The following is a 72089-nucleotide window of genomic DNA, read 5'->3' as shown; positions in this document are numbered from 1 at the left end:
GCACCAGGAATTGTATGACACATCATCATACATGTACAGAGACCGGACGATAAAAAGACATCGCTTGGAGGAAAGTAAGCGAGGAACTTGGACTACCTGGTAAGTTCTGAAAATATGTGCCTCTACTTGATTCCAACTATTGGTTGTACCTTACTATGAACCAAGTCTCAGAAGCCCCTCCTCCTGTCCTTTTCCGGAAGAGAAGGGGGAATACTCGCGGGTTCACATTACTCACGTGAATGTGAGCTTAAACACACATTTTTAATCCAGCGGTCAAACTCGTGCGAGCACTGAGAGGCGAAAATGTTCTTCACATTGTATGTGAATGCACCATTAGATGTCCAGAACAAAATATGCCATCCAGCAGGAAAATCATGCTAACAAATAACTATAAATATATGTTTACAACTATTCATAATAAAATCATTGCAAAGGGGAGGATCTCAGCTTTCTAATGACACCTAGATTGAGCTTGTAGTCCACTCAGAGGCTGAGATATTCAATGAAACAATGAGGGTGGTGCTTGGACTGAACATTAGACTGAATGTCTATGGACGAGCACATCTGTGAGGGTTAAAATGTGTTAGAGCGCCACCTACATTTCAGATCTGTATATTGTGATGGAAGGTGATAGAGAATTCGTTTTTCTAGTGGTAAATTTCTAGTTTACAAATTTAGGATAACAACAAAATTATAATTATTTTAAATGTCTGTTTATCATACGATTAAAAACAGATACAATATTATTTATGAATAGTTGGATTATTTTTATTTGGGGTGGTTCTCTGAAAACATTAGACAGTTTTTTTTTTTTGCAGTTAATCTACAGTATATGTGAATGGTACGCTTTTAAATTTGAGTGTATAAAATTGCAGACACAGCCCAAAAGTATTTAAATGACATATTTTAGCTTTATAGAATATTATTTGTCAGTCGAATTTCTCTCATTTGTTTCAATTTCTAAACATATCGTTCCAATATAATTGCTGTTTTGCTGTTTGATGATTAGTGACTCATCTCATCTCTGCAGATATGATGGATGCTGAAAGCACAGGAAGACGAGTATGACACATATCATCGAAAACATCCACATCAGAAACCTCAACATCAGTTTCATGTTTACTGTACAACGTCAGATGTGTGATTTAAAACAGGGCCACTTTATAGTTACACAGGTTTAAAGAACAACATCTTTTAAATTGTGAACATAACTACAGGATGCCCTTACATTCTCGACCAAATATGACCGGGCTATTATGATGGAATTAAATACATTGAGCAACTTACCTACTGTATATAGAGGCCCTAATTAGTGATGGATGAATAGTCTTAGTACACGCATACCTCTCATTGTTAAACAGTATTTTCACTGATCAGCAACAAAAAAAGATCATTTTGAAAGCAACAAATGATGAATATATGCACAACTCTGACCAGAGGCTGGTGTGACTGTGTCTTTAGATTAACTGCTGGTGAATGCCAATAATATTAATCAAAATAAATGTCAATTTTCCCAATGTGTGTAGAAGTATTTATTATTGCCTCTAATTAAATTGTACATACAGTCCTGGAATATTGACTATTTACATGTTTAAATATCATATGTATCATATTTTCCTTCTTTTGTATATACTCAATGGACATTTTAGTTATTGCCTTTGACAGTTACAAGAAGCAAAAATGTCATTAATAAAAAATAAATAAATTAGAAAGGCAAAGATTGTCAAGAAAAACTTTGATGTTGGCTTGACAAAGCCTTGTCTCAAAGTTTAACACTATATAAGAAATAAAAAAAGAAAATGAGTTTCAAGGTTATAGAGAGACAGATAGAAAACAAGGCAAGAAAAGAGAACGAGAGAGAGAGAGTTTAAGCAGATTAAAGGCCTTGTTTATATCTGAATTCACGATTATAATATATATTTTTTCAGGTTGTATTTACCTTATTCAGTCCTGCCCCTTTGCAGTGCTCCACTCCTCCGTTCTAGTCGATCAAAATTGATTACGTGTGGGAGCACCTAAAGTATTTTTCACCAAGAGTTGATGTGTGAGTCTTATACATGAAAATGCTAGTGAGGTGTTTTAATGTCACTATAAATGTTCGTTTTTCCAACACCTGCAGAAGGTAAATCAGACCTGGCTGATCACATTCAGACAGCTATGACACACTCCACTTTTTAATTATACAAGCATTAAATTGTTATACGTGTAATTCTGCCTTATTTTTTAGGTTTCAACTTGTTTATAATTTGTGTTAAAATTAGTTCTGTCAATTTAATTTGTTAATTCAGTGCGATTAAGTATGTATAAATATAATGCATTAAAAAATGCACGCCATCAATGCAATTAATCATGTCCCCAGACCATAACAAGGAAGATTGAACCTTGAAGTTCCACCTGTTTCCACAGGGGGCAGTAAGCGAGACTCCAGCTGTATAGGCAACGCACAGCTTATAAAGAGAACCACACTTACCGACAGCAGACAGCACAACATGAGGACATGTTCCTGCACTCAAAACAGCTTGATGGAGCGCAAATCCGAACTTCGGGAACTCAAGATGTGTTTCTAAGTTTTAAACTACGTCAAAGTCTTTCTAGCAAGTCAGTCCACTGATGGCCATCTTTGGAGCACTCTCGGGAGGCAATTCCCAGTCATGCCAGTGCAGCTCCTATCTACTTGAATGGGGAAAGACTGAAAGATTACAATCAAAGAACATATTTCAAATCGGCAATTAAATCTGATAAAATTGGAATCAAAAATTGTTCTTCTTTGCCTCTCATTACACTAAAACATGCAATTTTCCCGGCTTTTATAACTATTGCATGCACGTTAGCGAGTTGACAGGTGATGTCTGTATCTTAAAAGGTGATTGGCTCTTTAACCTGTAAGGCGTGACTTCCTTTCTACATCCGTTGACCGTTGGGTGCAAGAGCTCCTTGGTTGGACATTCCAATTTCTCTCATTAATTTTAATAGAAGTGGCCCATCTCTGCTAAATAATCTGTGACTACATCAAACTTGACACAGCCACCCAAAAATTCTATGTTTATGACACAACTCAACCGAGACGCTCCAAAAGCATCCTTCTGATGCAGGTGTACATTGTACATTGACGCATTGATGCAAATAAACAATACGTTGGATTCTAAAGCCACTATTAGTTTTTTCTGCCACAATATTGTAATGCATTTTAATGATCTGAATATTAATATTTATTATTTAAGCGATATCACTCGAGCAAGAGTGCGATATGGCCCTACATCAGCGCTGCTGTGATTCGGCCGCAGGCACGAGGTCATATCGCACGATTGAGATATTGCTTATATACAACAGTTTAATGAACAAGTACATTTGAAAAAAAAATGTAAAACTGAGTACGGTCATAAACACGCATTTGTGCAGGGAACTACTTTATTAAGCGACGAATCAGAATCTGCCGTTGCTGGTTCAACACAAATGATGCGTCTAAAACTTCGTTAGTAATTCAAAAATGTCACTTCAGAAATAGTTTCACAGCTTGTGCTGTTTCTAACAAGTAATTGGATAAACAAGGACAGACAGATGGATGTGTATGTGTGTGTGTGTGTGTGTGTGTGTGTGTGTGTGTGTGTGTGTGAGAGAGAGAGAGAGAGGAGAGAGAGAGAGAGAGAGATGGAGCGTGTTTGATCACCTGTTGCCACACCAAATCAGAGATCCTGTTAGCTTTCTGAAGGTCAGTTTTCTCAGTGAAATATAGACATCCAAGTGGGGTATTCCTCTCTTTCGGGGTAGCCGGTGCGCAAATGTCATTCACTATAGAAACAGCGATGTCCTCCGCCATTTTAAACAGTGTGTATCCAATGTGGAAACTCACAGAGTGCTGTTCTATGTAAACAATGATTCACTTTAAGTCACCATCTGGCTCATATTACACACAAAAATTATCTTTTGCCACCACCTGCTGGCTAACATATGTCATTTCAAAAATAAAGACAGTAACTCCTAAACAGATGTGCACTGCTCTTACACTTTAGTTTAGAACAGCAGGAACACAAGCGCAGTGATACACAAATAGTGAAGCGTCGGAGCACTGATGCTGTCACACCATAAGTGCTCATGGAATGTCTCTCATCCAATCAGATTCGAGGACCTAAACTAACTGTGGTATATACACTCACCTAAAGGATTATTAGGAACACCTGTTCAATTTCTCATTAATGCAATTATCTAATCAACCAATCACATGGCAGTTGCTTCAATGCATTTAGGGGTGTGGTCCTGGTCAAGACAATCTCCTGAACGCCAAACTGAATGTCAGAATGGGAAAGAAAGGTGATTTAAGCAATTTTGAGCGTGGCATGGTTGTTGGTGCCAGACGGGCCGGTCTGAGTATTTCACAATCTGCTCAGTTACTGGGATTTTCGCGCACAACCTTGAGGCGGATGGGCTACAACAGCAGAAGACCCCACCGGGTACCACTCATCTCCACTACAAATAGGAAAAAGAGGCTACAATTTGCAAGAGCTCACCAAAATTGGAGAGTTGAAGACTGGAAAAATGTTGCCTGGTCTGATGAGTCTCGATTTCTGTTGAGACATTCAGATGGTAGAGTCAGAATTTGGCGTAAACAGAATGAGAACATGGATCCATCCTCTGATGGCTACTTCCAGCAGGATAATGCACCATGTCACAAAGCTCGAATCATTTCAAATTGGTTTCTTGAACATGACAATGAGTTCACTGTACTAAAATGGCCCCCACAGTCACCAGATCTCAACCCAATAGAGCATCTTTGGGATGTGGTGGAACGGGAGCTTCGTGCCCTGGATGTGCATCCCACAAATCTCCATCAACTGCAAGATGCTATCCTATCAATATGGGCCAACATTTCTAAAGAATGCTTTCAGCACCTTGTTGAATCAATGCCACGTAGAATTAAGGCGAAAGGGGGTCAAACACAGTATTAGTATGGTGTTCCTAATAATCCTTTAGGTGAGTGTATATAGTATATACAGGTTTGGGAGGGTTACTTTTTAAATGTATTCCACTACAGATTACAGAATACATGCTGTAAAATGTAATTTGTAACATATTCCATTAGATTACTCCAGGTCAGTAATGTAATCTAAATACTTTGGATTACTTCTTCAGCACTGGTAGATTTTTTTCACTTGTTTTGATTATAAAAACTCTCCAGTACAGTAAGACAAAATACACAAAATACACCGAAATATCTTACGCAGTGTTGTTTCTAAAACAAGATTTGTTTCCCCGCTGTTCAAACATAATTTATATGTATAAATGTTTTCCATCTGAAAGGACTAAAGATTAAATGAAATAAAATGACAATAAAGTGCAAAGTAATCTCGTCAGTAATCACAATACTTTTTGAATGTAATTGTATTCTAAATACCAATGATTTAAATTGTAACTGTAGTGGAATACAGTTACTTATATTTTGTATTTTAAATATGTAATCCTGTTACATATATTTAGTTACTCCCCAACCCTTTATGTATCTCTCTCTCTCTCTCTCTCTCTCTCTCTCTCTCTCTCTCTCTCTCTCTCGGCACACGTTGTAATGAATTCCATTAACAAATTGTTATCGATTGATAGCCCTAGTTAAAAGGTGAAATGCAGATTACCGCTCATATTATTACACATGCAAATTCACAACATTAATGACTAATGTCTTTGAAGTTCCTCCAGGATTATCTGCAGATTGATAGTCTATGTATCCATTTCAAGAGTGTAGTCCATCATAAGACTGAGGTGATGCAGGCAGAGATCAGATTGCCGCATCGCAGTTCAACCTGGCCGGTAATTTCAGTGAGGTCTATCCTAAGTCCAAGGTTCAGGCAATGGCATATGAAGTATCCCATGTCTTATGGTTGGCTTTGGCATCAGTTCATCATCTGAAGTCCATTGTAATAGGCTGATGTGATGTTAATTGTGATACCTAATTGCACTTTGATATTAATACCATATACATAAACCGTAAGTCTCAGTGAGAAAAGTCATAGCAACCCGAGTCTGAACAGTCTGAAGGTCTGTGCCAAGTTTTTTGGATGTAGCTTGAAAGCTGTAGATGGATTTAAATTCAGAAATGTTGGTCTTGGTTCAGGCATTTTGAAAGAAAACCTAAACTATGTCTTTAGAATAACAAACAAGATGTTGACTTTGTCACGCCAACACAATAAAATTTAAACATCGATTTTTAACAGCTGAAACCAGCCATAACCAGGTGGTTAGTTGGTCTCCTAACTTAGGCAAGCTGGTTAGGCTGGTCTGGTTTGCTGGTTTTGGGCATTTGTCAACTGGCCATGGTAGGAGACAAGCAAAACCTTCTTAAAAGTAAGACCAGCAAACAACCTTATCAAAAACAGGTTAAATTGGCAATGCTTGTCTACTGGTCAACACTCATTCCCGTTTACAAATTTGAAAGCTGCTTATTGGCTGAATATAGATGGACGTCATTTTAAAGCGAATAATGTGGCATTCAAGTGGACTCGGAAATATTAAGTTCTGAGTGCATGAATAAACAAGAGAAGTTGTATTTACCAATGGGAAACTCCGAATTCTTGGTGATACCAGAGTTGCTGAAATGAACCCTAGAGGCGCTACAACAACAATGACTTTTATTCCCTTTCACACATTATCAGTTCATAAACACGTACTTTCACCCTGTTCCTCACACAATGCATGCAATGCATCTTATGACATCTTAACACTTTTACTATAGCGCATAGCTCAGTTTATTAGATGTTTAACTAGATTTACAAGCTTGTCCGAGAATGATTACATTATGCATCAACTGAGCACTGCATTTGTGGTGTAAACGAGTCCTGAAATGCATGCAAGTCAACACGTGAGCAGAAAAGTGTCATAGAAGCACCACAAAATAATGTGGTTGTGTTTTTCATCTCACATTTGCTTTTTATGACACTATCGGTTGGGTTTAGGTTTAAGGGTTTGGGTAGGGAGGTCGTTTTTGTTGATTTAAAACTCGATAGAGCAATAACCATAAAAACCTCATCTGTGTGGGAGAACATTTAACTATTTTTTGCGCCACACTGTGGACATTTCACCTCGGAACTGCCGTGATACGTGTAATGAACCTCATAATTTTATTTAGCAATAATGTTCATGAGATCAGGCTGTTAGCATTAGCTAGCATTAGCTATACAGGGTGTTTACAATCTACTAGCCAAGTGTTGCAACCAAATTAATGAAACTACTTAGTCACAAACTAAGTAGTAGCCACCAATCCCTTAGTATGATCCAGATGAGCAAAGGTTAGAAAATGCAAATGGAGGGAAAATAATGCAATAAAGTTGGTTCCCTTGTCCTATCTTTGGTAATAAATTAATACAAATGTATTCAAGTAGATGTAGGCTACATTTACATTTTAAACCTAAAGTCTTTGGTGAGTGGACTCCTGCATTTTGACACAAATAGGCATCACATTTGCATACAGGGAAATCGCGTCCTGGTTTTGTTTTAGATAATGGAATACAAAAGCAATCAGTGCTGGAAAACAAGGCAGCCTCTTCTCGTCTTATGGAAAATCAGCATTTAAGGCAATCCATTGCAATTTTCTCATGTGTTGACCAATTATGGCTTTCTCCTGTTCGGATAGTAATTCAAAGCAGCATTTCTAAAGCCTCAAGCGTGGAGCGTTCTGAGAGCAATCTCGCTGTTTTCACACACTTAATTAGAGCAGATCTGTTATTCAGAGAGAATACGTGTGTTCTGTTTGTGTACACTTATCCCTGTATACACATATTTAAAAAATGAGTCCGGGTTCAATTCAAGTTAAGCTCAATCGACAGCACTTGTGGATTAATATTGATTACCACAAAAATGCATTTTGACTCGTCCCTCGAGTTACAGTGAAACACTTACAATGGACATGAATGGGGCCAATCCGTAAACATGAAAATACTCACTGTTTCAAAAGTATAGACACGATACATAAACAATATGTGTGTTAACATGATTTAAGTGTGATAAAAATCGCTTACTATCCTTTTCTGTGTAAACGATGCGATTTTGCAACTTCATTGCTATGATGATGAGATGTAAACAAACCCTAAAACCCTAAAATGAATGTAAATATGATGATTTAAACAACTTTACAGCTCAAATAATGCAACATTTTTAACATTGGATTTAAAAAAATTATAAGCTTCACATTTCTGACTTTAAACCATCCAAAAATTGGAAGTGCCTCACTTTTGTTAAAGAAAAGGAGGGACGAGTCAAAATAAAAGATCACGTGCTCTTCAGAACCCGTACACCACTTATTTACATCACAAATGCATCACTCTATAAGTTGAGCAACCGCGCAATTTAACCACACTTGCACAAGCTTGTAAATGTAGTTAAACATTAAAATGAGTCATGCGCTATAGTAAAAGTGTTTATGTAAAGGGAGCCAGATGGTAGATAGCTGTGCAGTGCGTAAACCTCACTCTCCTGACCTCAAGAGGTGCGCAAGCGACTGACGCTAGAGGCTGTAGCCTTTAGCCTCCTTGTTAGCACACCCACCTCCCACGCTGGTTCGAGTCCCGTTCAGAGTGGGGCGACCAGGACCGGTTACAATGGTGCCGTGACCCGGATGGGAGTGAGGTTTAGGGGGTTGAGTTTAATGGTAGCCAGCTGGTAGATAGATGTGGAATGTGTATAAACCTCACTCTCCTGACCTCAAGAGGTGTGCTAGCGACTGACGCTAGAGGCTGTAGCCTTTAGCCTCCTTGTTAGCACAAGCCTCCTAGTGTAACATAATTAAGATGGAAAGGAGGAGGCGAGAACCGGCTTGGCAATATAAATAATAGGTTAATATAAAACCGAAAAAAAAGACACAAACACACATGACGGACATGTCCGTAAACGATCTCTCTCTCATCGCACCACCGTCTGCCATCGGCCTTTATCCCTCTCGGAGGCTTAATTAGCCTGCTAAGGGACCGGGTGTGTATAATTACAACCCGTCCCCACCCTCCACCCTGCCACTTTCCTCTCTCGTTCTCTCAGGCTGGGGAGCCCCTGGCCTGACGTACATTCCCTGGGGGCAATCTCGCTCTCACACTATCCTCCGCAGTCGGCCTTTATCGGATTAACCTGATAAGGGACCGGGTGTGTAGAATCACGTCCCCGCCCTCCGCCCTGCCACATACTTCAAACGAAACACAAATATAATCAAAATAATGAAGTGGTCAACTATAATCATATCAAATCACAAAATGTTACCCTCTCCAACTTCTTCCACCAGACTTAAAAATCGCTTTATGACAACAGGTGGAAAAACACCAATACAAACAAAATCATAAATATAATTTTAAATACAAAAACATGACATATACTGTAGATAGTTTAACACAAATCTCATTCATTTTTGTTTCATAAAACGGCAACAGCAGTGATTGTCAGGGACATAATTTGACGTTCCGTTGTATTTTCATAGTTTGGAAATTAATTTGATTAACAGCAGCTGGTGAAATCTCCAAACTGCTAATGCATGAACTGAGTTTGGACTTTGCACTGAGATAAGACTTGCTTCTGAAACGTCTCAGGAGAACAGCATATTGCACTTTATTAACACTGAACACTCCCACTTACACCCACTTGCGCTTTGCACATGAAAGTTGCACTTAGTATTAGCGCTGGATAAGACGCGGTGCACGGTCTTAGCGCTGTGCTTTGTGCACTCTTGAAAATAGAGCCCGATATGTTTACATTGACTAATGACAACTTTGTACGAGATGGCGAAATCTTAAAATATCGGACGACTTAGCTTGAATAAAGGATTGTGATTTTTATTCCCCAAGAGAACTAATCAAGAACCATCAAATCGATACAATAAAAGAATCAAATTTGAGCTAGCCGCCTATCCAACAATTTATCTGAAGAACTTTATTGAACAAATTTGGTTCCTTATTCCATATTAATTTCTGCAATGCAAATGACAAACGTATGTCAATAATCAGTAAAACGCTTCCCTCGTCTCGTTCCTAACACCGATGTTTTCTTCTGTTTATGGTTTGGGTTAAGTGTAACTTAGGAACAGTTTCTTCTTTGAAACTAAACGCCGATTTCTTGCGATTTCTCCACCTTGTATTATTACGACAGTCATGAGACCAGGTTGAATATCGGGCCTAACAAAAGAGATTACTTATAGATGTTTGACTCTCCTGTGCCTGATTTACTGTGTTTTGAAAAATATGAGATCGCCAATAAAAATGCAGCACATTAATCCAGACACTCGTGATTTAAGGGTGAAAATAATTCAAAAACAGCCCGTCTATAAAAATGCATCGCTCAATTTTAGCCAGAGGGAATCATATCTTTTATGCCATAATGTTTCTGTCTAAAGATTTCTTTGGATAAATGTTTTTATAATGTCAAGCATTTATCACAAAGTCTTTGCTTTTATGACCAAGCAAATTCTACATTTTATATCCTTCTACAAAACAGTTTGCACAAATGCACTGAACGTTTTCAAACTCGACGTCTTTAATGTGTGACAGCTTTGAAGAAGACAGTGTTTCAATTCTTTCATAACACACAGGCAGTGTTGGGTAAGCTACTCAAAAACTGTAGCTAGCTAGGCTAACAACTACTCAACAGAAAAATTGGTTAAGCTAAGCTAAAAGCTACACTTCAGAGAAAGTATTAAGTTACACCACAAGCTGCACGCCAAACGTAGCTTGCTTGCTTTAAGCTACTTCATACTTTTTTCAACCAGACTGATATTCATGTGCTCACGAGTGTGAAAACATAAATACTGAATTAATCTTTATTCCAACCAGATCTGCTTTACTTTATACTCATCCTTCCATACAGTGTATTGCTGAAATGCAAACAGTTGTGCACACTGCAGTGTCTGTAGTTTCAGATGTCTACTCTCCATCTGCTGTTAAATGAGGATTTGTTGCGTTTTTAAGTGATCGTCTCCTGTATGATTTTTTAATTAGGCTACACATTGTCAATTCTGTGTGATTGTGAGTATCAAGAAACCCTAAGTGGAGGTCCTAAATCAGAGCGGTGGTACAAAAGGTTTTGTTTTGATGTTTCTTAGTTAATAACAAGCAGAACATGTTCACAATTTCTTCTAATACAGAAGTCGTCATTATGCATTTATTAGATAAGGAAACATCTAAAGACAGCTGATATTCTGAGCACATCCAAACTGATGAAACATGGTCTTAGAGAATCACATTGCTATAATTTTACATGTCTTTTTATATTTATATTGCATCTGTTTCCAGGTGAAATGGACACTAGAGGCGCTTCAACAACAATCACACAAACCACGAGTACTTTTCACAATGTTCTTGTTATTTGATGACATCTAAACACGATAAATACTTTAGCACATGACATATTTTAACATTTGCATTACATAATCAACTACATTTAGAGTCTTGTTTGAGTGTGACCCAATTGTGCATTAGCTCAACTGTTAGAGCACTTGTGATGTAAATGAGCGGGGTACATGTCCTGAAGAGCCCGCGAGTCCACGGGTAAACCAAAAGTGTCATTGAAGCGCCACAAAATAACATGCTAGTGTTTTTCACCCATAGGTCGGTTTTGATAGAGCATTAACCTTAAAAACCTCATCTGTTTAGGTGAATATTTAACACAGTCCAGAAAAGAAAATCCGTGAAGTATGTTCAACATTGTTATCGCAGACTGATGTTCTCTATAGTGTACACCTCCAGGTGTATCTGCACCCTTCCAGCTGCAGTGCAGTGAGTGAGTGTACAGTGCACACATTATATCTTATCAGTGCAGTACATTCCCCTTCTCTCATCAGCAGTATGTCAGTCACTGTAACTCCTGATACCACTAAAAAAGACTTGAGGGTGACAAGTGCTTCAACTAAACTGTGCAAAAGAATGCAACTGTGAGAAATCATTCTGAATCAGTATATTTGACTTGTTTTCCAGTAAAAGTATCTAAAAATCTATAATTCACATACATTTAGTTGAGAAGTAAACCTGCATAACTTTTTGGCTTGTTTTAAATTTGAATTAAGTTTGTTTTGTTATCCATTGTCAAAAAAAAAAAAAAAAAATGTAAAACATAAATTTAACAAAGTTTGGTGAGATTTTTGATGAAAAAAAAAAAAAACTTACAGAACAAATATTTTCTTTGACCCAGTAAAAAACAAACGTAAAACTAAATATCTTTCATTTTTCCACATTTTATAAAAATGTTTTCCTTTATCTGAGCAGTACAAGACTTGATGACTTTTCCTCATTTTACCATCTGAACATACACACAAAAATAAATGGGCTTGATTCAATAAGTCCAAGCGGTTGTAATAAAATAAAAAAGCGACACCTTTGGTAGTCATGGTCAACATTGACCGACCATTGAACATGAATGAGGAAGACCAAAAAATAGAGCATTTTTTTATTTGTCAAATATTATCAATAAACACACAATGCAGAAAAATTAAAAAATTGTTTTCCAGCTGATGACAGTAATCTGACACACACACACACACACGCGCGCGCGCGCACACACACATTCTCACACACACACGCACACAATAACACTCACACACACACACGCACACAGTAACACTCACACACACACACACACACCACACACACACACACATTCTCACACACACACGCACACAATAACACTCACACACACACACGCACACAGTAACACTCACACACACGCACATGTTTGATACATTTGTACTATAGAAAGTTTGAAAATGCAAAATGTTTACTCTTGATTCTTCAGTTTAATACTTTTATAATTCAGAATTTTGCAGTTCATTGTTGTTTCTTGATGTTCATTTTCTTGACATTATTATGCATTTACTTTTAGTTATGCATTTACATTTTTTATGTTCGAAATACATTATTGGTAGAAAAATGCGTATTCTGTGTCTTCACCATGGTCAGGTTTGATTGCAGCATAATGACATTAACTGCAAAAACTGACACTTCAAATCCATTTATAATGCTAAACTTTGACAAATGATAGTTTGATAATGTCTAAATATATAACTAAATACATATTTTGTGATAAAATATAAAATTAGGTAACAACAAGCCATCAGACTACACAGTATGTGGCTACATCCATCCTCTGGCTGTTAGTGGCATGACATGGTGTTCAAGTCATGTTATTTATTTTTATTTATCTGCCTCCAATTTTTTTCATACTCATATTTTCTCCATGTTTCAGCTTATAGAATTTTAGGTTCTGAATTGTATTTATTTATTCATAAATGTGCTTATTTATAGATGCAAATTAATGGTATAATGTAGAAAGTCAATGAAAGATCAAAATTGCATAAAATCCCAAAAGAAATGCATAATTTTACTTCAGAGAAGAAGAAATTGTATCATTATCATCATAAAAAAAAAAAAGGGTTACACATCTTACCCTTCCGGTCAGAAATGACCGGCAATACCAAAGGGAGATGCCATTTCTCACTACCATAGGAGGGTTAAATAAAAAAATTTTTTTTTTAAAAACTGTTAATGCTACAAGACACAATGGTGTGTTCACGTCATGTCAGAATTACCGTAATTATGAGATTCTGACTTGTAAAAAGCCTTAAAGTTCATGGGCATTTTTTTATTTTTTTCTCTAAGTGGTTGTCTCTTCTTTGGACCAGGAAGGGGCAGTCCTAACCCCCCCCATTACACCCGGCCATGTGACGATCATTTTCCTATTTATTTTTAAAATGCAAAACAAACCAAAAACGCAAAGCAATTTTCTTTCTTTTTTTCTCACCTCCTGAACAAGTGAAATTACCCTTGAAATATGCTGTCTTTTATCCTCTCTGAAGTCACCATAAAGGCCATTTTATTATACGCTTTGCATTTACAACCCTCCTCTGTCATTTTACTGGTCACATCTGCGATCGCTTCCCTTTCAAAATTGTTGTTATGTCCCCGGCATATTATTTTTGACACGCTCTTATTATGGCTTTGTCATAAGTGTGCCAATCTATCAAAGAAAAGGTTAAATGATTGACTCGCTGAAGTGATAATTGCACGATTGCCTTCTTCCTCTTGCCAAGAAAGTGGCAGAATATATATCAGCGTGTTTGCGTGTGTTAAAATGTCAGATCGTAATCATCAGCCAAGTGGAATAATGATGAAGTGCTTGTATCTTTAATTGAAATTTCACCTCGTGAGCTGTATTTTTAGTCCACCTCCACTTCAGTTCCGCAGCGCCCCCCACGCTACTGTGACAAGAGAGTGCTGCACGCTTTTCTGTCACGGAAATATCACTAAATCCACTTTTAGGGTACGACAGAGAGAGAGAGAGAGAGAGAGAGAGAGAGAGAGAGAGAGAGAGACTGAAAGACAGGAACTGAAAGACGGAAAGTTTTGTTCAGAATACTACACTCCCACGCTACTTATACTATATGTGCAGTGTATGTACACCACCGCTTGCACCGTATGTGCATGTTCTGTATACATGAAACACCCGGTGACATACTGTACTGTGCACTATACTAACGTATACCGTATCCCACAATGCACTTGACCTGAGCTTCCATTTCCAGTCTTGATTGACTCATTATTTAAGAGGACTGTTAAAAGTGACAAAACATTTACATAAAATTGTTTGTTTGAAATATATGCTAGTCGATGAGGTAAATAGTCTGCACTTATATAGCACCTTTTTAACCTTAGCGGTATTCAAAGCACTTTACACTATGACACAATCACCCATTCATACACACTCAGACACCAATGATAGCAGAGATGCCATGCAAGGCACTAGCCTGCCATTAGGAGCAACTTGGGGTTCAGTGTCTTGCCCAAGGACACTTCGGCATGTGGGCTGGGAATCAAACCGCCAACCCTGTGATTGGCAGCCGACCCGCTCTACCACCTGAGCCACAGCCGCCCAGGCTGAGGTCATATGATAACAATCTAAGTAAGATTTGCTCCATTTTATTTAGTATGTTTTTGCACAGTTTTTCCAAGTAAATAAAGTAATACAATTAAGTAAATCCACGTAACTTCAAAACATAATATTGATTAAAGTGAGTGGGTAAATGTAACTTAAACATATCAGTTAATACTTGCACACAGTGGAACCATGCAAGCTCATTAATTATTCAAGCCTGGTGTACGCTGTGCTTATAAATAAAAAACTAACAAACTTGTAAATGCACTTAAATTAACAAATAATATGTCCAGGTTTTCTACTTTAGGATTGATACATGATGACGCTTTGTAAAGATAACAGTCGCCTATTTTCCACCATCAGGCCGAACTGTTCTGTGCCGATCCGGGCCGGCCGACACGGTTACAGATTTCTTTTCCACTGTGGTGCTGAAAACAGACTTCGACAAGTGACCAATCGTGAGCCGTGACATCAGTACAGGCGTTCCACCGGCACAGTCGAACACGGTTTTCCAACCGTTCTGGGAATTCCAGTCCGAGAACGGTTTCTAATCATACCTGATGGTGGAAAAGAGACTATTGCATCATCACGAATAACAAGCAATCATGAATAATATTACGTTTTTACGTGTTTTAATTTTAAGTAAACATTTTGAATTGACTTTATATTTTCAAGTCCATGCTTAAACTAACTTTCTTCAATGTAGAAAGTAAACTACTGTTTAAAACGTTTCTGAGTTTCATTTCTAGTCATTTACATTTATGCATTTGGCAGACGCTTTTATCCAAAGCGACTTACAGTGCACTTATTACAGGGACAATCCCCCCGGAGCAACCTGGAGTTAAGTGTCTTGCTCAAGGACACAATGGTGGTGGCTGTGGGGATCAAACCAGCAACCTTCTGATTACCAGTTATGTGCTTTAGCCCACTACACCACCATCTTGCCACTTGTCATATTGCCTTCTGTTTTGCTAACTGTTTTTAATTAATAATATAAAGTATAATGTAAGTAGTATTCAAGTATTCCAACATAGCTAAATTATACACAGTATACTTCGTATATACGGTAGTGTGGTAGCAAAATGTTACGACATTTTTTATATAAAATTGTTGTCATTTGACCTCATCATCTTGCAAATACATACAATTAATTTTGTGTTATGCTCGGTTTGGACTGCTTGCTTATCACTTACTGTGTACTGCCTAGTATTATTTAAAAATAGTAAGTAAAACAAGGCATAATTGGGGTGAAAAAACGAGAAATGGAAGCACGGCGTAGTTCTAGCGGGAAGACTTGCAGCTGTACATCATTGCTGGGTAACTCCTAGCCAATCACACGTTAGCCGTTGATTTATAAGTCTGCTCACAATCTATCACATTGCTGTTTCAGTGTGCTAACACAGCAACCTCCTCCACACCACCACCACATGTTGAGTCCCGTCCTGCACGGGGGTAGGCTCCTCGCCCCTGCTTCCTATCTCCGGCAGGATATGACGGTTCCGAGTACAACTTCTTCGGACCGCCAGACAGGGCTTACGCCAAAGAGAGACATTACTATTCTCTTATATATCCATCAAATAAATGTAATCTTTAAATCTCACTCAAGTCTGCGAGTCTTCCCGATTGAGCGGAATCGTGACATGGGAAACGTTTAAACGTTACTATGTTACATTGTATTAATTTGAAGATGATGAGGTCAAATGACAACAATGTACAATAATACTGTTTAAACATTTCTCTGCTCATTTTCATTTCTTGTTTTTCACCACGTTTTGTTTGTTTTACTTGCTATTTTTAAATCATATTAGGCAGTATACAGTAAGTGTATTCCAAGCCGAACATAACACAATTATTTGCGTAAAATTGTATGTATTTACTGTGTGTACTGTACTTCATTGAGTGTACAGTGTCTCTGGTCATAAGTGATTGCTCGCACCGCACACCACTGCTTTTCTCATCCTTTTATTATGACCCTAGATTATATTTCAGGTTAATGAAATATTCCTCACAGTCAGAGGGGTATTTAACCTCAGGAGCAGTGTGACAGGCACAGTTAATTTTCCATATTTGTCTCCAACAATCCACCTCACCCATATTGTAAAGGAAAAAAATCCCCCTGTTGCATCAGCATACGAGAGCAGGGTGCGAGAACATCCTTTTCTGCAGCATGGCCGGGGGCTATTAGTGTTCAATACTGTATTAGGAGACAATAACAGAGCTGGATGTGTAACAAGGAATTGTTTGTGTGAAACAAATCAAAAATGAAGTTCAGAGTGTAACAGAGTTATTTGTTTTTTTTCCCATTTATTTACAACAGTAGCATATTTTCAAGGAGTACATCAATTGACCGTCAACTATGTTGGGTATATTGTTATGGTTTGCAATATTTTTATAATTAAAATTTTAGGTTATCCTGATCAAGAAAATGACATGTGGTTGGCCACTCAAGGCCACTGAAATTTTGAGTCAAAATGGGGATGTTGTCAACTAAGTTAACGTGTAGCATTGACTTTTGGTAGCATAGTTGACATGACCCTACTGTGTCCACTGATGATAATTCATTATTTTCCATAGATCTTTTTTTAAATAATTTAAGCCTGTATGTGTCAGAGGATACTGATGGTGCATGTGCATGCATGCATGCATGCGTGTTAATCATGATGATTATGGATTAAGGGACATTTCATTGATTTTACTAAATTAACTAGATATCGTTCCTTTGCAATTTAAACCAGAGATCTTCTTATGTAAATGGCGTCATTGTATTTTGTGAAATAAGCAGGATATTGCTTTTTCAACTATGTTACAGCTGATCTTTTTTTTTAGATAACAAGAACACTGCTTATGACATCTTTCAAGGTATATTTGTATATTTTATATGGATGTATATTTTACATCCATAAAGGTTGGAGTTTTTGCATAACTTCTCCTAAAACTACCAAAATTATATTTAAGACAAATGTATGATGCTGTTTACGTGTTTACAGTACTATACATACAATCGTAATCAAGTGATTATTTTATGTTTTTTAGCTGGTCACAACAGAAATGCGAGTTTTTGCACAGAGAGGTAAGTGTATGTGTATGTATTTTAATTGTATGATTTATTAATTTAAGTCTGATCAGTGGTGTGTGTTTGGTGACAATTTCTCTTTTAAGAATTTGTCACTTCAATTGTGAAACAAAATAAAATAATAATAATAAATATAGCTGCAAGCAGCAATTAACAGGGTTCAAGCCTTTTAAGAACTTTCAAAGTATGCAAAAAAGGAATGTACACACCAGTCTACACAAACACATGGCATGTTTAAGAAAGTTTGAAATGATTGTCTGTATTTGACAGCATGCAACAAAGGTTCATAGACATTAGGTTGAAAATAAGCCTGCCGTTTATGAGTTTATTATCATGTATCAGTTCAGTGATATGCGTTACGACTCATGAAAGCATCTGTCCAAACACAGATATCATAACACAGAAGCTTTGCTTTTTCACTCAATTAATTCACTGTCTGCTTCAACGATTGTACGGCTAATTCAGAGACTGAAAACAAAACATGCAGCAGTATCTATTACAGCATGTTGACTGCTCATGCATATCAAATGTGTTTATTATGACACCAGAAACATCCGACACTAATTGAGAGAGCAAACATGAAAGACTCAAAACAAAGAGGGAAAAACGTGGATTATCTACGGAAAGTTGCTTAGAGAGCGCAACAAATCTTTTGAACGTGGTTTGAACCACTGTTAAAACCACAATTGATTTTTTGGCCTTTTGTCTTACAGGATGTGGTCCAAACTATATGTTGATCGTCTTTACACAAGACTATAGCGGATCATCAATACAAAGTTCATTTCTGTGTGGACTGTGTCAGTTTTATGAAACTCTCAAAACTCTTTGTTTCCACTGATCAATCAGTAGTACAATGTGATTTCCAATATGAAGAGACAATTTCATCCCTGATGATTTGAATCAATGTGTCAATGATGAGAGATCTGCAGACCCATATGAATGATGTAACTGTTTGCAATCAGACGCTGTTCATGAAGCAATAGTCCTGTGGACTGAAAGCTGATTAGATAAACATCATATTGCATTCAGTTTCAAAGGAAACACGTTTTTCAGAGCGAGCGATGCTTTTTACTTTAAATTTCCTGCCATGGTGGGGTCATTTACTACACAATGTGGAATACAAAGAGAATAAAATAGCAATGATAATAGCGTTTGGGTCATTATCAAAATATGGTGGCAAACATGTCCATTGTGTTTTCGATTTTAGCTAAAAAAAACGATATAAAAAACATTTAGTCTCCTTTTCAGTCATGAAAAATATTTTAAATAGTCAAGAAAGCACCATTTAAATGGCATAATTCTGTATCATTGTATTAAATATTATGAAATGCTTTGTCTTTATATAGTTTTACACATTTTTAGAAGAACATATTTTAATTTGTCAATTGCCTGAAAAAAAACCTCAGCAATTAACAAGGTTCAAGCCTTTTAAGAACTTTCAAAGTATGCAAAAAAGGAATGTATTTGTATATGTATATGTACATTGTAAGTTGCTGAATTTGCAAACTGGTGTTAAATATGACTGATGTCTTGTGTTCAACAATCCTGAAACAGGATAATTGTTATGCTGGCATTTTTTTTTTTTATAATGCCACAAAGCATCCAAACTCCAAAAAGGATTTAGAAGTTTGAATATTTATTTTAGGAATTATAACACTTGGTCAAACCCACATGATAAATGCAACCCCTAAATAACTAAATAAATAACTAAAGTTCTAATTTTCTTTGGTAATTATTGACCTAGGGAGTCCTAGATGTAGTTCACAATAGCAGGTAATATTGGATAATATACACTAATTTACAAACCATTTATACAGCCATTTTGCTGAAATTGATTGGCTGCTGGCGGCCATGTTTTTTTACCATGAGTCATATTGTAGAATATGTAAGCATTTGGCCCCTACAAGTTGCAGAGTTATGAGAATTTTTGTAGTTGTAGCACCCGTATAGGCTAATGTTTTCGTGAATTTGTATGCTGACTCAAAATATGCTGTTGTACATGTCTATACACTTTCATAACATTTAGCCTTTTCCTGTGGTAGATATTGGTCAATACACACAAAAAGGATGACGTCTGACTAATTCCTTGGCTTATATCTTCGACAAATCAAAATTCCTTTGACAGCTTTTTGTCAAGAGGGTTCATAGTAGACACACACCAATTTTTGTGAGAATCAGATATACAGCCTAGGAGGAGTTGCTTTTTTAGAAAATTAGAATAGGGGAAACATTTTATAAAATGGCATAAAACAAGACATACATTTTGTAGGTCTTGGTGCAACGAATTAGAGGAAAAATGTTGAGATTATTCAACTTGGTTGCAGAGTTATTGGTAAAAATGTAACTGTCCTTTTTATAGCGCCAACTTGTGGCTGATTTTCATACAACTTGGTACACAGCCTCATTCTAACACTGTCTACAAATATCTCAAGTTTCAAAACGGTCGGCCATTCAGATTTGATGTTATTAGCTGCTGAAATTTGATTGGCTGCTGGCGGCCCTATTTTTTTCTTTGTCCGACTGATATTGTAGTATATGTTTTCCTTTGGCCCCTACAAGATGCATACCAATTTTCAACATAATTGATCATACGGTTGCGGAGTTATTCGCATTTATTAGTTGTAGCGCCCCATATAAAATACATTTTTCGTGATTTTGCGTGCATACTCAGAATGTCCTGTTTTCTATGTTTATCAAGTTTCGTAACATTTGGTCTTTTTGTTTGATAGATATTGGACAGTACGTACAAAATGGACGACAGTTGACCAATTCGATGGCTTATATCTTTGCAACGCTTCTACGAATCAAAATTCCTTTGATAAATTTTGTCAGAAGGTTTCATAGTTGTAATTTTTCATGTGAATCGGAGATACGGCCTAGGAGGAGTTTGCAATTATGCAAATTAGCGGAAACATTTTCACTACGGAAATTAAATCGAAGATATACGTTTTGTTTGTCTTGAGCGATAAACTGTTAAACGTTTTAGAATTTATGGGCCAAAACATAAACATGATCACTATAGCGCCACCTTGAGACCGATCGGGCCGAATATTTGACACAATGTAGTACTCAGGGTGACCATTTTCCCACAAAGTTTAACTCTCTATGATATATGGTTTGGTCTGCACGATCAGTTTTAGGGCACAATAATACAAATAATAAAAATCCTTACAATTACAAAAGAGTTTCAGCCCTTCGTTCTTGAACCCCTAATAATAAAACAAGTCAAGTTGTCCTTCAATTAAAATAGTCATGTTGTTAAAAAAAAATTATTCTCAGCTTTTAAGGGCAAATTACAGAATTAAAAATTTCAATAATTTGTCAGTCGGAAAGTGAAAATTTTCTGGAAATGTCATGTTTATTATCAATATCAGGTTGTTTAATCAATATTATCAGAGTGAAATAGATCAATTAAAAAAGTATTGCACACAATAATGTCCCACAGTTGTTTAAAATAGGCTGAATCAAATGTACAGTAGTATACATACAATGGAAGTATGTGGGGAAAGGCAACACACTGTTTCACAGTTGAAATAACACATTTTAACACTTAACAAAATGATATATTTCAGCTGTTAAACTGTTAAACCTGACTTCCACTCAGTCGTTTTTTGTTTGTACATTAACTTTAGCTTAACTTGTACTGAATATGTGTACATTGCACAATATATCTTCAAATTAAACCAATAAACCAATTAAATAAAATACCAATTACAACTGTGGCAAATTTTGATTAAAAACTTCAGTTTCAAAAACAATATTGATTACATAAGACTCATTTTCATCAACATAGTGGGCCTTAATGTTATATACATTACTCATAAATCTAGCAACATTCATATAAAGTAAATACATATCAAGTTAATTACAGATATGCTGCAGGGCATCACTATAAAAACAGTTAAAGTTCAGTCTACTGTATATAGTGTTACTATTAAGGCCTGTTTATGGTATTGACTTGCTGCAGTGTGTGTGTGTGTGTGTGTGTGTGTGTGTGTGTGTGTGTGCGTGTGTGACTTTGTGTGTGTCTGTGTGTGTATATGTGTGTGCATTTGTATGTGTGTATGTGTGTGCATTTGTGTATGTGTGTGTGTGTGACTGTGCGCGTGTGTGTGTATGAGTGTGTGAGTGTGTGCATGTGTGTGTGCATGTGTGTGCATGTGTGTGTGAGTGTATGTGACTGTGCGCATGTATGTTAGTGTGTGCATATGTGTGTGTACATGTGTGTGTGAGTGTGTGCATGTGACTGTGCGCGTGTCTGTGAGTGTGTGCATGTGTGTGTGTGCATGTGTGTGTATGTGTGTGCATATGTGTGTGCGTGTGTGCGTATGTGTGTGCATGTGTGTGCATGTTTGTGTGAGTGTGTGCGTGTGTGTATGTGTGTGTGTGTGACTGTCCGTGTGTGTGTGTTAGTGTGTGCATGTGTGCGTATGTGTGTGTATGTGTGTGTGTGAATGTGCATGTGAGTGTGTATGTGTGTGTGAGACTGCGTGTGTGTGTGACTGGGCGCGCGCGTGTGTGTGTGTGTGTGTGTGTGTGACTGGGCGCGTGTGTGTGTATGTGTGTTAGTGTGTGCATGTGTGTGTGCATGTGTGTGTGAGTGTGTGTGTATGTGTGTGTGTGTGTGTGTGTTCGCGCGTGTGTATGTGTGTGTGCGCGTGCATTTGTGAGCGTGTATTTATCACTTTGTGGGGACCAAATGTCCCCATAAGGATAGTAAAACCCGAAATGTTTGACCTTGTGGGGACATTTTGTCGGTCCCCATGAGGAAAACAGCTTATAAATCATACTAACTTATGTTTTTTGAAAATGTAAAAATGCAGAAAGTTTTCTGTGAGGGTTAGGTTTAGGGGTAGGGTTAGGTTTAGGGGATAGAATATAAAGTTTGTACAGTATAAAAACCATTATGTCTATGGAAAGTCCCCATAAAACATGGAAACACAACATGTGTGTATGTGTGTGTGTGTATGTGTGTGTGTGCATGTGTGTGTGAGTGTGTGCATGTGTGTGTGTGCACGTGTTTGTGTGTGTGGATTCTCACTGAGTGACCTCATGTGAACTGTACGTTTGATGGGTCAGCAGTCTGTCCTCTCCTCTGATGTCATCATGTCCTCTGTCTCTTTGTACTGTAATAACAGTGAAGACGAGCAGTGTGTTACTCTAGTAATCTGAGCTCATGTGTTTCAGAGGCATTTCACAAATCCCATTTAACATAATTTCAACATTAACGTGTACTGAGGTAAAACACGTTCGTAAAAAAACGTAGGAAGGAGACAGCCAAGTCAAACGATCTTGAAGTGAGTAAGTAGTGAAATTTGGGGTTTTGAAATTAGTCACGTAAATTGCCCAAAATGAACGTTTTTAAAAACACTGGCCAAGATTGTTTTGCGTTCCTTCACAGTAGTTTTCACAGAGCGATTCACGTTCGGTTAATCGCATGCGTAAATGCGCCCGCTTTGCTTCGGTCAGGCTTCGCTGATGTCAGCCTACATTAAAAGTTTTATTGTTTCTTTTTGCTTCCAGAACAACACATGAAGTAATAAGGAAAACATCACTATTAGTCCTTGAGATGTCCAACCCAGCATACAGTTTCACCCTCCTTAAACCCATTATTACACCCAAAAAGACATTAACTAAGAGAAAACATTCAAATCTGAGTCTATTCAAAATATAAATTAAACCTAGAAATAAAGTTTTAGGATTTTTCTGGTGCTATACACGAAAAAGACTAAACAGTTGATCATCGTGTGATGCGCGGATGGCTTGAACATGTACTGTGAGTCTCGTTTAATACTGTTTAGCCTCCCATTCAGCTGATGAAAACATGTGGTCATGATCATGGATTGCATTAAGATGTAGATTAGAAGCCTTTATTTTGGTCATAAATTATACATACATACATTTTTGCATATATGCAGTGAAATGTATTTGTTTTCACATATCCCAGCTAAGCTGGGGTCAGAGTGCTTGGTCTGATACAGTGTTCCTGGAGCAGACAGGCACCCAACAGTGGCATCTTGGCGGGGCCAAGCTTCTGCCCTTTTTTATCCTTCCACCCCTGTCCCTGGGGTGGAAGGATAAAAACGATATATATATATAAAAACGATGACACATATGTTTCTGATACTATTGTCTGGTTCCCTAAAAGGTGAGAACAAGATGCTGCGTCAGTAGCTGACATCTGTACATCTGGGTGTCAGCCTCAGATTGGGCGTGCTGGCCCGAAGGCGGCAGCCCAGTCGAGTCATCCGTGTCAGACGCCGGACCGCTCTACGATGCAGCGGCGAGCTCATCCGGCTCAGGGGGCTCAAGAGGATAGGCAAGCTGGCTGTGAAGCGAGCCGCTGTTGCCTCGAGCCCGGACGGAAGTCAACGAGCGCGCCGGGGGGCGGGTGGATCGCGGGGACGTACCCGGCGAAACCGAGCCCGCTGCCATCCCCAAATCGCCTCCATTGCCAGCCGCGTCGTCCTCAATCCTGTGGGAAGAAGGAGCGACGTGGGGGGCAACTGCAACGTTGCCATGGTCATGTTCTCGCATGCCCAGACACACGAGACAGCGCCTGTGGCCATCAGGAGCGGAGAGATCCAGGAACTACACAAGGGCGGAAGGGCGGAAAGACGTGTCCTGAAAAGGACGTTCAACGCCAGCTGTGTATTTGCTCTTTTAGAGAAATAAACTCTTTTAACTGCACCCAGGGGCAAAGCAGCACTGCCGTGCAGAGAAGGGAGAAAGCCGCCGATATGCGCCGTGGATCCAACAGCAATCGCACTCAGAGATGGGAGGAACAATGTGTGACTCGCAGCTCGCTGCATACACAACCAGTGGGCTCCGAAGAAAATTTCTGAATGAAACGGACGCATTTCCCTCCCTTTATACCCGTATGTCCGGGGGCGGGACATGCAAATTCTGTCCGTCAATTTCTCATTGGCCTTTTCTCATAGATCAGAGATGCAAAAGGCGCTCAAGAGAGACCCCTAGTGCCGCTTCTTTGACACAACGTCGAAGTGAGCGACAAACGGGGAAAGGTCATTCTTGTCAGAACACCTGCAATTCACAAGGTTTTCAGTGAATACATTTAAGTATGTTTAGTACTTTTATGCTGGTTTTTGTCCTTTTTTGGAGCGTGACCATCACTGGTCTCTCTAAACTGTCAATATGAAAAAAGGATTGGAGGATCTATCGCTTTAAGTTACATTTTACAAGAGCCAACATTCTGTATTCAATGAATTCTTTACACAGCTGTTTACGGTGTGTGTACATAGACATTGACATCTGGAATAATTGCAAGCTTCCTGACAGCTTAAATAAACAGAGAACCCATGAGAAACCACTCAACTCTTTCTGACTGTGTCTGTCTGTTCAGTAGTCTGTGAACTTGTGCAAAACTGTGCAATAAATCATACGCATGATAGAGTGAATTTCTATACGGAGAGAAAGATGAAAGAATCATGGGGAAAAATGAGGCGCTGTAAAACTGATTTGTGAGAGTAAAGCCCTACCTCGGCATTGTGATTGTGCATGGCACGAACTCAAGAGCTAAATCAAAAAAAGAAAAAGAAAATCCACTGTAAGTCGTAATGATATCCACACGATAATTTCATGCATCATCAAACTGGTCATTCCTGCTATGCAGTATATTTTCATGTTTGCATTATCACACGTAAAATATCTGCATGTCATTGCATTACAAATACTGTATACATGCAAATGTCACCTGTGCTCAAATGCTGCTGGAGCTTTTCTCAGAACTAACTTCTCTTTTCTGAGCCATTTATTGCAATGACTCTTAAGCAAAGCTTTGTTATTGTTGACATTTAATGACATTCACATTTGGCATGGGTCTTCTGTGCCCAAACAACTCTTGAATATCACCTGCCATCCTATTATAAGTATATATATATATACAACAGTTAGTTCCGGTCCTCGAATCTGATTGGTCAAGAGACGTTCCAATCATCATTCACTGCACATATCATCACTCGGAGGCTTCACTGTGTGTGTATCACTCCACTTGTGTTCATGCTGTTCTAAACTAAAGTGTAAGAGCAGATGTGTTAAGAATTATTGTTTGTCTTTTTTTTTCATTACACTTGTTAGCCAGCAGGTGGTGGTAAAAGATCATTTTTGTGTGTAATATGAGCCAGTTGGTGACGTGAAGTGAATCCGCGACTCTGTGATTACTCTCTCGTATTACTACTAAACTACTAAAGATAGGAAATAGCTTTAAACGGCTTTAAATGAAGAACTTCAGCATTACAGCTCATCACAGCTGAGAGACACAACAGACTGATTAATTGGACAATGGGTGCTGTTTAAAATATCAGAGGACTTTGTGGTTTCTATAGTGATCGACTCTTACGCACCGGCTACCGCGAAATAGGGAGAAATACCCCCGCTTGGACAGCTATTTTCCAGTGACAAAGCTGAACTTCAGAAAGCTGACAGCATCTCTGCTTGGGAGTGGCAACAAGTGATCACACACGCTCCATCTCACTCACTCACTCACACACACACACACACACACACACACACACACACACACACACACACACACACACACACACACACTCACTCACACACATCCATCCTTGTTTATCCAATAACTTGTTCGAAACAGCACAAGCCGTGATACTATTTCTGAAGAGACATTTTTGAATTACTAACAAAGTCTTGGACGAATCATTTGTTTTGAACCAGTGATGGTAGATTCTGATCGGTCACGTAATAAAGTAGTTTCATGCACAAATGCGTTTTTATGACCATACTTGGTTTTTCCTATTTTTTTTAAATGTACTTATTCATTGAACTGTTGTAAATAAGCAATATCACACTCGCAATCATGCTATATGGCCCTATATCAGCACTGCTGTGATTAGCTACGGCACTCGAATCACAGCAGTGCTGATATAGGGCCATATCGCACTCTTGCTTGTGTGATATTGCAAAAAAATTATACAAAATTTAAAAATATATATTTTTAAATAAATACAATTTTTATAATATAGATATATTTATTATTAACTAATAAAAGCCGGTTTTTTATGACAAATTCTGCATCATTTTGAGTGGGAAAGCAACAGCACAAACATCAGTAGTATTAGCAATGCATTCAATCAATATTGTGATGTTTTGTGGTATTAGTTGGTTTATCTCATTCTTAAATATTCCATCCCATATTCTGGAACACCCTTGTATAGAACTACCTAAAATGAAAAGTTACAAAGTTCAAAGGGAACTGCAAAACAGGAATGACCCAAACATTAAAGCAACGTGGTTGAAATACCTCCTGATTGTGTTTGTCGAGTCTCTCGAGTTGTTCAAGCTGAGCCGTCTGGAGTTGCGCCGTCTCCTTGGTCTGTCTCATTGCAAGCTGTCAATCAACGCCCATATTCATTTGCATAATTAGAAACTGATCTTCAGAACAAAAAATCTGAAGCAAGATTAGAAACTTTACCCTCTTTCTCTCTGTTAGAAATTTCCGTGTGTTTGTGCTGTTGAGTTCTCGAACTCTCCTGTAAAAACATAAAAGGGGAAGAAAATACCAGTTGAAATTGTTCGAGACGGCATCGTTCGGACAAAATACAAGCAACAAAATACGAGCAAAGCACGCAGGAAAGCAAGAACAAAGATATGGTGTTCTCAGAAGCTTTAAAGGGACAGTAAAGCAGTCATTACCGTTCTCTCTCAGCTTTATTCTTTATACTTTTGTCTTGACTGATCGCTTTGCTGTTCTCCATCGAAGTCTTCGCCTGGTTGGCTCGCATCTCTTTGCTCTGTCTGTTAAACAAAGGAATTCTTTCAATTCTGTATGTATAGTTTGGTCTGGAGTTTTGATTAAAGTAGGGCTGGGTGCTATATGACGCTATGTCCCGTGTAATAGTAGAAATGTCTGTTGAGATTTGCTAAGGACACAATGGTGGTGACTGTGGGGATCAAACCAGCAACCTTCTGATTACCAGTTATGTGCTTTAGCCCACAACACCACCATTAAAATGTGTTTTTTATTATTATTCATTAATACGTTTTTTTATCATTTAAAAATGCATTTATTTGTATTGCATTTATATTGTAACCTTATTTATGTGCTTTATTTGTATTCATTTATTTACTTGTTTACATGATGTTGTATTAGCCTGGCTGTTTGCGGTATATCCCCTGTACTGATAATAAAATAAATATTAAAACATTAAAGAATTGTGCCCCATATAGCAAGACAAATGTGTAATTTTTGGATGAATTATTCCTGAAAGGAAAGGAACGATTTACACTGAAAAATAGCTTAAATCTATCATATGACATGGGAAGAATATGATGCACAATCTGCGTCGACTACTTTTATAAAACGTGTTAGTCCTTTTTAAGCTTTAAAGTGAGGAAATATCCACCGGCAAACGTAATTAATTATTATTATAATGAATTCTTAATGTTATTATTAATATTTATCATTATTTTCATTATTATTATTTATTCAAATTCATAATATTATTATATTATTACAAATGAATAAAATGCGATTTTAAATCATCGCTTTAGTTGTTCTCAACTTTTGATAAAAGTGTTTGAATAAATAAATGTAATAAATGTAAATGCAATAATTATTATGATAACATTCACCATCATTAAAATAATCATAATTACTCATATTAATTATTTATTACTATTGTCATTTATATTTTTTAGAATTGATCATATTATTATTTTATAATAAATTAATCAAATATAATCATAATAAATATAATAACCATTATTATCATTAAAATAATAATAATAATAATAATCATAATTACTATTATTAATTATTTATTACTATTGTCATTAATATTTTTTAGAATTTATCATATTATTATTTTATAACAAATTAATCAAATATAATCATAATAAAGATAATAACCATTATTATCATTAAAATAATAATAATAATCATAATTACTATTATTAATTATTTATTACTATTGTCATTATAATTTTTTAGAATTGATCATATTATTATTTTATAACAAATTAATCAAATATAATCATAATAATGATAATAACCATTATTATAATTAATAATAATAATATAATAATCTTTTCACACTCATCCTCATGTCATTCCAAACCCTTAATATTTAAAATACTCATTTTGTGTTCCACATCAGAAAGAAATTCATATGGGTTTGGAAAGACATGAGGGTGAGAAACTGATGACACAATTTTCATTTTTGGTCAAACTATTCCTTTACGGGGAAAAAAGCCTTTAATTACGAGATGACCTTCTTGGAAAGATTATTTTATTCAGTTCACTGTCCTGAGGCCAGCGATGAAAACCGCAACGGGCGCAGCATTGAACCTTGTGGGACACCACGGAAGCTTTCATCTACACTCAGTCAAAGTCAAATTGAAAACTTCAGTCGTTTTATTGAATAAGAAAGCTCACCTTTCATGGACGGCAGACAGTTGATGTGTTTGCTGCTCTTGTGCCATTAGCATGAGCTTTCTGAGTTCTTCACACTGTTGAGTCACGTGCTGCTCTCTCAGATTCTGTTCTTCTGTCGTGTGGCATTTGATCATCTCGGGCCACTCCGACACGTGAGCGGCAACCACATCCTTCACCTGTCACACAGACAAAAGGTGAGTCTGTTTTAATATGCAAATGAGTCCGGTGTATAACAAGGGGCTGAAGAGAAAAGAGATCAAATGGAATTCAATTCAGTTGTACCTTTGTTTTGTGATTTGTGGTTACAGCCTTAATTTGCATTTCGATGTCTCTCTTCATTTCATGGCTGTAATGTTCAATACAGGATGAACAAATAATGAGTGTCTGTCCTATTTTTCACTCAAAATACTCACAATGTTCTGGCCTTGTTTTACAATTACTACAAAGGTCGTGTAGAGTAAGTGGTTCAAATTCAATTCAATATAGACAGTAGGGTCATTGCGTGTCAAATTATTATTATATTTTTTTTTATAATTGTTTTACTGGTGAAAGATCAAATTAAATGATGATGAAAACCAAACTATTAAATACCATTGAATAACATTGACTGAGTCCATTATTTTGTAGAGAGGGGTCGAAATGACAATTTTCACCTGTGATTTTGGAACAAGTCTACAGGTCAAACAAATGACCTTAGAAAGGTGTCAGTGTCATTATATTCATTTTACACACAAGTTGAAAAGTCTTTTACAAACATCAGTTAACTTCAGCACCCCTTGTTGCATTACATACCAATGGTGTGTGTCCAAAAATGGCGGGAAGGGGTCACTTTTTTGTGTTTTTCCAAAGTTTGAGTGTCTATAACTCCAGAAATATTAAAGATATCTTAACATAATTTTACATTCTGATTTAAAACAAACTTCCCTTTTTGTATATTAATTTTGAAGGCCCTATATGGTTAAATCCCAAAGATATGGGACTCTCAATGTGGCTCCATTTTTCAGTTTTACCTATTTTGAATTTCAGTCGTCAATTGTACTTAAGTCCAAAATAATGGACTACTCTGTAAATATGGCATTTAATATTTTGGCTTTCATTATTATTTATGGCAATCTTTCTTAGGAAAAAGTACAAGCAACATCAGTTATTTCAGAAGTTTCTGAAATTTGGTCGATTTGACAGGAATAACGCAGTAGCGTCCTGCAATGTGACATGCTTCATCAAATATCATTTAGAACAAAATCTTTTCTTAAACAACTATTTTTCTAAAACTACTATAACATGCCTTATTCATGTCCTCACATTCATTCAGAGACTGCATGGAATATGCTTACTCAAAAAAACTAATTTTTAAAGTCAACATGAAATCAAAATTGACTATTTACTTTCTTAAAGGGACAGTACACCCACATATGAAAATTCATAATTTACTCACCCTCATGCCATCCCACATATGCATGACAATCTGTTCTGCAAAACTCATATTGAGATTTTTAGAAGAATATTTCAGTTCTGTAAGAACATACAAAGCAAGTGAATGGTGTCCAGAACTTTGTAGCTCCAAAAATCACATAAAGGCAGCATAAAAGTAATCCACATGACTCCAGTGGATGAATCCATGTATTCAGAAGCGATATGATAGGTGTGGGTGAGAAACAAATTTAAGTGATTTTTACTATAAATCTCCACTTTCACTTCCACATTTTTCTTCTTTTGTTTTTTGCCGATTGCATTATTTGTGCATATCGCCACCTACTGGTTGCGGCTGGTCAAAGGCTACATTTTTATCTGCTTCTCACCCACAGCTATCATATCGCTTCTGAAGACATAGATTTAACCACTGGAGTCGTATGGATTACTTTTATGCTGCCTTTACGTCTTCTTTGGACCTTCTGAGTTCTGGTCACCATTCACTTGCATTGTATGGACCTACAGAACTGAGATATTCTTCTAAAAATCTTTGCTCCACCTGCCATTGTATAAATTGTAACCAAAATATTTTGTGTGAACTACTCAATTACATATGTACATGAAATATGTATGCGATGGCAAAGCTAACTTCACATTTACCTGACTTTCTTGATGCTTTTCTCGAGTTGCTTCTCCAGAACTCTTTTCTCTTTATCATGTTGAGCAGCAATTCTGTCCACCTGAGCGCAGTGGGAGCGCTGCAGTGCGGCGTGTGCCTGAAATAAGAAGCAGTATTATTTTCTCATCTGTCTTTGTATCCAAGTGTTCAAATTCCCAGCCCTGAAGGTCCCAGTCTTTCTGGCACTTCAACATTAAGAAACAATTCAATGAAGTCAGAGACTCCCGGTCACCTTTGAGTGCTTTCTCTTCAAAGCACTAACATCCTTCTGTTGCCTCTTGACTAGTTTTACGTAGCTCTGCAGATAAAAGACATCAGTGCAGCACATTTATATTTCAGATGTTAGAAATTAATATCAAATTTCAGAAGTGCAAATCAAATGGTTTATTCTGTTTAAAATATTCTCATTTAATCATTACCTTTGTCTGTTTTAGGTCATCAATAGTCACTTGAGGTGAGAGGACTGATGTATCTAGAGATGGTAAAATGCATTAATAGCAACATATAGTAAAAATGGTAAATTAACAAATGTAATAAATAAAGACGTGTGGTTTTGGAATATTAGTGACGCAATTGTGATTGAACGATTAACCTCTTCAACTCTGGTGCATTTTTGGGCTGCCGAGTTTGATTTTTCTCACTCAAATTTACGTTATTCAACATTCACATACGGTGGACTAAATGCAAAAAATGCATTTAAAAAAAAATAATCCCCCCAAATAATAATAAGTTTATTAATAAACAATATTGTATGTCTCTATAATCTTATTATGAACTGTTTCTTTTGTTTTTGTTTAGCTTTTTTGAGAAAAAAATGTTTTGTTTTTGCTGTCCTAAATTTGTAAACATTTAATTCTGGTTCTGTTCACTCTACCTCAACGTTAAAAGTCTAACTATACTCCACTAGATGGCAGCAAGCACTAAAATGTATTTTATCTCTATTACATTCCATCACAATATACAGATCTGAAATGTAGGTGGCGCTCTAACACATTTTAGTCCTCACAGACGTGCTCGTCCATAGACATTCAGTCTAATGTTCAGTTCAAGCAACACCCTTATTATTTAGTTGAATATCTCGGCCTCTGAGTGGACTAGAAGCTCAATCAAGGTGTCATAATAAAGCTGAGATCCTCCCCTTTGATGATATATAACATTCTATCATCAATATTCCAAAAAATATTTTTCTGATGATTTGTTTGACATGCTTTTCCTTCTGGATGGCATATTTTGTTCTGGACATCTAAGATATAACATTGGATTATTCAGCCAAACAAGCTCACAGACAAGTAAAGAATGGCTTTTTTTTTGGAGAACTTCCGAAGGTAAAAGCAGACATCAAGTTTTTTGAGCTATTTGGGGCTTACAGCAGCAGTTATCAAAGCACAAATGAGACATTTGTATTTGATGACTTACACAAATCATATTTAACTTTGTGATTCTTTTGAAAATATTTTTAACTGTTGTATTAGTACATCAAAATAAGCTAAACAGGCTCATTCTTGAGAATAAGAGCTTTCATTCAATATATAACTTGTCCATATAGGTGCTACGTGAAGGACTTTTATTTTCATATAAATATTTCTACCCCCTTACCTATAGGGGGCGATCATTTTTAACAAGAAAGTTTTGAGGTATTATTTTGTTATTTTAAGTAACATAAATTCAGAATTGATGCAGAAAGTTCAGATTCTAAGCTTTCAAACGATACCTCATATGCCAGACTTATTTATACCGAAACAAATGTTTTAGCATAAACTGTTTTCATGATATTGCGCCTCCCTTCGGACCAGCCAGCGAGTATAACCAATGTGAATTTACCCTCTTTGGAATAGATGACAGTATCTTTTCTCAGTGTTGATTTCGGTGTGTCTGTATTCTTCTGCAGCGACATCAGACACTGATTCGGCTTCCGTTTCTTACTGTCCCTCTCACGGTCACTCAAAACATCAGCAATATCTGACTGAATGAACAACAACAGGGAGATTTCAATTGAGATCATTTGTATTATCAAATATCAAAGGAAGAGTTAAATGAAAAATAACATTTCTTTCATTGTTTATTCACCCTTCCAAACCCGTATGACTTTCTTCTGTAGACCAAAAATATTGTAGACATGGAATATACTGTAACACGTACTTTTTTGGTGCTTTTTAATAATTTATGTAGCTTGACAGCCCTAGTCACTCTTTGGTTTGGTTTCATAATGAAAAAGAGCTTTCTGCGAAAGTTGAAAGAACTACTTTTATGGTGGTGTAGAGCGGAGGAGGGGGGGGGGCCGGGCTGGAATGATGCACGCCCGGTTTCCAATCAGCCTGATGGGGCGCACAAGGGATAAAGGCGGCCGGTGACGACAGTTCGAGAGAGAGAGAATTACAGGCAGCTGCTCTGCGCGTTTATGTTTGTCATTAAATTGTATTTATATTGTTAAGCCAGTTCTCGCCTCCTCCTTGCCCATCTTAACCTCTTTACATTGGTACCGAAACCCGGGAGGGAGGAGGGATGCCCGTCGCAGAGTCCTCGATACTGCTGTCCACCCAGGTGAGCCCCGTTGCCATCCGCCGGGGGACGGAGTAGCCTGACTGCCCGGACCAGCCACTGTCTGCAGGGCAAGTGGGGACTGGACTCCCCGACCGCCTGGCATGATGGAAATGCTGCCAGGGGCGGAGGAGTGCTCTGCCGTCCCCCAGAAACGCGAAGGGATCGAGAAAAGACAGCCGTCCGTGAGGGGAGGAGGGAAGTGACTCCCCGACCACCTGGAGCGGTAGGGCCGCTGCTAGGGGCGGATGAGTGTCCCCACGGGTCGCCGGGAATGCGGAGGGCGTTCTGTCCACTGGGGGTCGGAGGTCTGACTTCAGTCCACCCGGGGAGGAGCGGCTGCTGTCCGCCTGAGAGGGTGGAGGAGTGATAGAGGTCCATGTGATGGCGCATCAGAGAATCGGTGAGTGAGTATCTTTTTCTCTCTCTCTCTCCTCTCTCTCTCTCTGTCGCTTTGTGTTGGCCTTTCTCTCCCCTATTTAGTTTTTTGTTGTTTTCCCCCTCCTGTCTCCTCCCAGGTCGAGGAAGGCGGGGATGACCGACTGGAATGATGCCCGCCCGGTCCCCAATCAGCCTGATGAGGCGCTCGAGGGATACCGAGGCCGGTGAAGACAGATTGAGAGAGAGAGAGAATTACAGGCAGCTGCCCTGTATATGTTTATGTTTGTGTGTTTTTGTTTAATTAAATATTATTTATATTGTTAAGCTGTTCTTGCCTCCTCCTTTCCATTAATCCGCTTACAGGTGGATTTATGGGTATCTCTTCAACATCGGGCACTTTAAGCACTGTGGAAATTAAGTCTTGTTAAAACATTTTTCACACTCTCACAAGTTTTTAATTGTATTATTTGTCTACTACAATGGTCAACAGTTTATGGATCACAGAAGAATAATGTCATTTATTGTCTAAAAGAGAGAGTGTCATTTCCAGCACATCTCAAATTCCATATTGTGTTTAATAGAATTCTGTTGTGGAAATGATGCTGATGGAAATGTAAGCGTAGCGTAGTTCTAGCGGGAAGACTAGCAGCTGTACATCATCGCACCATTAACGGGGTAATTCCCAGCCAATCACATGTAAGCCGTTGCTTTATAAGTCTGCTCACAATCTATCACATTGCTGTTTCAGTGTGCTAACCGGCAACCTCCACCACCCCACCACCACCAGTTGAGCTCCGTCCCGCACGGGGGTAGGCTCCTCGCCCCTGCCTCCTATCTCCGGCAGGATATGACGGTTCCGAGTACAACTCCCTCGGACCGCCAGACGGGGCCTACGCCAAAGAGAGACATTACATTTCTGTTTTACATTCATCAAATAAATGTCATCTTAAACCTCACTCAAGCCTGCATGTCTTCCCGATAGAAATTACATTTATAAAGTTGTTTTTTTTGTTTATAAAAATGGCATGGAATTTCTTTGTCTTGCTAAGACTAATCTCATAGCAGACATTGTATGTATCCTCAATACACACAATTGAAATAATATTTTCACACTTTGTTGCATAATTTGGCTAAATTACATCTAAACTGGAAATTACGGTCAATAAAATATTCTGCTCACAAGTGATATTCCCCTTGATTTTTCTTTATTTTGTCTCATATTTCATTTCAAGCATGATCTTCACTGACACTTTTGTCCATTTAGTTAACAAGTACATTAACTCTTTTTTTGTATTTTTTATTATTAGGGGCAAAATTGAGTGTGTGCCACAACAGTCGTAATTTTAGAAAAATTATAGAAATCAAGTTCACACAAAAAATATAGAATGTTTTTTATTATTTTTTTAAATTTCTCTCTTTGTTGAGATTATCACAGTTTTAAACATGTCATCATTTATATTTTTATAATATATTTATAATATATATAGTATATAGTTTATAATATAATAGATTTGTATAGCTAAATATTGAAAGTCTGGGTATGGAACCAAGCTAAAATGGTAGAATCTACACATAAAAGGCATTTCAAAAAGCACCAAAAATAAATGATATGGGCCTGGTAAAAAGTTTCCAATTCAGTTTTAATGGGACCTTCATATAACAAAAAAGCTTTGAGATCTGTTTGAATAAAAATCATCAACCCCTGGGACACGAAAGTTCCCAAATCTGAATAACACCAATAAATGTTTTGTCCAAACAGTAGTTCAAAATTTGTGTTCCATGGAAGAAAGAAAGTCATAAAGGGTTGGAACAACATGGGTGTGATTAAATGACTAGTTCCCAAAGTCGCTCGTTGAATAATTGAATCTCACATTCACAATTCTGAAACTAAAATACAGGCGTGACAGTAAATATTTTGGGAGATTGTGCAATTTGCTCCATTCCAATTGAATACAATGAATGCTTAAATTTGAATGATACTATTCAATTGATGAAGTTCAATGACTACATGAAGAATTGATTAAAGTAAATGAGTTGAATTAGGGACACTCACCGTCTCTATTCCCATGGCCCTCATCTGGTCTGTTCTCTTCTCACAGATGGATACAAACTTTCTGGGATCAGACAGAGCATCTACAATGGCTGAAACAAAATATTTCACTGTATGAATAACTCTGTGAGGGTATTTTCATAAGATAGACTAAAGAAAAAAGTGAGTTTTGACCAAAGAAATGATTAATCTTGTAAATTGTCATCATGTGTCCATTTATCGTGATAAACTCAACAACCTCATTTGTCAAGCAGATGATGTTTATGTTTCCTAACCTCCGAAGCCGTCGGGCACGTATGTTTTGAGGATGATATTGCAGAAGATAGTGCCGAGAGACAGAGGTTTGTTGTACTCATTTCGGAGGGAAATGTGTCTGTAACCCGACTGCAGTCCGTCCAGAGGGAGAATTCTCTGTCCAATCAGCTTACTGCTGTCATCGTACACCGCCACTCGCAGCACGCCGAGGTCTGGAAGAATTACCTGTGGGATCCACCAAAGCATTTGTGTGTTATTTACTGCACTTCTGAGTTCAGAGGATAAATGTAAAAAACAAACACATAACAAGAGAGATTGTGATCTGGGATGTAAATGCTCAGTAATAAACCGAAAAGATTTCACTAACATTTCATGTCGTTCCAAACCTGTACGCTGTTACTATTTGCTGTGGAACGCAAAAGGAGACATTTTAATGAATATTTACACACAGGTCTCCTAAGCAAATAAATTGGCCAGGTTGCAAGGGAGGGTAGAGTCACATGGCGTAACCTCCTCGTGGTCGCTATAATGTGGTTCTCGCTCTCGGTGGGGCGCGTGGTGAGTTGTGCGAGGATGCCGCGGAGAATAGCGTGAAGCCTCCACATGCGCTATGTTTCCGCAGTAACACACTCAACAAGCCACGTGATAAGATGTGCGATTTGACGGTCTCTGACATGGAGGCAACTGAGATTCGTTCTCCGCCACCCGGATTCAGGCGAGTCACAACGCCACCGTGAGTACTTAGAACACATTGGGAATTTGGGCATTGGCACATTGTTTACACTGCATTTTTCTAAACAATGATAGTTCCTGGTGACTGAAATGGTTAAGCTGCAAAAAAGGACAAACAAACTACCATTAAAGTTGTCAACAGCAATGGAGTGCTATCATAATGTGCTTTATTACTGTGCAGCAGAGGATTATGAGCAGATATACTGACTTTAACCCTTTAAGCTCTGAAGGTGTTTTTAAAGATTTCCTGTTTCAACTCGACAAAAAAAAAGGGTCAAGTGTTTAGTATCATTGTAAAGAAAACTTTCCCATTTTCCTAACGATATAGATTATAATACATTCTGAGACTGTCGGCCTAAGAAACTTCTGAAAAAGCAAAAAAAAAAAAAAAAATGTAGTATTTTATTTGAAATTGTATATCTCAAGGCGGCTCCAAAAACTGCTTTTTCCAATCATGTCAACTTTATCTGAGAAAAAAATGTGTGTTGATACGAAAAAGCTACGAAAAATCAAACGTTATAGCATCACAAATATTATTTATCATAGTGTTCAAAAACGTCTCCAAGTGTCCTAAATCCTCTCCAAACAAATAAAACATTATAAGAACTAATTACACATGCAAACACAACAATGACTAAAGTTTTGCATAGCATGCAGACATGATTTTAGTAATGAGATTTCACAGAATGAGTTTCATTCTGTGTCATTTGTCTCATCATTGAGTCTGTGTCGTGTACTTGGCGCCATCTCCTCATGGCCAGTTATCTGATGATCTATGCATCCGATTACCTTGTGTGAGGGCTCGTTTGAAAGATAATCACATGCTCTAAATAATGCTATGTGATATTTTGTTCAGATTAATTTTTGTGAAGTTTCATGTGAAAATGCGGCATTTAAGCAACACCAACATAATTGTCAAAGACATATACTTGGCTGTTACTTGCTAATTTTTTTTTTATCTGTGAGAAAAAAAATAGGCTGGTTGTTTTCTACTCTTTGAGAGCTTTCCAACAACATATGACACATGGCTAGTTTCACAGTTTTACTGATTGCAATAACATGTACAGTGAAATATCTTTCTATAAATTATCAAAACGGAACACTTCTGATTTTTCCGATTTGTCTGCAAATTTCAAAGCACTTCTACAGTTTTGTTAATAATGCCAACATGCATTGGAAAGTTGGAAAGTGTGGCAGGGTTGAGGGCGGGGCCGGGTCGTGATTCCACACACCCAGCCCCTAATTAGGCTAATTAGCCCTCGAGAGAGATAAAGGCCGACCGAAGACGGCAGTACGACAGAGAGAGAGAGATTTATGGGCATCTGTCCGACACCTGTGTGAGTGTTTGTCTTTTTGATTCAGTTTTATATTAAACTATTATTTATATCATCAAGCCGGTTCTCGCCTCCTCCTTTCCATTAATCCCTTTACAGAAAAGCTTTCAGTACTTCTATAAAAGCTCTTCTTTTGTGAGCCACTGAAAAAGAAAATGAAGCATATGGGTTTGGCGTGCCAAATGACAGAATCTCTCCTTTATCTGCATCTCTCCAAAATGTTTTTTTCATAGTTATACATTTCCTTCAGCTTTTTAAATAGACTTTACATTCAGATCTTGCTATAAAGGCAGTATGGATAATTATACTGCCTAATTATAAAACCTAATTATACTAGGTTTTCATAAAGGTGATCTCTATAGTAACTACCCCATTTACCTAATTTACATATACTGTAATTATCATTCACCATACAAGTTCATGTCTTATACATTCTGGATAATGATATAATGCCATTGATATTCTGAGCTAAAAAAAAAACAATAAGAGCATTTAGAATCAAAACCTCAGCGCTATAGTAACACATTACCTGCATAAAAACATGTTGGCACAGCCTTTACAGAGGTTACCTTTCTGAAGACAAATGGTTCTCCATTGTACACCGGATTCAGTCCATTGTTCATCACCATTCTCGTGCGAAACTCTTTACGAATCGTGTCCGTGGGCAGGCCGTACATGTCCACTTCGACATATGTACCGATCTTTTTATCAGACAAAAACTGACCTGACATCACCTGATCAAAAAACATTTGAGTCACTTTGAGAGCATTTACTATCATGAACTAATGGAGATTAAGCAATCATTTAGTAGATGCATTTATCCAGAGTTTATCTACTTTTTGTCTGTTAAAAAAGATTATTTTCACTGGGTTTCCTTTGTGTCCACTTAAAGTAATAGTTCACACAAAACTGTCATTTGGTAGATGCTTTTATCCAAAGCAACTTACAGTGCACTTATTACAGGGACAATCCCCCCGGAGCAACCTGGAGTTAAGTGCCTTACTCAAGGACACAATGGTGGTGGCTGTGGGGGTCGAACCAGCAACCTTCTGATTACCAGTTATGTGCTTTAGCCCACTACACCACCACTCGATAAGAGAATGATGGCAGAATTTGATTTTGGGGTGAACTATCCCTTTAAGAGACTATAATTACCAGTTCACATCTTAAACCACTAGACCACAGTGCCCCATGTGGACACACCTGAACACTGCAGGTGGCAGCTATCACTCCATCCACTGGTGTCTCCGAGAACGGATCGAACATCCGATCCGGTCGTCGCATAAAATCTGGCTTCAGTAGATACCTGACCAAATGACACCAAACAGTCAAGGCAAGCTGGCAGATATCCAGTACCATTCATTATAAGAGCTGCTATCAGCAGTCCCCTTAAAGCAATGATCCATTAAGTCCCTCATGTCCCATATTCAATTTACACCACTAAACATAATGCTAATGGATATTGTGCGTCTCTGCCGTGATTAATGTGTTGATTAATACGTTCAGAGTTTTCACATTGTCGAGGTGTGACTCGCTGTGAATCACATATCATCAGTTCTTGATGAGAGCAAATTAACACTGACAACTGCTACAGTGTTAAAAAATAAATGCAGAAAAAATGTGAAAGACAGTGGGACAATGAATGATTTCTACAGCATCATATATTTATATTTATATTTATGCATTTGGCAGACGCTTTTATGCAAAGCGACTTACAGAGTCCTTATTACAGGGACAATCCCCCCCGGAGCAACCTGGAGTTAAGTGACTTGCTCAAGGACACAATGGTGGTGGCTGTGGGGCTCGAACCAGCGACCTTCTGATTACCAGATTACCAGTTATGTGCTTAGACCACTACACCACCACCACTCCCATCATGTCTTCTGCAGTGACCCCCTTAAAAAAGTATTTTGATACTTATGTCACATTTAAAAATGTCTGAATGTCAGTGCATTAGCATTTTTTAGAAAGCAATAACATTAATATGTTTTAAAGTGTGACTTTAGCATTTTAATTGTGTTTTAGTCCACTGGATATTCAAGGAGGTTTTCAATAAGTATGTTTAATATATATATATATATATATATATATATATACTATATATATATATATATATATATATATATATATATATGTTTTATGTTCATGAAATATAGAGTTTCTTGCTTTGTTTTGTAACTAAATCAACACATGCAACTAGTACACTTCTTAGCGTATGACTTTTTTTCAATCCCTGCACTCAAACATGAGTTATTAATAAATAGATAAGAAGCCTCGAACTGTCTATTTAGCTGTCACATGTACTCTACTTTATTTGAAATGAGACTTTTCATTTCCTGCAACGGTGAAGCTATTAAAATGAGCACACGGTGTGTAAAAAGCAGTAATCAGTGTCATGAAGTTCAATAGATAATCTGAAGTTCATATGTTTGTATTCACGTACCCACATGATCCGTTGTATTCAAACTTTCCCTGGTTAAGTTGCATCGCCAAATCTAAAGAAAAAAAGACATTTAAACAATAGAGATTCAAAACACAAACATGATCTAAATATTACGAATAAAGAAATAAATCTTTGGTTGCATTTTATTTGACAGTATGTTTTACTTTCAGTATACTTACAGTGTAGTTACCCAAGAAAGTAATGAGTAATATTACATTTACATTTATGCATTTGGCAGATGCTTTTATCCAAAGTGACTTACAGTGCACTTATTACAGGGACAATCCCCCCGGCGCAACCTGGAGTTAAGTGTCTTGCTCAAGGACACAATGGTGGTGGCTGTGGGGATTGAACCAGCAACCTTCTGATTAAGAGTTATGTGCTTTAGACCACTACGCCACCACCACTCAATAATATTAGGTAACTACTCAGGCTGTGGCTCAGGTGGTAGAGCGGGTCGGCCACTAATCGCAGGATTGGTGGTTCGAATCCCGGCCCACATGACTCCACATGCCGAAGTGTCCTTGGGCAAGACATTGAACCCCAAGTTGCTCCCAATGGCAGGCTAGTGCCTTGCATGGCAGCTCTGCCATGAGACAATTTAATTTGTTGGGTACTGAATAGCTGTTGGTTGCCATTTTTTTTATAACTGCATGATTGATATTTTAAGGATTTGTTAGCACTAGCCCCAAGAGAAGATGCATGCCAAATGTCAACATACTCGATGGTTGCAGGTTTAGAACACAATTTTGGTTATAGTGCCCCCTATATGCAGAACTGGACGAAACTTGGTATGCATCCTCAGAATGGTCTGTTGTCAAAGTATACCAAGTTTCATAAAGTTTGGACTTTTGCATTCAGAAGAAATTGGTTGATGAATAAATTTGGGACATGGCCATAAAAAATGAATGGCAGGCTATAGCGCCTTGCATGGCAGCTCTGCCACCATTGGTGTATGAATGGGTGAATGAGTCACAGTGTAAAGCAGTTTTGAATACCGTTAAGGTTAAAAAAGGTGCTATATAAGTGCAGACCATTTACCATTACTATAGTTGTTGTAATCATGTAGAATAGTAGTGTAAATATAGTGCTACCAATGTTTCTATAGAACTGAATCATGGTATTACCATCTGATACCATCATTTTACCAGGGTACCACCATAGTACATTTTGAAGGCTGTTAAGCCCCTTTAAGTGATCGATATTCAATCTTACATTCAAAACTGATTTAGTTTGCTCGTTCCCTGGGAATCAAACCCATGACTTTGCCATCGCTAGCGGTCGACCACTTGAGCTACAGGGACAAATGCATTCTCTTTTGCCTGCATCATCTTTCCTTTCTGCCTCTTTTTTAAAGCAGAATATTGTCAGTGTCTGACATCATAACTGACACATCCAATCATCTCCAGCAGACAACAACAGAACAAACCAAGGACTGATCGCGTGTGTGAGTTTGAGGTGTACAGACACAATCACACAAAGGTCTTCTAAGGTTCCTGTTCTACATTTGAGCTGTATGAAAACTGTTATAAATCACAATATCAGAGTGATTCAGATCAGCTGCAGAAGAGGGAGTCATTTGACATGTCAAAGTCATATTTCACCCCCAATTCAAAAGACAGATTTCATAAATTCTATATTTTTTAAAGAAAATAATGTTTGATTTTAGGAACATTGAGATTATGCTCTATGAAATTGTTTTCATGCATATACCCCCCCCCCCACCAATTCTAATCACCATGACGAACATTAATGAAATCACATTACAAATAAATAAATAAATGTGTAAAATTTTTATACTTCATGCTAGTTGTTGTAGTAGTGACTTTTGGTCATAACTCCTGGTTTGATTTTGTGTTTTTAATGTGTAGTCCAGATAAAGATTAAGAAATAATTGTCACCATAAATTGTCTATTGTAAAACAATGGTCACATATTGAAGCTTGAGTCTTAGAACTTTCTAATTATATAATACAGTTGGTCAAGATTAAAGAAATGTATGTATTACAGTAATGATAATATAATAAGAATCACCATTACAAAACAGTATAGTCACAAGCAGCAATTATTTCGGTCCATGCAGTTTGGAAATGACCAAGATTGCCAAATATGATCAAACAGATCCTACTGAGGCTTCGGATCAGGTGTATTGGTTACAGATATCAACATAGAACTTAAAAGTTTTGATATTTTCTTTATTTATATTGCCTTATCTGTCCAATTCACAGTCCAATTATGGTCGCAGTCATTATGGGACAATTAAATTCTGAATCACTTAATGAATCAAAATACTTCTCTAGATTAGTCTCTAAATTATACATGTTACATTTCTGCATATTTGATAACCTGCATAGTACAAGTTCGAAAAAGTGGAATTTTCAAAAACAAAAATTCAAAGAGGTTGTGTGAATGGAAATCCATTGGATCATTTTCTTCAGGGGCACAGAAGGACTTTAAAGAAAAATAGTATTTCATTATAATCAGCTTATTATAGCGCCATCTTGTTGCCGAGTCTAACAAAATTTGGTACATAGCTTCTTGGAGATACCCTGCATGTGTACACCAAGTTTTCTGACTATCTGACATTCACAATTTAATTTGTTGGGTACTGAATAGCTGTTGGTCGCCATTTTTTTATAATTTCATGACTATATTTTAAGGATTTGTTAGCACTAGCCCCAAGAGAAGATGCATGCCAAATGTCAACATCCTCGGTGGTTGCAGGTTTAGAACACAATTTTGGTTATAGTGCCCCCTATTGGCTATTGGAATTGGCTTATACATTTGAAACTATTTGATGAATCAAAATTCTTTGAACAACTTTAGGTCAGGAGGGTACCTCTGATATTTCCAAAATTGTGTGTGAATCGGACAAATGATCTAAGGAGTTCGAAAAAGTAGGTGGTCTTTGTGCTAAATAGGCTATACTGTATTTTCTTTATGCAAAATATACATTCTTATTGTTTTGTCTTCAGAGGCACAGAAGGACTTTAAAGAAAAATAATATTTTATTAGAATTATATTATAGTGCCATCTTGTGGCTGATCCTCACAAAATTTGGTACATAGCTTCTTGGAGATACCCTGCATGTGTAAACCAGGTTTTCTGACTATCTGACATTCACAATTTAATTTGTTGGGTACTGAATAGCTGTTGGTCGCCATTTTTTTATAATTGCATGACTGATATTTTAAGGATTTGTTAGCACTAGCCCCAAGAGAAGATGCATGCCAAATGTCAACATCCTCGGTGGTTGCAGGTTTAGAACACAATTTTGGTTATAGTGCCCCCTATATGCAGAACTGGACGAAACTTGGCATGCATCCTCAGAATGGTCTGTTGTCAAAGTGTACCAAGTTTCGAAAGTTTGGACTTTTGTGATCAGAAGATATAGGTCGATTAATGTATTTGGGCCATGCCACACACAAAAAAAAAACGATTGGCCTATATCTATGAAACTATTTGATGAATCAAAATTCTTTGAACAACTTTTGGTCATGAGGGTCCTTCACACAGGTTCCCAAATTCTGTGTGAATCTGACAAACGACTTAAGAGGAGTTAATGCATCACAGAAATGGGGGTAAATGTAAAATTATCATGCAAATTATGTTGCAATGAAGAAAAAAAAAAACTTTTAATTTTGGATGTATTTTCATTGTGCAAAATATACACTCTTGTTTTTTTCTTAAGATTTTAGGGTGAAATATGACTCATGTTTTCATGAGATTTAGACTTGCTCTTTCAATTTACAAAATTCAATGCTGAGAATAAAAATTTGGGTTACAATCTGCAAAATTGAATAACTTGAAGTAAATGAGATGACCCTTAATGGAGGCACAGATGGACACAAAAGTTGATGCAGCATACGGTTACTGTCTGTGTGTGTGTGTGTGTCCGCATTACCTGGGGTCTGGAAGTTCAGAGATACCATCTGGCAGCCGGCGTTCCAGAAAATCTGTGGCATATAATTACTGGAGTCCACTCGACCTCCTTTGGGGTAGATGCGACTCATCTGTCGTTTGTTGTAGCTGTGCATCTCATTCAAGGAATCAAAACTGGAAGGGTTTCAGGGATTTCTGAAGTTTCTGGCACTTATTATAAGATCTCCACACTTTAAACTCAGTTTTACCCTTGAAGGCAAACGTACTATGTAGAGTCTGCGGATTTCTCACTACAAACAGACTTCTTAAGTCACCCTTTCAGATGAGAACAGATATGAATCACTCTTATAAAAGTCTCAAGCTCTCAGTCATGTGTGGATTTGTTGTTTCACATGCAACACACACTTCATTGTCACGATTTTTGTACCACAACAACTTAAAGGCTATATATTTCACCAGGACTGTGTAAGATAAAATTACATCATACTATTTACCTACTTATTATATATATTAAAATTCCACTTTTTGGAATAAAAGTAAAGTCACTGAAACTATGCAACAACACAAACAGACAAACATTAAACAAATCAAAGATAATTAATATATTGTTTCTTCAAAGTTTCCAATCTTTTTCATTATAATAATTACAATATATGAACACCACAGAATACTGCAATCCCAAAAGCAACAAACTTTAAAAAAAAAGCTCATGTAGAGTTTTTTGCTAAAGTTGAAGGTGCACCAAGTAATTGTTCCACATAAAGAATAGAAATATAACTTTGAACATGCAGTACCTGTTTCAGCTGTTTAAACTGTTATATAAGTGTGTCAGACACGTTGCATAGCATGTAAAGGAAGGATACTTCACAAATTCAATTGCGTTTGTCCTTAAATATCCCAAACCAACCGATTCATTGAAGGAAGACATGTTGTGATGGATACGTTTCTCTGTAGACAAAAACAGTTTGTAGTTTGTAGTTAGTATTATGTTGACACCATCAATAGAAGAATTGTGTTTTAGAATTTTATAATCAAATATTGAGCCAGTAAAAGCAAACTTTCTGAGGCCAGAAAAATACTCTACGCAAGTACAAAAATGCATTCATGAATGCTCTACCAACATACTGTAAATAAGTGATCCTGTTGTACATTCTTAAACATGCATTCTTGTGCAAAGATGGTACCATACCGAACTAAAAGTGCACGCCGCATATGCTGGTATCGCACACAGAACGCATCGCTGAGGCACAAAGAGGTGGCGGTCCAAAACGGTGCATTTACAGTAATCACCGTACAGACAAAAGTTACATATGAAGGTTTATGCACTTCTTCAATAATGAAACATTTATTATGCAATATCTCTAAATGTAGCCTAGCCTTTATTCAAGCTACAAATCTACAAAAAAAGACTTTTTTTAGCAACAGAAAACTTGTTTCTGAAAAAATGCCTAAACACATTGAGCACGTTTACATGCACTTAAGACAACGGTTTATTCCAGGTTATTTTTTTTGCAGAAAGCAGCGTTCTGATACGTCATGCAAACAAACAAGAATGGCCATTTAATTACGCCATTTTAAGGAAAGCGGTTTAACACACCTAGGTTTCTCCAGGAGAACACAGCTTTATGTGGCCATGCAAACACATATGCGCACTTCTATCAGGAAGACTCGCAGACTGGAGTGAAATTTAAGATTACATTTATTTGATGAATGTAAAACAGAAATGTAATGTCTCTCTTTGGCGTAGGCCCTGTCTTGCGGTCCGAAGATGTTGTACTTGGAACCGTCATATCCTGCCGGAGATAGGAGGCAGGGGAGAGGACCCTACCCCCGTGCAGGACGGGACTCAACAGGTGGTGGTGGGGTGGAGGAGGTTGCCGTGTTAGCACACTGAAACACCTATGTGATAGATTGTGAGCAGACTTATAAAGCAACAGCTTACATGTGATTGGCTAGGAGTTACCCCACTAATGGTGCGATGATGTACAGCTGCTAGTCTTCCCGTTAGAACTACGCTGCGCTTACATTTCTAACAGGTTTTTGAGGAGTGCGCATGTGCGTGAACAGACCGGAAAACGGTTTAACATGCCTACGTTTCTCCCAGAGAACATGAATTAATGTGGCCATGTAAACATATAAGCGCCATGCTAGTAGGTTTGTAAAAGTTGTGAAAGACCGTCAATATTTTACAGTGGTGTATGTAATGTAAAAGTATAGTTAGTGTATGTGCTTTTTCCACTATACACCCAGAAATGTTGAATTCTTTCCGCTGTGTTGACTTGTTGTTGGGCTCAATCCAATGACATTTGTTTTCTGGTCTGTTCACACACATGCGCACTCCTCAAAAACCTGTTAGAAATGTAAGCGAAGCGTAGTTCTAGCGGGAAGAACAGCAGCTGTACATCATCGCACCATTAGCGGAGTAATTCCTAGCCAATAACATGTAAGCTGTTGCTTTATAAATCTGCTCACAATCTATCACATAGCTGTTTCAGTGCACTAACATGGCAACCTCCTCCACCCCACCACCACCAGTCGAGCCCTGTCCTGTATGGGGGTAGGGTCCTCGCCCCTGCCTCCTATCTCCGGCAGGATATGACGCTTGGGAGTTGGTGCCCTATGCAGACTGCTTAGTCTGCTTATAGGGAGCAGCGGTACTGCATAATGCCAAGATGGAGGCAGTGTGTGTACATTTAATGAAATCAAACATTTTTAATTTTCATACGCTCTGTGTTGTCTGCCAGATACATCCGGTGCGTGACCAGTTTAACTGTTGTGGCAACAAACTTCAATACTCAAGGAGGCCATAGAGTTACCTTAAATGTTCGTGTCATTTAACCAGATGTTTAGTTCTTCAGGTAGCTATAAACATGCAATAGTTTAACTCACTTTCTCAGCAAGTTCTCTTCAAAGAGGAAGACACTGTAGAAAAAGACACTTCATGCTAATGTCCCGCTATAGTGACCCTCAGTTCTGGGTAGATTACTTAAGAATTTTAATCAAATTACATGCCTAAAATTGCAATCAGTAACCTAATCTATTGGATTATACTTTTTGTTGGTAATCTAATCAGATTACTTTTGGATTACCTTGACCTAACTGGAGTAGGACAATCTATAATGTTTTGCCATAACGTTGCTTAAAATTTAACAGAACAAATTGAAATCAAATTATTTTTAATAATTAAATTTACTTGGTATTTATGGCAAAAATGACAAAAAAAGACTATGTGAATTATTCATATTTTGTACAGGGCTGGACTGGTAATCTGGCATACCGGGCATTTTCCCGGTGGGCCGACGCACTGTGGGCATGACTGGCCATCGTCAGAACCGAGCGGGTCGGCCGCGAAACATGCCGAATGGGCCGCGAGAAGCTAAAATGAGCCGCTGCGTTATGCAGAATGGACCCCCTCCCCAACAAGTTTTGGGCCAGTTGCCATGTATAATCCCGGGCCGATTTCTCTTCCCAGTCCAGCCCTGATTTTGTATCATATTTTAGTTATTTATAAAAAAAATTTATCCAGACTTCCATTTCAATAATTAGTGAAGGTCACTGGATATGATGTAGCCATATTTCTTCACCGCTACACATCAGTAATGTTTAGTAACTCGTATAATTATTCGTCATGAGATGGCATGGTTTTACATTTATTATGAATGAAAAAATTTTAAGATTTACAAAAAGAATTGTAGGGATCAATAAATTGTGAACAATATATTGCCATTGCCTGATTAATATATAATCATGTAATCCATTAAAAGTAACTGTAATCTGATTACAATTATTTTAAACTGTAATTTAATTTAATTATAAGTGCTTGTTTTTTTAATCTGATTACGTAATCCAGATTACATGTAATACATTACTTCGCAGCACTGGTGACCCTTGCGGCAAACACTGAAAATACAATGCGTACTTGCGTTAAGTTATGTGTTCAGACACTCACATGCATGAAATCAGATTTGCGAAGATGCGCTTATGTACTTGCATAGAGGTTTTGTTTTGGTCTTAAATATTGTTTTATTAATTATTAAATACTATTTATTATTAAAAATGTCTTTACTGTGAGCCAAAAATGTACTTGCCTTCGGCTTCATCAAATCCAAGGAACTTCACCGCCTGGGCGTAGTTGACGATATTGGACAGATACGGGTGGATATTGGTGGTGGCCGCCACGTATGTGTACGATTGAATCAACGCTAGCTCATCAGCGACGTTTGTCTCGCTGGCCTAAAAAAAATCAAACTATTTCATTTAATAATTTTAAATTAGATTGTGATTTGAATACCATCGGACAAGATATTGCACTAGGATAAATACATAAAAAAATCCCAATATTTACAACACCATGCGCAAGAGATTAAACTGCATTAACATACAGGGGTCTTAAAGGTACAGTAGCGAATTTAAAATTCACCAACACTAAGTTTGCCTTAGCAAGCAGCATTAACATAACACAGTTTTCAACACTGACTTTAAACTCGGCTTTGTTTATTCCTGCAGTAGATGGCCGAGAAAGTTTAACAGACTCAAATCAATGCAAAAAGACTATAATGGGTAAATCAGCCAGAAATACTAAATATAAGATTTCTTCACTCCTTTACCAACATAAGAGGCTTCAAGAGAAGTTTGTGTTGCTTTTGAACCTTCTGTGACATTCATGCTAAAGTGTTGATCATCTCAATTTACTGTTGTGGGTGACACTTTGTAGAAAAAAAAATGTCAGAAGCATTAAAGTAGCATTAAAAAAGTGAACTCAATGGCTATAAATATATAGTACTTTAAAAGCTTACAGTAAGTGTGTCATTATATAAGAATGATGTAAGAGCACCTTTCTGGGTCTGAGCGACTCTTCCTCACGAATCTCTTCGTCGCCCATAAGACATGGATGAATACGTTCCGGATGAGCCTCATTTAACAGCTCCGCTACAGAGAAAAAAGTCAATATATTTGATGCATACCTTTAAAAAATGAATTATATGGGTCATCGACAAATAGGTTGTCAGAATACTTTAAAAGTCTAGTTTAAAACACATGTCAAGATTGTGATCCGCCTCGTGGTGGCGTAGTGACTCGCCTCAATTCGGGTGGCGGAGGACAAATCTCCGCGTCTGAGACTGTCAACCAGGGCTGGACTGGTAATCTGGCATACCGGGCATTTTCCCGGTGGGCCAACGCTCTTTGGGGCAGATCAGGGGTGGACTGGCCATTGAGGGAACCGAGTGTGCCGGTGGGTCGTCCGCAAAACGTGCCGAATGACAGCCCTGCCGTCAACCCATGCATCTTATCATGTGATTCGTTGTGCATGACACCGCGGAGACTCACAGCATGTGGAGGCTCATGCTACTCTCCATGATCCACTCACAACTCACCACACGCCCCATTGAGAGCAAGAACCAATAATCACCACCACGAGGAGGTTACTCCATGTGACTCTACCCTCCCTAGCAACCGGGCCAATTTGGTTGCTTAGGAGACTTGGCTGGAGTCACTCAGCACGCCCTGAATTCGAACTCACTACTCCTGGGGTGGTAGTCAGCATCAATACTCACCGAGATACCAAGAACCCCCAAGATTGTAGAAATTAACTTTCTTAGTCAGCTAAAATTTATTAACTGACTTTATACATGTCAAGTGGTCAAGGAAATTGTTTTAAAATACTTTCCTTGCACCTTGAAGTGAACGTAACCATTCATTTCAAAAGTGAAATGTTTTCTTCTTTTATACATTTATACTTATACACACGAATATGAAGAGGTTTTTTTGTTGGGACTTTTTTGGTTGCAAGGAACCTTGATTATTAATATATGTGGACTGGTGTATGTAAACTGTTATCAGGTTTTAGTATGCATGGAAACCACGGATCCAATTTTAAAAGGATTGCAAAAATACCTTGCCACCAGCAATTAATTAAAGTACCATCATATTTAATCGCCTTTGGCTGATGATCTCGTGTGTGTGCAGGTATACATTAAAATGAGAAGATGTGCTTTGCATTTTAACATCCAGTGGATGAACTCTTCCTCACCGGTAGACGCCTCCTCTTCATTCTCATCTTCTGACATGTTTGTGGAGATACTCGGCTCTCCGGCTTCCATGTGTTTACGGAAATGTTCCAGCTGCTCTAATGATTTAGAAAAAGAATTAAAAATACGTGTTTTCAGGAACAGCATAGCCAGGAAATAACATTTGGGGTGTGCCTCATTAAAACTGGATGGACCATTTTTTTTTTTTTTTTTTTTGCCAGATTTCCCAAAACAACAAAAAAGCGGCACATTCAAACAGTTCTTTCACACTTTCAGAAATCTGAATTTATGCATTTTTAAGCTATTTTATAAATATATATTTGAAGTGGCTGTAACTGTAGTAACTATGGCTATAGCAGGAATTATGGTTACCATGGTTCTGTAAATGTATGTGAGGATTAAGTATATCCTTAAATAAATAGCATACTTTTTTCCACTTCAGGTTTTAATCTTCTGTTCTTGATGAGGATTTTTCCTCTGAGGTCGTTTGGAGACGGTAGCGGACTGCCAGCCTCCATCTAACACACAATCAAAAAAGAAGAACTTTATTTTGAGCAAGATTACATTTGAAACACAACTGCATATTTAAAAAAGATATCATTTAAAATGACATTAACTCCTGCACACACACCGGGAAATCATCTAACGGCTGTTTGAGGAGCAAATCTCCAAAAATGTCCTCACAGTAGCGCGCTAGTTTATACTGCTGATTTTTCCTGAGAGAAACACAAACACACGTCAAATCACAGCGTACATTTAATGTAGTTGTGTTTATCATTATTCATTTATTACAAAATTGAATTTATCTAAATTAAGATATTGAAGAGGACCTGAATGAACATTTTATTTTAAGGATATTTTAAGACAGACAGACAAACAGACAGAAAGAGAGACAGACAGACAGACAGAAAGAGAGACAGTCAGACAGACAGACAGACAGACAGACAGACAGAAAGAGAGACAGACAGAAAGACAGACAGACAGAAAGACAGACAGACAGAAAGAGAGACAGACAGAAAGACAGACAGACCAATATCTGCAAGATAAATGTGTAAGGTAAAAAAAAAAATTTTTTTATTAGGCATCAACCTCACTAAATTTGTAGATTCATGCTATTTCCCTGAAGAAAACAATATTTTTAAAATATTAAAGTATTTATTTATTTATTTTTTGTTCACAATGATACAATATATATAAAATTAATAAAATAATAAATTAATAATACAAATAAAATGTTATATTTTATATATATATATATATATATATATATAGTTACATAAATTAGTAAAATTAAGAATTAAGAAAAATATTTTTTGCACTGTATGCATCATTTTCATTCATCTATTATGAAGAATACGGCGCCCCTTAGAGGACAGAAAGGCCATTTATTTTCAGAAACAGTTTTCTGAAAATGTTTTTGTGACCGCAATACCTGTATCCATCCCTTAAAAACATTAACCATGGTGTTACTACAGTAACCAGTATTTTATAAATGATATTTGCTGTAAAACCATAGTAATAAAACAGGAAAACTAAAACTATGGTAATAAAAAGAAGCATAATTATTCTACCAAAAACATTTTAATTTTACTATTACTACTAAATAGATGGATCTCCTCTAAACAAGACAAAAATACTCAATAAAAAAAGATGTACACAGTACTCACGTGCAGTGGTTCTCGAAGGACAAAATCACAGGATACTCTGATGTCACGAATGCGGTTTCTTTAATTCCCTGGATGACATCCTGTACATGTCATTAATTAATCTGTTTTTATACTTTTCCCACTTATTACTGTTTTTCAGTGAAAACATGTACCGTACTTACTGATACAGCACTGATACCTGCTCATGTATTACTGTATATTAACTTACTAATCACAAGGTTACCCAGAAAATACAAAACATATCAGTAGTTAGTATGATGCAATTGACATCCTTTATAGTCTCTTAGTCAGTATTCTGTGTGAAAGTGCAGCATATAAGTATAAAATACATGGAGAATGCATATAGTGTTTCAACAAAGCAGGGAAGGTTTGGGTTAGGTTTGGGGTTAGGTTTGGTGTAAGATTAGGTTTAGGGGTTAGGATTAGGGTTAGGTTTAGGGGTTTGGTGTAGGTTTAGGGTTAGGTTTAGGGGTTTGGTGTAGGGTTAGGTTTAGGGATTTGGTGTAGGGTTAGGTTAAGGGATTTGGTGTAAGATTAGGGTTAGATTTAGGGTTAGATTTGGTGTAGGTTTATGTTTAGGGGTTTGGTGTAGGTTTAGGGGTTTAGTGTAGGGTTAGGTTTAGGGGTTTGGTGTAGGGTTAGGTTTAGGGATTTGTTGTAAGATTAGGGTTAGGTTTAGGGGTTTGGTGTAGGTTTAGGGTTAGGTTTAGGGATTTGGTGTAAGATTAGGGTTAGGTTTAGGGGTTTGGTGTAAGATTAGGGTTAGGTTTAGGGGTTTGGTGTAAGATTAGGGTTAGGTTTAGGGGTTTAGTGTAGGGTTAGGTTTAGGGATTTGTTGTAAGATTAGGGTTAGGTTTAGGGGTTTGGTGTAAGATTAGGGTTAGGTTTAGGGGTTTAGTGTAGGGTTAGGTTTAGGGATTTGTTGTAAGATTAGGGTTAGGTTTAGGGGTTTGGTGTAGGTTTAGGGTTAGGTTTAGGGATTTGGTGTAAGATTAGGGTTAGGTTTAGGGGTTTGGTGTAGGTTTAGGGTTAGGTTTAGGGATTTGGTGTAAGATTAGTGTTAGGTTTAGGGGTTTGGTGTAAGATTAGGGTTAGGTTTAGGGATTTGTTGTAAGATTAGGGTTAGGTTTAGGGGTTTGGTGTAGGTTTAGGTTTGGGGTTAGGTTTAGGGGTTTAGTGTAGGGTTAGGTTTAGGCAAGGCAAGGCAAGGCAAGGCAAGTTTATTTATATAGCACATTTCATACACAATGGTAATTCAAAGTGCTTTACATAGAAGAAATTAAAATAAGAATAAAAAAAATAAGAATAATTGAAACAGTTTAGAATAAAATAAAATCAAATAAAATCCAGTAAAACAGTCGGACACACAGTGGCACAGTGCTCATTCAGTAAATGCACAGCTAAACAGATGTGTTTTGAGTCTGGATTTGAACGTGACTACTGTAGGAGCACATCTGATCTCTTCTGGAAGCTGTTCCAGCTGCGGCTGGCATAATAGCTAAAAGCAGACTCACCTTGCTTAGCGTGAACCCTTGGTATTTCTAGCTGATGTGATCCTAATGATCTGAGTGATCTGTTGGGTTTATATTCAGTGAGCATATCTGCAATATATTGAGGTCCTAGCCCATTGAGTGATTTATATACCAGTAATATACTTTAAAATCAATCCTAAATGTAACTGGGAGCCAGTGTAAAGACATGAGGACTGGTGTGATATGTTCATATTTTCTGGTTCTGCTCAGAATCCTGGCAGCAGCGTTCTGTATGAGCTGCAACTGTCTTATGGTCTTTTTGGGAAGGCCAGTGAGGAGTCCATTACAATAATCCACCCTGCTGGTGATGAAAGCATGCACAAGTTTCTCTAGGTCTTGACTGGAAACAAAGCATCTAACTCTTGCAATATTTTTCAGATGATAGTATGCTGATTTAGTTATTGTTTTGACATGACTACTGAAACTAAGGTCTGACTCTAGAGACACACCAAGATTCCTGACTTGATTTTTAGTTGTATGACCCCTAGCGTCAAGGTATGCATTCACCTTGAGAACTTCATCTTTGTTTCCAAACACAATGACTTCAGTTTTGTCTTTGTTTAACTGAAGAAAGTTTTGGCACATCCAACTGTTAACTTCATCAATGCATTGGCACAGGGAGTCAATGGGGCTGTAATCGTTAGGTGATAGGGCTAAGTAGATCTGTGTGTCGTCTGCATAGCTGTGGTAAGCAATTTGGTTCTTTCTCATTATTTGGCTCATTGGGAGCATATACAGGTTGAATAGGAGTGGCGCAAGAATTGAGCCTTGAGGAACTCCGCATGTCATGGACGTCCACTCAGACTTATGGTCTCCTATACTCACATAATAACCTCTCCCTTCTAAGTATGACCTGAACCATTTTAGGACCATCCCAGAAAGCCCCACCCAGTTTTCCAGCCTGTCAAGAAGTATGTTGTGATCGACAGTGTCAAATGCAGCACTGAGGTCGAGTAGTACCAGTACTGATAATTTGCCTGTATCAGTATTTAAGCGAATATCGTTTATTATCTTTATGAGCTGTCTCTGTGCTGTGATGCGATCGGAAACCAGATTGAAAATTGTCAAAGTATCCATTTAAGTTCAAGAATTCGTTCAGCTGATTGAAGACAACTTTTTCAATGATCTTGCCTATGAAAGGAAGATTTGAGATCGGTCTATAGTTGCTTAATATGGTCTTATCCAGATTGCTCTTTTTCAAGAGGGGCTTGACAACTGCAGTTTTCAGGGAGTTTAGAAAACTCCCAGAGAGAAGTGAGGAGTTTATCACTTCTAGGAGATCTGCTTCTAAACAGTTGAACACACTTTTGAAAAAAGATGTGGGAAGTGCATCAAGGGCGCAGGTTGATGTTTTAAGGTGCTGTACGGTTTCTTCCAAAATTTTGCCATCAATTTCTTTGAAATCAGACAAGCACAACTCAAGGATGTGCTGATCACCTTTCTGATATTATTGATTTTTTCAGAGATGAAAGAAGCAAACTCACTGCACTTGCTGTCTGAGAGCATTTCACTGGGAATCTGGCTTGGGGGGTTTGTCAGTCTCTCTACAGTCGCAAAAAGAGTGCGTGTGTTGTTTAAGTTGCTGTTTATAATATTCGAGAAGAAGGTCTGTCTAGCTTTGCCTAGTTCCATATTAAAAGCATGGATGCTGTCTTTGTAGATGTTATAATGGACTACAAGTTTAGGGATTTGTTGTAAGATTAGGGTTAGGTTTAGGGATTTGGTGTAATATTAGTGTTAGGTTTAGGGGTTTGGTGTAAGATTAGTGTTAGGTTTAGGGATTTGGTGTAAGATTAGTGTTAGGTTTAGGGGTTTGGTGTAAGATTAGGGTTAGGTTTAGGGGTTTTGTGTAGGGTTAGGTTTAGGGTTAGGGATTTGGTGTAGGTTTAGTGGTATGGAGTAGGGTTAGGTTTGGGGTTAGGTTTAGGGTTAGGTTTAGGGGTTTAGTGTAGGGTTAGGTTTAGGGATTTGTTGTAAGATTAGGGTTAGGTTTAGGTTTAGGGGTTTGGTGTAGGTTTATTGATTTGGTGTAAGATTAATGTTAGGTTTAGGTTTAGGTTTGGTGTTAGGTTTAGGGATTTGGTGTAAGATTAGTGTTAGGGGTTTGATTTAGGGTTAGGTTTGGTGTAGGTTTAGGGATTTGGTGTAAGATTAGTGTTAGGTTTAGGTTTAGGGTTAGGTTTGGTGTTAGGTTTAGGGTCAGGTTTAGGGCCAGGTTTAGGATCAAGTTTAGGGCCAGATTTAGGCTTAGGGGTTGGTGTAGGGTGTCTGTGGAACTCTAATTTAACAATAAACATGTTGATGCCCCTATACTGTATGGTAGTATTTAATCAGGGGTGCAAATAGCATCTATATAATAAGAAGATGCTTTTTTTGCTATTTACACTAAGCATTAAAGTCTCTGACTTTGTTATTTATTTTATACTTATAAGCTGCACATTCACACAGTGTCATGAGAACCTATAAAGGATGCACTTTGCACCTTACTAGCTATTGTTATCTTTTTTTTATCTCTAAGTTCATTGTTAGGGAAAAAAAAATGTAAAGAGGCTAATAAGCAAGGGTAAGAAATCAGCAAACGAAAGCCAAATAAATACCTTATAAGTCCATAACTAGTCCAATTATTAGTTATTAATTGCTATCTAATTTCTCGCCCCTAAAATAAAGTGTTGCCGGTAATATATACCGAAATGACACTCAATCACTGAATAATCTCTACAGATGTTAAAGTGCTGTTCACCTTGAAGAGCACATCGGTGCACATGGCTTTTCCGTGAGTGACAATGGGCTCCTGATCTTCACCTTTTCCATCCCAGCAGTCCAACTCCACACACCTGACAAGAAAAAAACCCACATCGCTTAAAAACATAAAACACATTCAAAAACATGCTTTAGATGCAGCTTAGTAGCTTTGGGAGCCTGGAGTTGACACATACAATATTCTTGCTCAATCTCTCCTTCATTTGGTCATTAGAATTGAAAGTCTTTAACATTTTAGCATATATTCTGCTTCATATAATTAAATGATTTACACTATATTCAGTGCCATCCAGATCAGTAGAAAATGTCATATTTGAATGTACACAGGTGAAAGTTTCATGACATTTCTAACCATTTAAATGTCCTTTAACTCATGATTTCATAAGTATTGTATAATGTTATATTGTTCGATAATGACTTAAAGTTATTATATTGCTTTATAAAATGTCAAGTACCAAGTTTTGTAAAAATTTGCACACACACAAAAAAAAAATAACATTTATAAATTTGCATCACTCATTTCAACGACAACAGAATAATATTCACTACCGGCAGCCAGACAGCAGCACCTGTCTGTACATCTCTACCGATGACTTCCCTCCAAACTGTCTGCCGGTCAGGTATGTGTTGTGAGACGAGTTGATGAAGTAGTGAGACAGCGGCTGATCCATCTCCTGATAAACCTCCAACCGATCCAGAAACACTGGAGCATTCTCATCAGACATCAGAAACCGACAGAACCCGTCACATGACATCACACCTGCACAGATCACTTCATTCATTCATACACAACTCAGATGATCAAGACAGCCCAATATATATTTTTGAGTCTTACTAAGATGGCACAGGAGCAACTGAGCACCAGGTGGCGCTCAAATGTCACAAAAATGTGTTTGCATAACGAGAACATGAAGCAGAGGAGATGTTGTGTCACTCTAAAGGGGTTTATTTGGTTTATTAACAGCACATCGAAAGAATAAATAATCATGAATGTCACAGACCTTTTCTCTTGAGTTTCTCATCAGGTTCGAATCGCTCAATGATTTGAAGAGCACGTTTAGAGTCATAGAACGGGAATAAAATCTCATTCAGGCGAGGATCACGCTGATTCTATACAAGTGAAACAAGTAACAAGAATTTCTGTTTAATAAATATTTGTGCGAAGTAAAAAAGATATAGCACTTCATTACGCATGCATGGTACTGTGATGGTATCGGATGGTGCCACTTTGACATAAAGTGGCAAGAAAAAGTATGTGAACCCTTTGGAATGAGCTGGTTTTCATTTCAATTGAATTAATTGCTCATAAAATGTGATCTCATCTTCATCAAAGTCACAAGTATAGACAAACACAATGTGCTTAAGCTAACAACACACATACAATTATAATCCTTCATGCCTTTATTGAACAAATGTTATTTAACATTCATAGTCCTGTGGAAAAAATAACTAACCCCAAGGCTAAAGATGACAAAAAAAAGCTCATTAGCATCATGAGTTTGCAAACCTGGCATCCAATTATGGTAACAAAATTGGAGGTGTGGGCTAGAGCTACTCTAACTTATAAAAAGCACAATTTTGAGTTTGCTATTCGCAAGAAGCATCTGCTGACGTGGACCATGGCTTGCAAAAAAGAGATTTCAGAAAACCTATTATTAATTATTATTGCTTTGCATAAAACTGGAAAGGATTACAGAGTTATCTTGAAGAGTTTAGATATTCATCTGTCCACAGTGAGACAAACTGTCTATAAAGGATATGATTTAGTACTATAGGTACTCTCTCTAGAAGTGGCCGTTAGATATTCATCTGTACACAGTGAGACAAACTGTCTGTAAATGGAGATGATTTAGTACTATAGGTACTCTCTCTAGAAGTGGCCGTTAGATATTCATCTGTACACAGTGAGACAAACTGTCTGTAAATGGAGATGATTTAGTACTATAGGTACTCTCTCTAGAAGTGGCCGTTAGATATTCATCTGTCCACAGTGAGACAAACTGTCTATAAATGGAGATGATTTAGTACTATAGGTACTCTCTCTAGAAGTGGCCGTTAGATATTCATCTGTACACAGTGAGACAAACTGTCTGTAAATGGAGATGATTTAGTACTATAGATACTCTCACTAGATATGGCTGTTAGATATTCATCTGTGCACAGTGAGACAAACTGTCTATAAATGGAGGTGATTTAGTACTATAGATACTCTCACTAGATATGGCTGTTAGATATTCATCTGTGCACAGTGAGACAAACTGTCTATAAATGGAGGTGATTTAGTACTATAGATACTCTCTCTAGAAGTGGCCGTTAGATGTTCATCTGTCTACAGTTAGACAAACTGTCTATAAATGGAGATGATTTAGTACTATAGGTACTCTCACTAGAAGTGGCCATTAGATATTCATCTGTTCACAGTTAGACAAACTGTCTATAAATGTAGATGATTTAGTACTATAGGTACTCTCTCTAGAAGTGGCCATTAGATATTCATCTGTCCACAGTGAGACAAACTGTCTATAAAGGAGATGATTTAGTACTATAGGTACTCTCACTATAAGTGGCCGTTAAATATTCATCTGTCCACAGTGAGACAAACTGTCTATAATGGAGATGATTTAGTACTATAGGTACTCTCTCTAGAAGTGGCCGTCCAGCCAAGATGACTCAAAGGGCACAACGCAGAATGATCAATGAGGTACCAAAGAGCCCTAGAGTGACAGATAAAGACTTGAAGGAATCATTGCAACTGGTTAACATCTCTGTTCATGAGTCTATTATATGGAAAACATCAAACAGGTATGGTGTTCATGGCAGGACATAATGAAGGAAGCTGCTGTTTTCCAACAAAAACATTGAAATCATTGGTTATTCTCTACTTCTGATGTCAAAATGTAAATGGTCATGGAGAAATACAGGCTATACAGCTTAAATGATACACAGAAGTGTATACTCCGTTACAAATACACTACGTTTTAACAGAAGATTTAATGTAAGTGCTTTTATAAAATTGTAAGGTTTCAAAAATTTGACTCGTTGTGAAGTGAAGCACAGCAAAACAGCAAAAAAGTATGTAAACACACTTGCAGGAACAAAGAGAGCAAAACAATGCAAAAACAAAACAAAAGCATTATTATGCATGATCTCATGTTTTATATTGTGACATTCTGTCATTCAAGGTGTGTTAACAGTAATGCATGCTGCATGCTTCCTTTCTACAGCAATCAGATGTGATGGTTTCTCTGAAAGAGCTTAATGGACATTTTATGAACGTCCATTGAGTAAACATGCCATCAGGGACAGGACACAGCCGTGAAACTGGGACATTCACATGCAACAGGCAGGAAACCAACAGGAAAATGCATCAATAAAATCACTTACTTCATTCAGAAAGTGGACTAACTGCTCTACGCTTAAATAATCGCTTTTGTCTCCCCTGCTGAAAGAAATGCAGCACATGATAGATTTAATCTCCTTCTGTCTCTACAGCATATAGGTACAATCCTACAGCATATTCATATTTATTTTAGTTACTATGAAAAACTTTATTTGCATGCTTACTGTTTCTTAAACAGAACTTCAATATCGGTTCTGGGACAAATCTTCTGCGTAAGACTGTAGAACTTATCAAAGGTAAAAATGTCATGTTCAATATCATCGTTCTGTAAACAAATGATAAAACAAAGAGCAATATGTCATTAAAAACAGCTTTCATGCCAAAAGTTAAATGAAAGCTACTGTGCAGTCAGTGTGGCCCACATACAGCTCAAATCAATACTGTTTAGTATAGTGTTACAATTACATAATGATTAATACAGTACATCTGTCCTGAAGTTAAAACGGATCGAATCATGTTTAAAGGGGTCAAACTCGGTACTGTTAAAATTTACCTTTCCACTGGGTAATCCAAGATCTTTTAGAGCATGGAAAATCCCCTTCTCAGTTTTACCTGAAGCAAAAGTTCTTGTGATACTGTAGAAAATTAGACACAAGTCATGGTTTAATATCCTCAAGCTAGACATACAGTCTAGACACTTTAGTCACATTTAAAAAAGGTCGTAGAGTACCTCCTCACAGGTATCTTTCCATTCACATTGGTCAAAAATGACAACCGCAACCAACTACAGGGAAACAAATTAACAGCAAAGGAGAAAACTGGATATGAAATCTTTAAACCATCCACACAAAACGCATTAAGACGATGTAATCACTGAGGTGAATTATATCCAGTGCTAGGTAGTCACGGATTACATGTAATCTGTATTATGTAGTCATATTACAACATAAAGTACTTTTAATTGGATTACATTACATTTTAAATACTCATAATCAGATTACAGTTGCGCACACAGACCTGATAATGAAATACACTGAAGATGGAGCGGTAATTCACACATAATAGGGTACATGATTCAATTTTATCCTACTCAACAAAATTATAATGTCGTGGTGAATTGTTTTTCACCTTTAGGGCTTCCGTAGTAATACTGTACGTACAAGATTACAATCCAAAATGTATATACCCAGCACTGCTTGTATCTCTATTATATCAGCGGGTGGCACTCACTGTTTTGTCAGGCAGGTCGTCGGGCACAGGTTATTTGCTCGAGAGTTATGAATCAATGACCGTAAACCATCCGCCCAAAGCTGTAAATACACAGATAAAAATACCGGGGTAAAATGAACAATTATTGTCGAACTAAAAAATACTTAACCTCTGTAAAGCATGTACATTTTACTAGTTTGGCTTTGGTATCAGACATCTTTTCCGAAAATTCTGTCAACATTTTCTCACCCTCATGTTGTTCCAAATCCATATGATTTGTTTCTTCCATGAAACATAAAAAGGAGACTGTTCACGCTGCTCTTTTCCATACAATGAAATAGTACAGTGACCATTTGCTGTGTGTGTTACTGTCTATTCAAAGTCTTCTGAAGCCATTTAATAGCTTTATGTGACAAAAAGAGCTAAATTTAAGTAGTTATTCACTGACAAACTTTCCCTCCGCCAAAGCTCTCGAAACCTATTAGCAAAGCTTTTTCAAAACATCTTTTGTGTCCTTCATATGATAGAAAGTCATATGGGTTTGGAATGACATGAGGGTGAGTAAATAGTGACATCATTTTCATTTTCAGAAGAACTATTCATTTAAAATGAAGTAGATTGAAAGAAACTATAAATGTTATTATAATATTAAGGTTGCATGACTGAATGGTAGATTTATACTGATGTTAGATGTGCTGTAAACATACAGTATTGACATCTTATAAACACACTTTTCTCTCTCAGTGCTCAATGTGAGTCAGAGTTTTATGAGTGCGCTATTTTTACACAATATTGAAGGATATTAAAGAACACCACTGCTAGCACTCTAATGCTAGTTCTCCTAGCGGATATATAATAATGAATCGAGCACATGTTTTAGACAAAACATGGGGTGAGACGGCAGCTGCTTGAGGTTCAACACAAGTGCACACTTCCCAGGGGTCATCAATGGTCCCTTGGGAGGGCAGATAAAACCATTAGTGTTTGAGGACACAGAGTTAGGAATTAGACAGTGAGGCTGATGACCTTGCTTGGGGGGGAATGTGTGAGTTTTCATGAGATATGAGACAAAACATGTCCGACAATTTCACCTGCCATTAGTTTTAAAAATAGCAACATATTCACTCTAAATTAATTAAAGATGATCTGTAAAATGTTCTTAACATAAGGTTAGCTGTAGGTTGATTTTCGAAAAATTTATTTGTTTGTTGGAGCATCCCGACTTGGTCCTATTACAGTATCAAGCTAGCAACACTGATGCTGCATTCAATAAATGCAATGCAAAATCTATATTATTTTGTTGACACCATGAGATCTTCTGTCTGATGGTGGTGACAAATCAATATATGTAGTTGACAATCAATTTTGAACCATTTTTAAAATGTTATTCTCAATTAATTCATAAAAAAAGTTATTTAACCCTTTAAGCTCGGATAGGCCCACGATAAAAATTTTTTTTAAAAATATTAACAACTACAGTCTTGAGCATACAACCGGCCCATTTGTTTTACACTCAGACAAAAAAATTGTGAGTAATAGTAATAGTCTTTGAAAATGATGTTGGTGTTGCCACATTTTCGCTTATAAATACAAAATAAATAAACGGAGCATATAATATCACATACCATTATTTAGAGTCTGTGATTATCTTTCAAACGAGTCCACACACAAGATAATCAGATGTACAGATCATTAGATAATCCACATGAAGCATAATGTTACATATGACCACCAGGAGATGGCGCCAAATACATGACACAGAATCAATGATGACTCAAATGACACAGAATGAAACTCATTCTGTGAAATCTCATGACTAAAATCATGTCTGCATGCTATGCAAACCTTTAGTCATTGTTGTGTTTGCATGTGTAATTAGTGCTTATGTACAATTATTATATTTTATTTGTTTGGAGATGTTTTTGGACAATAGGATCAATTATATTTGTAATGCTGTAACTTTTGATTGCTTTGTCGTATCGACACAAAATGTTCCTCAGATACAGATGACATGATTGGGAACAAAACATTAGCTGTTTTTCTGAGCTTCCTTATTTACACCCAGAGATATCTAATGTCAAATAAGAAAAATACGAAAATAAAGTAAATGTTTGGCTATTTTTTAGCTGTGATTTTTCAGCAGTTTCTAAGGCTGAGAATGAAAATGTTTTTCTTAACAATGATACCAAACCCTCCTTGTTTTCATTTGTTTTGTCGAGTCATAAGCCTTTAATTTTGGGTATGCCAATGAAACTGAAAATGTTTAAAAACAACTTTAGAGCTTAAAGGTTTAACTGAAATCTTTGACATGACAGTTCGCATAACTTTGCAAAAATAAAACGTTTATTTTGACAACTTGTCTGGGAATGCTTGTGTTACCTTGGCAGTGCTAATGTTTTGCGCGACTATGTACATGAAGCTTAGGTTGACCAGATCTGTGCCGCTGCATATGCAGATGATCCGACTCTCCAGGTTACTTTCACATTTATCTGTGGCGTCCAATGCAGAAATAATCTTTGGGTCCTACAGAGAGAGGGAGAGATGAGGGTATAAAACAGATTTCATATTTATTAGAGCCATCAGAATCAACGCATGCAATGAATTAAAAATGTTTTTTTTTACGCGATTAATGCGTTCATCGTTAATATTTAAACACTGGTGTGAAGGGCGACCGTACAAGCTTAGCATCCGCGGCGGTCCCATAGACATTCTATGGGCTGTACTGTTGTAACATGCTAGTTGAATGATACGCTCAGTCCTATGATAGAGGTTGTTATCTCAGTAAATAAAATAATCTCTGACCGTGCTTCTCTGTCAGTGATAAAATGATGGCGAAAGAAGCTCTTAGCGCTACTTGATATACAAAACAAATCCAGATGGGACTTGTGACCGAAATTTAGAAAACAAGTATTTTTCAGGCTATGTAAGGCTGCCCTGACGCGAATCATGAACCTAGCTTCAGGAAAGCGGATAGCCACAGTCTACCGGCAGATTAATATCGTGGAGGATGAGAGTTTAAGGGATTTAATGCACATTGCAATGAATATGAAACCTGTCGGGACTATTTCTTTCAATTAGTCAAACTCCCAATTAGACTTTGAGAAATGTTAAATTTTACTTGAATTGGTGATATTTTAGTGCATTTCTATCTTTATATATGTTTGGAAAATGCTAATAAAGCATTATGTTGTTACATATTATATTGTTTTCTTCCTAAAATGGAAATAAATACATTTTGACAAGAAAAGAAGTACTGTAAATATAATGTCAAACTTACAAAATGTGCGATTAATCGCGAATAACTACAAATATAATGTGATTAATCGCGATTAAAATACAATACAAATACAAAAGCACAAGGACCTTTGAAATATTTACATTGAGAAAGACTAGTTCATAATTTTACATTTAATAGCTAAAATATGTAATATTGTTACAATTGTTACAATGTATAGGGGTAATTGTAACACTTGATATAAATGACACTAACTCGCTGTATCTCAGAAAAAGTAAACTGTTCAAATATATATATATTATTGCTATTTTAATAATAAACAAATAATTGAATAAAACAATATTGCTGACTAGTTTCACCTTTATATGATATTAATTAATCAGATTATACCAACATTTAGCATGGTATGCATTTTCTAAACTATTGTTCTATGTTGTTTCTATGGTAACAGTTTTACCTTCGGTATACTTGTCTCACGTATGCTGTTGATTAGGGAACACTCCAAAACTTGACCCTCCTGTGAAACGGACAAGAGACTGTGAATGATAAGACATCACATTCTTTAATCTGATCAGATGTGTTACATAGTTTAAGTTTGTAATGGAATGCAAGTGTACTGCACACTGAACATTATGCACTGAACTTTGCCTACTATTTTTTTATTAAATATGTGAAAGAGTATGCAGTATGCAATGGCAAATGTTGTAAACTGAAGTATGCTAGACAGTATGTCCTCACATAACATTTACATTTATGCATTTGGCAGACGCTTTTATCCAAAGTGACTTACAGTGCACTTATTACAGGGACAATCCCCCCCGGAGCAACCTGGAGTTAAGTGCCTTGCTCAAGGACACAATGGTGGTGGCTGTGGGGATCAAACCAGCGACCTTCTGATTACCAGTTATGTGCTTTAGCCCACTACACCACCACCACTCCACACATAACATCACTATGGAGTTTGGAATGGCATACTACTCTTACAATCAATTCATACTATGTCACATGTTTAACCCCCCTATGGTCTTAAGATACTGCACCCTCCTTTTGTGTTTTGGGTCATTTTTGACCCGTATTGAAAACCATTCAAAATGCATGACTTCTTGATTAGTGTAAAACGACACTAAACACCCCCCTCGGGGAAATCGGTTTTATAGTGGTCCCAAAATGTATAATATATAAGTTGAATTTATAAAGAAGTAGAATTAAAAGATAAAATCACTCACTTTTGGTATTTTACAATATCTGAACTATATAACAACAATTTCTACATTTATTCTGCTGGTAGTTGCAACGGTCCATGTAAAGCTTTACAATGTATTTATCAGACCATACCAATCCAAATGCAAAAATAGAAAAATGGTTGGAAACTTTCATTTTAAATGATTCCAGTTACTTCAAGAATGGATAATTTATCTTTTTTTTTACTTTTGAAAATTGTAACTTTAGAGATGTGTATATAGATAGAATTGACTCCTTGCCAATTTCTAATTTATTTATTTATTTATTTTTGTGTCTAGCCCAAGTGTGCCGCACAAGCCCTCAAAATTGAAGCCAAAACGTCTCGATCGCCCCCCTGGTGGCTGGTCGTAGTATAGGTCATAAACCCCGCCTCCCCATGTTATTCAACGGGAGGTGAGACCAAATAAACAATTAAATTACACTTCACATATCTTTTTTCCAAAGATAGTTTCTGTCATTTACTGTAGTTTCTGTCACGTTGATGTCATTTCAAGTGTTTGTTTTCAAAATAAGTTTGTTTTTAGTTATTTGATCCTATAAAAACGGTGCTGTGACATCATGATTGACAGCTGTGATTGACAGGTTCTCTGAGCGAAGTAGTCACTGAAGCACTAACTGACATTTTTTCGGGATCATCGGAGGACTGAGGAGATTGGAGCTTTAAATTTAATATCTAAATTTCTATAATTAATTATTTCACACCGTCATAAGTCAAAAGTCAAAAGTGCAGGGGCGTGTGCTTGCGATTGAGTCAGCGAGAGTGAGGGCGGGGCCTTGATTTCGCGGCTTTACTTCCTGCTCACTACTGCGCAGGTCTGGTCCCGAAATCGCAACTGCGCAGACTCAAGTCCCAAGATGTCAGCGCCATATCGGGACACTGGCGGCTTCAGTTCTCACCAATGGAAAAGAGCGAAGGGGCGTCGGCCATCTTTTTTTACAATCTATGGTTTAGCCACTTGCGTCGTGGGCTGTACCACTAGGGTACACTGTGGTGTGGGTTAGGGAACTAACTGCTTACTACTGCATGAACGTTGAAGAGTTTAAATGTCCAGTTACAATATAAAAAATAAAAACGATTATTTAGAATTTTTTTGGGGAGTCTGAAATCAAGACTTCCAATTTATTCATCCCAATAGAAATGGAAGGAATACAAGAAAATGTATAGAAATGATACATCAATATACTACTATAGTAGTAAAAGTAGTACGAGTATGAGTATGATATTCCAAGCATAGCCACAGACTAATCGACTAAATACTAGAAACTCGAATGCTTTAAATTCTCACACTTTTATTACCTTTCCTTCACTTTTCCAGCTGAGAAAGAATCCGAAAGCATCCACTTTGATAAAACAGTTTGGTTCGAACACAAATGGATCCTGCACGGGGGAATAAAACAAAACATGTACACCATAATAAGCCAACTTTGATCGTTTGGCATCACTTTAAAACTATAAGAGACCTTGATGCATTTGGTGCGTTTAACTGAAATATTCATAGTCCTTTAAGCCCATCATCTTGTTTACAACTTAATTATAGAATGATCCACTCATACAGTAACAGCGTCTATGGGAAATTTCCTCTGTCTCAAATAGGAAAATAAAAACAGACTCTTTATTTATCTTCCACTGAATTAACGCTCCTTGTTGCATCTTGGGAAGAAATAAACACAGTAAAATAAACCACCTTCATAATGTCAACAAAATCATAATTCTCCTCCCACTGCAATTCAGCATTCAAAAGCGGCAAAGACCAAAAATTAGGCTGATTTTCACTTGATATCAATAGCGAGAGACCCTCAAGTCCTCATGGGAAATCTGTGTGCTGGTTTAACAGCTCGAGTTCAGTCTGTGACACATCGTTCATGAGAATCCAGCCTTTCAGAAAACTTATATTCCAAGATAAACTTCTCCGGCCCGACCGAAGATCCCCAAGGGACGAGATTCTTTGAGAACACAGATGGTCACAATATCCTCCGTGATTAAAGAGCATCTCCAGAGCAAGAACATCATCTTTGTGAATGAACGCTGACTTTTCTTTAAAGACAGAAACTTGGAAGACTTAATGATAGTATGTTTAGAACAGCCAATAAATTAGATTTCATTTGGCCTAGTAATAGTAGAGTCAACAACATGTCTGTACATGCGTTTGTTCTTCATTGTGACATTATGTTTATGACAATTAAACACCAAATTCTCATTACTGCAATTTGTACGGATGTTTAACCTTTATTATTATTCTCAAAGGTGATTATTATCAGATTAACCTTCCTGTAATGCAGACAAAAAAATGCTGTTATCCAGTGGATTTCTGTTAAACTGCATGAGTACATATTTCTTTGGGTTGTTTATTATGGTAAGGAACAAAAGCCCATTTGAAAAGTAGCTAAAAAAAAAAATGCAATTAATGCAAACATTATTATATTTCTTTTAAAGTATTCTCTTCCAGGTTAAAACTTCATTCTGAAGACAAATCTGAGAAATATTCATACCTCATCAAACCTGTCAAAATATGCCCCGTCCTGCATGAAGAGTGGAACAGGCCTCAGCCAGTTGAACTCGTACGGTTTTGCCATATGACCTACAGGATGAAAGCCCACCATACATCTATATAATAAGCGTTTACAGTGGAGATTAAATCTGAGATGCATCAATATAATGGCTCACTCCTGCATGGGAGGTCCATATATATAGACCAGAGCCCCCGGACGACTCCACTTCCCATAGAGTCCCGCCCAAAACAAGCTTGGATCTACAGAGGATGACTGTTTTGTTTGGATTTTTTTCCAATCAGCAATAAATCAGTGCCTGCCCACTTTTTCAACCTTTTTGGTTCCGGAAGTGTTTTTTTATAACAAATAGGGATTTGCACCGATGTATCGGCTGCTGATATTTATCAGCATTTTACTGACCAAGTTAAAACCATCACCATACTGGTAATAAGCATAAAAATGCTGATATGAAAAACCAATAGTTGATTTATAATTAATTAGTAACACACTTTGTAAAAACAATCCAGTAATACAAATAGCCACAATATGATGAATTGTTGGCGCTCCTAAGAACATTCAATATTACATTTTTATTCTGTCTCGATTTCACGTTTATGTGGGAAAAAACACCATAAATGGACGTGCCGGTTGTGAAAACGGGACTTACCTATAATTGTTAATGATGAGGGAAACCATTCAAAATGCTTTGAAACCAGCAGACTTTGACTTTAGAGATATCGGTATGATATCCATTAATTCTGCATGATTGATGGATTTAAAGGGGTCATGTCACGAGGACATGTAAGAGCTCTTTCTACAATGAAAACATTTTTAAAAAATGTCAGAACTCAAAACATAATCCCCAATGCAATAAAAGCATTTCAATCAGGAAGACTTGCAGACTTGAGTGAAATTTTAAGATGACATTTACTTGATGAATATAAAACAGAAAAGTAATGTCTCTCTCTTTGGCGTAGGCCCCGAGAATTTGTTCTCAGAACCGTCACATTCTGCCGGAGATAGGAGGCAGGGGCGAGGAGCCTACCCCCGTGCAGGACGGGACTCAACAGGTGGTGGTGGGGTGGAGGAGGTTGCTGTGTTAGCACACTGAAACAGCAATATGATAGATTGTGAGCAGACTAATAAAGCAATGGCTTACATGTAATTGGCTGGGAATTACCCCGCTAATGGTGCAATGATGTACAGCTGCTAGTCGTCCCGCTAGAACTACGCTGCGCTTACATTTAATGGAACCAAGTTGCAAAAATGCCTCATTCTCTACATCCGCCACTTCCCTACATCATTTGGGGAACATTAGTCCATGACCGCCTCTACAGCTCAAAAACAACCATGCCTAATTTTACATCAACCCACCCTTGCCCACCGGTGCTTCAGTTCGTACACAAATGGCACTTTTCCGCTGCACGTTACGGTTCGACTCAACTCAATTCGCTTTACTTTTCTGAGCTTGCATTTCCACTGCTGTTTAGTGCCGCCTCAATGTCGGTGGGATTATAGGCTGATCGTCATAGTTGCACCGCCTCTACTGCCGTGACATCATCTTAAATGTGACACAAAACAATAAACAATAACACAACCGCTAGCTGTTAGCTACTAGCTCATTGTGCTGCATAAAGCAGTTGTTGCATGTTGATTTTACACAAGTGTAACAGTTAAATTGGCCTGGTTGTTTTATATGCAAGCTTCTAGTAGCTGGTCAACTAAATAAAGTGAAGCTTTCAAGCGGAGTATAGAGTTAACGTAACAAAACGTACCATCCTCCATCGTGGACTCCAGGCGTGGCCGAGACCAGGGCACTCTCCATCCCATTGATCGCCGGTTTGGATAGCGTCCATTTGGTCGAACCACTTCCGCTTTTCCTTGATGGTTCTGTAGTCACTTTTTTTTTTTTTTTTTTACTTTTCCCTACACTATTGGTTGGTCCGGTGGTTGCCACTTCCTGAAATTTTTCATTTAGTTTGTTAAACCACGGTGTGGTTTTGCACACAGCATTTCTTTTTACAATTTGAAAGTCGCGTGAAAAAACGATACTGCTATCGCTGTAGCTAACTTTAAAACTAGCGGGTCCCGTGTCAGAAATCCAGTGATGCTGGTAGTGACGATTCTCCCTGACCAATCAGTGATCTGCAGGATTTTGATGTCACATTTAGTATCGGCTCGGCTCGCTTGGAACCTCGACTGAGGAGGTACTAAAAAAAGTATCAGTACTGTATTTCGAGCTCAATCAGTCGTGTGCTGACATTCATTCATGCAGCTTGTGAAGGTTAATGAATGATGCTTCAAAGACTCACCGAAAACTTAAAAGCACAGCTCATTTCTGCATGAAAGTCATTAATGATAAAAACCAAGTTTACAGCTGAGTTTATAGTATACTGCAGAAGAAAAGCGCACTTCGACACAGTCCACACTACAAAGCGAAAACGGCGTTTTCAAATGTATCCACTTTGGAGTGCGTCTTCAAAAGCTCAGTTTTCACGGACAAAAACGTCGTCTCAGTGTAAAAAAAAATATATGTTTTCAAACGAAAACGTGTTAATGTGGACAAGGCCCATGTAATTTGCTCAATAAAACTGTAAATGCAACAGATCTGTGAGTTCACATTAATGATGAAAAGATAAAGTAAATGTTGATAATGTCACATGATGATAATATCCCACAGAAAAGTTGAATTCAATACCAACAACTACTTTTGGGCATTCACTTTTTTCAACAACAACATTTTTGCTTATAATGCATACTGCATGAATTTAGGCTATTACCCAGTTAACATTTTTTGGTTCCCAGAACATTTGTTTATAGTTATAAAGAAATAAAACCTAAAATGTTCTTACAACGTTAGGGATTGGTTCCAGCAAACAATTATCAAATGGGAACCATACACTAATGTTATGGGAACGTTCTGCATTTGCTAAGAAGGTGTGTATTTTTAGATGCTGTAAGGGCTCAGCATTTCATTTCATTTTTAATAACCTTTTTTTCATCATTTCTAATGAAGTTTTGGAAGTTTTCTATCCAGTGTTGGATGAGTTACTTAAAAAGTAATCCACTACAAATTACTAACTACTTCTCTAAAAATTATAATCAGATAACTTTACTGATTACTTCATTGGAAAAGTAGTCACACTACTAATTACTTTACTTTGAAGTTACTTTCGCATTTTTTTTGTTTATCCGATTTTTTTAACATTGTTGTTAACGCTTCAGCTGTCACAGAAACGCAAACAGACATACATCTGAACATATGAATTCACATTTAACCGTATTATACATAAATCATATTTTTTTTAAATATTTGTAACCCAAGTAATGTACATAAAATTAATTACTTACATTGAGAGTCAGTAACTGTAATCTTATTACATGAATTTAAAATGTAATGTAAACACTACTTTTTGTACCTACAAGTAATTAGATTACAGTGACTAATTCCTTTGTAATCTGATTACTCCCAACACTGATTCGATCAGTAAATATGAAATCGTAAAAAAATCCATG

The 72089-nt window shown here is 37.3% G+C and overlaps 1 protein-coding gene across 1 annotated transcript; it reads right to left on the bottom strand.

Moving 5' to 3' along the window:
- Positions 1-21297: 21297 nt before the first annotated feature.
- LOC127657389 (1-phosphatidylinositol 4,5-bisphosphate phosphodiesterase beta-4) lies at positions 21298-68680 on the bottom strand. Its single transcript, XM_052146151.1, has 36 exons — positions 68574-68680; positions 67381-67461; positions 65299-65358; positions 63986-64129; positions 61628-61707; positions 61128-61181; positions 60951-61032; positions 60622-60722; positions 60442-60499; positions 58059-58167; positions 57607-57817; positions 57038-57131; positions 52766-52845; positions 51730-51814; positions 51526-51616; positions 51101-51196; positions 49904-49998; positions 49158-49302; positions 45933-46017; positions 45092-45216; positions 41189-41240; positions 39949-40051; positions 39315-39479; positions 36700-36904; positions 36428-36516; positions 33277-33418; positions 31875-31927; positions 31688-31753; positions 31437-31552; positions 29649-29712; positions 29367-29542; positions 27626-27727; positions 27405-27462; positions 27234-27320; positions 25450-25486; positions 21298-23076 (listed from the first exon to the last, which is right to left on the bottom strand). The coding sequence occupies exons 1-36, from the start codon at positions 68655-68657 to the stop codon at positions 22988-22990; spliced, it is 3564 nt and encodes a 1187-aa protein (XP_052002111.1). The 5' UTR covers positions 68658-68680; the 3' UTR covers positions 21298-22987.
- Positions 68681-72089: the final 3409 nt, after the last annotated feature.

This window comes from Xyrauchen texanus, chromosome 16, assembly GCF_025860055.1.
Source record: "Xyrauchen texanus isolate HMW12.3.18 chromosome 16, RBS_HiC_50CHRs, whole genome shotgun sequence".
Taxonomy (NCBI): Eukaryota; Metazoa; Chordata; class Actinopteri; order Cypriniformes; family Catostomidae; genus Xyrauchen; species Xyrauchen texanus.
This window is presented reverse-complemented; position numbering and strand designations above follow the sequence as displayed.

What these genes read in the sequence shown, in the direction of transcription:
- LOC127657389 (XM_052146151.1), bottom strand. Translation starts at nt 68,657, where the DNA reads ATGGCAAAACCGTACGAGTTCAACTGGCTGAGGCCTGTTCCACTCTTC. An exon ending in TCTGAACTTCCAGACCCCAG is followed by an intron (nt 41,241 to 45,091) that starts GTAATGCGGACA and finishes TTTTTTCTTTAG; the next exon opens with ATTTGGCGATGCAACTTAAC. An exon ending in CGTGCCCGACGGCTTCGGAG is followed by an intron (nt 36,517 to 36,699) that starts GTTAGGAAACAT and finishes ATTTTGTTTCAG; the next exon opens with CCATTGTAGATGCTCTGTCT.